Consider the following 72,089-nt stretch of genomic DNA (forward strand, 5'->3'; position numbering starts at 1 on the left):
AAAGTCACAAGATGCGGAGATCGTGGTGGCCACTCCACATCATGATACAAGGCAATCACCCAATTTTCCAAATACCTCAGCCAATCTGTTTCTTACTGCAACTAGTCGATGGGCTGGTGCGCCATCCTGTGCCCACCATAGGCATCTGAACACACCGCTTTGTTGCACAGAAAATTTTTCCATTAATTCAGGAATCACATTTTCATCTAAAATTTGTAAATATCCATTTCCGTTCATGTTGTTTTCAAAGAAGAAGGGCCCTAGGAGCGAACCGTTTCACAAAGTCCAGCCCTGACATTCAGCTTTTCTCTACGAAAATCGACGTCATAGTTAAATGCAAAAACTGAAACTTGGTCCTAAGTCCAATTTGACCCATTGTCAAAAAACAATGATTACTCAGCCATCCATGACCGTGTAAGATTTTATGGGATTGTTTATGGGACAAGAGGAGACATGTAGCTTTAAGATGTTGCTACTCATTTTGGTGTAAAGTTAACACAATCTTCACAAATTCGAATTAGATCTTGTTGCGTTTTTTTTTTTTTTATACGCACTGTATTTCTTTTCCGGATCAGCTGCGAATCTTCGGAAAGAGAGTGAGTTTTGCCTCTACTGGAGGGGACGGCATGATAACACACAACGTTGCTGAGCAAGACTCACTGGGCTTCTAACTCTAGTTATGAGCCACCTCATATTTTGATGTGCCGGACTGAAAGCGTCGAATAACGGAATTCGGAAACTGAACTGATAATAATGAACAGTGACTGCTGACACTTACTTAATCACTCGATCTTTATTTTTTTCCTCTATTTCATAATATAGATGACCAGTGTGACACTCTTTGAAGTAAATTAGCTACACATTAGTGACTCAAACTGTATAATAAACATCATTACTTTCATTCAGCAATTAATAATGCTTATTTTGCCACTTCACCAAGTCATCCCTCTATGATATGCACTGTTGGATTACTGTGGTGTAATTCTTGGATGATATGGCTATTTAGACTCTGGACAAGGGTTCAAAGTCGAAAAGTGCGTATTCTAGGGTTCGAATTCACCGGAAGCGAGGTAGTGTATCTATAGCCAATGTCTATCATGATCTATTATACGAATGCGTAGTAGGTGGGCTTTAATGAAAACCTGAGAATACTGGGGTAAAACCTAACTGTTCTAACTTGTGGAAGAACCAGTTGTGTGTACGCCGAAAGATGTCATCTAAATTAGTCACCATTCCCAAATTCCTCTGGTGCTCCCGGTCCCTAATATACCTGTAACTTGCTAATCGGCTATTTGCGCTTCACCTCCGCAGTTATTAGCACCTGTCGGGAAGGGCCGCAGAACTTTCTAAGGGGAGTGACAGATTCAGTGCGTGCATATTTTGGCGCCACAACCCGCACTAGTTGGCGCTGGATTTATAACACACTTGTGAGTATGCTTATGACAATGTAGGGCCTACTGGTTGTTTTGCACGCTGTCTATACCTGTTTTCATTTTGTTACACTGCAAAAAGTCGGGTGTTAAGAAAGAAAAAAAAAAACACCGAGTTGGGTGTTAAATTTCCCGTGCTCATTCGTGGTGTCAAAATATAATCAACACCTCTGGGTGTCGCTTCAAAACACGAAACTTTTTTTTTTTTTGGGTCAGGTAATTAACATCGAGTTTATTAGTCACTGGTTTTTTTGTTGATTTTGAACGTCAGCAAGACTTGATTTAAAAAAAAAAAGAGGTTGTGAACACATTTACACCACAGTAACACCACTTAGTGTGGCCAGTTCTATTGACACTTGGCGAGTGTTATACCATTGACATTAAGACTAGCAATATCAAATTAACACCTATGTAGTGTCATTGTTGAATTAACACCAGCGCAGTGTCAAAAAATATCACAACCTATACAGTGTTAAACCAACACGACGAAGTGCCAGGTGAAACACTTTTCAACATCATCACAGCATGCTTTGCATAATGTACACATTTTGCTGTGGTCTATTTGGTGTGGTGTGCATAGTGTGACACCTATAGTGTTAAATCTATTCTAACACCGATCTTTTTGCAGTGTAAGTGGGCCTTCGCGTGAGGGCAATGTTATTTTTCCCCACAAAATGAGTAAGATTAATGATTTGTTGCTGCGGCAGGCTCTTGGCAACAAGAAAATTCTACCTTGATTATAATTATCATTATTTTTTTCACGAGTCTGACATGAGTGCATTTTCTCAAAGTTGGAGTGATGAGCTAAATACTATCTCTACAATGTCCACAGAATCTATGACCATTACAACGTGTTATGTTAACCCTGTCCCATCATCCGAGTTTTACCTGTTAAAGACATAATTACCATTTACTGATGTATTTTAGCGCATTAGTGCTTTAGTGCCAAAAAATAGTTCTAAAATGTGAGCAAGGGATAGAAACAACTAATGTCAACATCTGAATTAGTTTAATGAATATTAAGTATTGTTGAATATACAAAATGTGAACAATTGTTATAATAAAGATGTTTATACGGTTTATTGAGAAAAAATAATAATATCTCCCTTAGATTTTATTGCATAATTCTTATATGGTGTGATGTTTTGTGATACAATTGACGTACACATATGCATCAAAATGTGATATCTTGATATCTTGAACATTTTTTTTTCATCACTGCTCCCGAAGGTAAACATGACCTTTAACTTTTTTCTTTCTTTAGGAGGTCAAAATGTGCTCTGTGGAACTTTCATCTTGTGTATCATGAGATATTTTTTTAAACAATATTATTCAAAATCACAAGGATTTTAGCATGGTGACACCACATAACTGGAAATGAGACTGAAGACCAGAAAATCGGTTTAATTCTAATTTCATGATCGTCAAAATTATGATTATGGAGTCTGATTATGAGCATGTAAAAAATTCTAATGATCCTTGAAACAAATATCTTTGCTTTTAAATTCTAAGTAGCATTTTTCTTTGGAACTGACATATTTCTATTAGGAGAATAATCTAACGGAGAGAGAGAGAAAAAAGAGATTACAATTGAAGTTCTTGTTTGCATTTTCTTTTTTACTTCTGGTGATATTAAATCTTGTTTTCCTCGCTCCCCCCCCCCCACAAAAACCTTTTTTTCTTCAGCTTACGGTGACCTAATGAATGTCCATAATGGCTCTTACATCTCGACACCTCCTGGACCTTAAGTCTTGCTGCTTTATGCTGCTCCAATTGGCAGTGTTTGCGCATGGCTCCGGGCTGTCAGCCTGTCCCAAAGTCTGCAAGTGCTACGCATTGCGCACGGTTGATCCGTGGGTACGCGTTGACTGCCGGCGGGCTCACTTGGACAAACTTCCGTCATTGGGACCCAAAGTCACGGTTTTATATTGTGTAGAGACACGGGTTGATCGCCTGCTGCGAGAAACATTCATTAACGCTTCTGAACTGGTCTACATGTCAGTTGTCAACAACCCAATTGTGCATATTGAGGACGGATTTTGGAGTGGTTTGCAAAAGCTCACTCAACTAGACCTTGTAAATGCTGTCCTGACAGACGGTCAGGTCGCTTTGCTACGTGATTCGACGTCGGTTCGTATACTTCGTCTGAGCAGCAACCTCATAACGGAGATAACCAAAGAGCACTTTGAAGGTATGCCCTTCTTGGAAGACCTCATACTTGACAACAACCGCATCCGTCGATTTGCATTTTCTCATGACTCTGTGAAATTGGTGAATCTCAGCGGAAATCTCATGTCAGAGGTCCAAGAGGACTCTTTTTCTGAGATGAGGATGTTAGAAATTCTAGATCTATCGAAAAATCGACTGACTCATGTCAGCAGAATCATATCCCCAACTCTAAAGACACTCATTTTGTGTGGTAACCAACTTGGTTACATTGACAGTCTAATCTGGCTGCGCTGCCCACAGATACTTTCAGTAAATATCAGTGATAATCGGCTGGAAGACTTTAGTAATCTTTCCAGGTTGTTGCATCTCGAGAATTTCAACGCAAACGCCAATATGGTAAGTGGGCATCGCCAACTTTACCGGACTGGGTAGGCTCAAAAGTTTGGATCTCGCGTACAGCCGAATCAAGTCTATCATAGATGTCCCCTTCTTTCCCAGTCTGCGTAGTCTTAACCTGAATAATAACGAGATAAATGAGCTGCCAAACAACCTGTTTACTAACACGCCCAACTTGCGGTATCTACGTCTCTCAAACAACGCCCTGATAAGAATTGACGGAGTTTTAAATGGGCCGTTGCTGAACGCGCTCTACTTGACGAACAATTCCATAAATTACGTGGACCCTCTCGCGTTTTCAGCGGCAGCGTCATTGATGGTGCTCGATGTTGGACGAAATAACTTACAGGATCTTCAGGCCTTCTCTAACTTGCCCATGCTTTATTCACTCAATATCACCGACAATGAAGTCTCCTCACTCAACATTCCCGCTCTGCAGAATTGTCCCCGTCTCACAAATCTCGATATGTCTCGAAACGAATTCGAATCTTTGCCCGTATTTCCAACTATCTATGATCTCACCCAGCTCGTCCTCGACTCAAACCCAATCCGTAGTGTCGAGTGGGAAAACCTGGGCAATCTAGTTCGGCTCAGGCTGCTGTCTTTGATGAACACAGAAATTGCTCATATCCCTCGACTGACAAGTCCTACGACACTAAACGAACTGTATCTGCAGAGTAATGCAGCCATGACGATTCAAACAAATCCGTTTTCTTCTCTCCGGAGCCTTCGAGAGTTACGCATCGACGGATTTAGCCCTCCGTCATTTTCCGCTATTGGCACACCGTTTGTTTTAAACACACTTACGTTGCGTTTCGGAAATCTGACGCAGATTACAGAAGATGTTTTTCTCTTATCTGTAACACATATCGACATCTCTCATAATAAGATATCATATTTTACTATTAATTCCGTGTCCATGTCAAAGCTAAAGTATCTGAATGCCGAAGACAATAGGATTTCAAACATTTCTTTTATGCGATATTTGCCTACTGTCGAAACCGTAAATCTCAGAAATAATAGAATCCAAAGCATTTCAATCAATACGTTTCAAGGATGCACTGGTTTACATACGCTCGATCTATCTCTCAATCCTGTTGAATTTGTACCCGCCACTACTTTTCATGACTGCCAAAATTTGCGAAATCTATATATTTCGAATACGGCGTTAGCCAACTTTTTGCCGGCGTTGCAAACTGTAGAGATAAGTAATGATAGGAGAGTAACTAGACTTAGAGACCTCCACCTCGACGGAAATGGAATCACTTATATCAATTCTTCACTTATCCCTCATTTCTCAACTCTGACGACACTGAACCTTGCCAACAATCCTCTTCAGTTTATAAGTGCGGATTTGGGACTCTGTATGCCGATATTGTCATCTCTAAACTTATCAAACACAATTCTTCAAGATGGTCCCGCTGGGATTCTGCAACACCAACCTTTTCTGAGGTATATCTTTCTCAATAATATCACTGCATTACAAAGAGCTGATGGCATTGTCGATCTTGGACTGCCTCGTGAGATAGATATCGAACGGCTTGAACTGAAGAACAATCTGCTCTCAACCTTGCCGAATCTTACCGGCACGTTTGTCGTAGAGCTTGTCGTTTCTCACAATAATATTTCGAGTGATTTTTGGCAAACAGTGGACAATAACAGTGACATCCTGTTTCTTGACGTGAGCTATAATAACATAGATGCATTAGAAAGGCAAAGCTTTCAGATGTTTCCACTCTTAACAAGTCTTAACGTGACGGGAAATAGACTAAAACGGGTTCAGGGAGATGGCGTGAAGACAACCCCGCTGCTGCGGTCTCTTGACTTCACGCACAACTTGCTCCACCACGTGCCGCAATCGCTCTTGACTGATGCTCACCACCAGGCAAGAATCAATGTTTCAGACAATCCGTTAGAGTGCGACTGTCGTGCAAGATCCTTCTCTAGACGATTGAGGGATAACTTTCTTCTCTACGGCGACACAGGTCCAGAATCCGGGGTCATCTGCGCACAGCCAGATAGGCTATCGGGCAAGCGCTTGGCTGAGGTTGCTGAAGAAAAAATGCAATGCGTTCCCACCCAGGACCCGGCCAAATCGCAGCGGGTCGGAGCTGAAGGCGATACGGTGAGACTTGAGTGTCCCGTCAATGATCCGACAGGAGTAATGGTATCCTGGACCATGCCTAACAGCGTTCCGCACATCATAAATGCTACTCATGAGGGCATGACTGCTTTCATTGGCGGTGATTTTATCATAACCAACATGAGTTCTGATTACGTGGGAACCTACCACTGCAACGTTACAAACCTCATGGGTTGGGCTGTTTTGAACATTAGTCTTCAGCTGACGTGCCCAGCTCCAATGTCCAAAAAAATCTGGCTAATTAGCGGAACTGCAGATGATGTTAACGACAGCATTTGGAAAAATATTTCAAAAGAAATGATCGTGTCAAATTCTCCTCCTACATTCAAGCCAGGCTATATGTTGGTGGCAAACTGTTTCTGCGCCACTTTGTCTCTCTCCTTGACAACCAAATCTTGATCTGGAGATTGCTTTTCTCTTCGTGTAATCATACGTTCATTCGATAAAACGCTCGTGTGTTTTTTTTTTTTTGTAATTTGTAGTGATACATTAATCAATTTTTTTTTTGTAATGTATCTATGCCCAATAACAAATAAGCCACGTTTTAATGGTTTGTTTCCTTTTTTAGATTGTAATTTTCTTCTGTATTGAAGCGTATTATTAGTCAGGATGAAAAAATATCCTTTGTTCTTCATGTATATTTTGCACGTTTTCACACACACACACACACAAAAAAAAAAAAAACAATTTGCTGTATCCATAAATGATTTGTGAAATTGGCAACACATACATTTTAAAGTTCTCTTTTCTCTGTCCGATTGACTTGTTTATATACATATATTTCTTATTGATTTTGGATAAGTTTCATGAATCTATAGCCAGTTGCGTCTATTCTTGCTCCAACGTGAAATTTGCAGTTAGATTCGGAGTTGGTTATTTTATGATTATAAGACAATAATTTCTTTGGGAAAATTACCCCAGGACTTAATGGTTAAGTCTATACAAAGTCCAAAGTCTCAAAAAGATCATCCTCTTAATCCAACCAATCGGATAAACAAAATGTATGTAAACATTGCGAAAAGTTTGATCACAAAATGGGACAAGCCCAATCTTTGAATTATGCAAGTCAATCATCCAGTTGGAAAAAAAAAAAATTAAATTTCAATTAAGCACAGTATAAATCAATGGATACAAGTTGAATACTTTGATTTCCACCCATTTTTTTCAATCATGTTCAATGTAGACATTGGACCTTTGAATGTTATATTATGTGATGTTATTCTTGTATGTGTGTATCAGACGTACATCATAATCATGTGTGTTGGTCAACATGTATCTATTTGAATATTTCGATCTGTCTTCAATGTTTATGACACAGAATCTCCCTGAATTCTGTTAAAACGAACGCAACAATCGAGGAATTGACTGTCCTGAATTTTCCAAATACTGAAACTAATTTTTGAACAGAAAATTATATCTATGATACTTGTCTCAGATTTTGAATTTTCAGACTTATATCGCTAGAATAAATACTGCAGCTAAAACAGTATTTCCAAGTATTATCCTATGCAAAAGATCTAAGAAGTTATTGACCATTGATGATATTGATAAGTACTGGTGAATGGAATTTTAGTGTGAATGGTGTGAAGTATATTCAACACGCCTTTCTACTTTTACTTGTTATGTAGAAAACAATGAAAGAGTTGTGAGATGAAGGCATCGCCTGCTCATCTAATCTAGTTACAAACAACATTACAGTATCTTATTTAATTGCATGAAAGCATTGAAACTTTGAAAACTTTCTTATTAATGTCCATTTCTTACATTGTGCATTATTATCATCACTTTGATTTTATATGTTCGCTTTTGCTCTTTTAACAAGGGTAGTTTAGATCTGGCAGATCATTGCACTATACCCTTACATGAAAATAATGGCAGCTCAATGTCGCAATGGAAAATCAGCCGTTGTCGCATAGTAACCTATCTTAGTGTCTGTTCGCGACTAACCAGAATTCGACATTAACTTCCAAAGATAATTCTGCACTCCTCTTTCTCATCCATATGGTACCACTACCACTTACACCTTGCATGTAATCTGTGAATGTAGGAGTGATATAGAAAAGTAGGAATGGATCAAGAAATTAAGGGAGGGAGGAATTGGTGTTCATCATCCGCCCATTTACTAGAATTAGCATATAGTATAGCATTATTGCTACTTAATATCACTCTCAATTGACTTAAATTGCATTTCTATTTATTGGTGTAAATACCTGTAGATATTCCTGTAGAAAATGTGTACACGAAGAAGGGTAAACTCATGCATACTGAATGTCTGGCACTTTCTACGTTTGCATCTATGAACATTTAATATTCTGTAGCTTTGTGTAATACAGTTGTATAACTATCGGATTGAATGATCAATAGCTTTATAGTCTTGTCTTACAGCATTTATAGTCCACATTATACTCACATAGTCAAAGCCATCAATGCTTCAGATCAGTATACATCAACTTCAAACGTTTCAAGAAAAGTATGTGATGATTATGATTAAAGGTTAGCCCTTTGTTAAATAAAAGGAAAATCCCCAAACTGCAAGCATTTTTTTTCAGTCAGCGTCGTTTTGAAGTGTGAATGATGATCGCAATCCTCGTATATCATTCTATCGTTTGGGACAATGTGTGGTTTAGTCATGTACAAATGCTTTAGTCTTAGTTTATATCTTATAATGGTTAAGAAAAAATTCCGTCACGTCCAAGTCGTCCTATCGGCTAGATTTCTCATTCTTCATGATTTTAATTTAATCTGGCAGTGCCGAAAATTAGAAAGTACAAACATATCAGTGTGACAGAGTACCAATCCCCAAAACAATAAAGAAATCATTTGAACGCATGGACATCGGACGTACATTAACCGTTCATATTTCAGTGTGATTTGCACATTGTTGTGGCTGCTTAAACATAGTAATGATCTGGTCAATACTTCCACACTTACGTAACATGGTAATTTGTGTGTTTTGTGTTTATGTATACATGTACAATGGTAGTTTAGGTATGGCCCTGACTTATGCCATTTAATGCCCCTCGGCGCGTAAGTATATGCCGACGCATGCAAACTTTCATGCAAAAACAGATAATTAGGATGATTATTATGTTGAAGTGGTATTTCAAATTTCAGATCAATCAAGGCCCTCGTATAGATATTTCACCATAATCACCGTGGCTCATTGGGAAAATGATGGATGATATATCACCTAGTTGCTTTTTTATGTGTTGTAGTTTTAAGCTTCTCCTCAGCTCCCCATTGGTCACGAATATTGTTTCATACACACAATGTCATATCGATGTACATTTAGGTCTACATAATTATGTATGTATATATTACATTGTATATATAAGCATATGTGTGTGTGTTCGTGAGTGTATATATATATATATATATATGTATTTATATATGTATGTATATATATATCTCATATACATATTATATGCATATTATATACATTTATGTATTTGTAAATGAAAAACAGCTACATTTTCATTTTAGGTATGTGTACTGGAACACTTGTCTGTATTTGATCAACAATGTTTAAAATAACATTTACATATTCATGTGGATTAACACCACTTGGCATGTTCAACACAGTGGCAAACAACATTCACAAGTACATGTATTAGATATTTATTTTTGTTGAATCCAACAGCAATGTAAAAAAAAATAATAGCAATTATACTAATCATGGTTTAGTGAAAGATACCGTACTTGCTACTACAAATTCAAATTAAATGAAAGGAGAAGTCCACTGATTCTCCTTCATTCAATGGCTCACTGAAACATCGCGATAGTTTCTAGAACTCGGGGGACAAGAACTCTGAAACATAATGACAAATAACTACTACACAAACACACACCAATAAACAGGTAAAGACGCTTATAATGCTTGAAAACGGCGAGAAATACATGAAAGATTGACGATTTTTGTTAAAAGGAGGATTTTGCCACAACTCTTATAGTCCTTGACATGTTTTTAACAAACCTTCGAACCGAGGCGCCATCACCTCCTCCCCGTTAGCCGTGTGACACAATGTCCCATGAATATTGACGTATCAACGTGAAACCTACAAACGATTTTAACTTGGGTGAGTTGAATTGAGTGTTTTCTAGTGACACATGCTTATTTTTAGGGGACCTAAGTAACACAAGCTGTGCTTTTAATCTACCCCCTCTGTTTTTGTTCTTATGACTACTTCCTTTCACCATTTGAAGCAAAAATATACTTTGTCAGAGTATACGTTTCGATTATTTTAAACGTCATGTTATTATACAGTAATATAATCACTGTCACTCGGTTATGTTTGCTTCTTTGCTCCTGTGAGCACAAAGTGGAAATAAATTTAAGTCTAATCAAATCAATGCCAACTTCCTTGGCTTCATTCCCTGTTGTAATATATGTCTCATAAACTTCAAACGTTTTACGGTAGTATATACAGAGGAGTGTTGCGGCTCACTAAGGTCATGTATGTTGATGAACAACAACAGACATTGCAACTTGAGGGCATGAGTTTGATACTTCTTCTTTATTTCTTTTATTCTTAGTAATAAACTACTGATCTTCTACTGTCTCATAAGAAATGTAGCAGCTAACAACAGACCAGCAAGCAACCCGGAGTTCACAGAGTTCCATGGTGCACCTATATTTGAGAAACAATAAATCACAACATTATGAATATATAATACATACATACATATATACATACATACATATCGGCCTATGCAAAATTCTATGAAGGCTCCCTTTGAAAAGACGTTATAAAAGACAATCAGACCCGTATCTGAAGTTTGTAGAAGACTTTGTCTAAACTTGAAAAAAAACACACACACTCATGAATCAACGCTGCACATTGCCACTGGTCCGATGGGTCCAGGACCAGTAAAAATCATTGTCGGACCTGTAACTTTTCCACGAATGGACCGGGTAAAAATGGAAAAAGAAAACTGGGTACATTGTACATGGGGAAAAAAAAACTGGGTACATTGTAACCATTTTCTCTCTCTCTTTTTTCGTTCTTTAAAACAACAACAACAACAACAACAACATTGTACCTACTGGTCCGATCGACAGGTTGGACCAGTAACAAGAAAAAAATGGTGAGTGTGCAGCCTTGCATAAATCATTAAATGCACTTTAGACTTCAAGAATCTAAGCAGTACTACAAACGGAGAACATATTATTTTGACGGTTAAACTATGGACCAGGAAAAACACAAGCGTAGATATTATGCTATATATTTTGATAGATGCTTCAGTCCTAAATTAGTATCGTTGAGGTATTCATTATATTATTATTCCCTTCTTCCGACGTTACTTATAAAGCAAAATTCTTTCACATGCCCATGCCTTAGAAGCCTTCACCCATAACATGCCCAAGTTTTGAGGTTGTCTCGGATAACCCTTCTAAAGGAAGCAAATGTGAACGCCTTAAAGTTTGAAAGTATTTTGCACTTATAAAGGAATATTCATGACTTTTGCCAACATTAACCAACAAAAACAAAGTATCTTTTAGAAAGTTTGACATCCCAGCGTCATGACGAGGGCGTTTTTTACAGCGTCTACAGAGCCGCACATGAGGAGCTATACGTCAAAGTAACAATTTCAGCTCGAACTGATCCGTATTTTATTCATTTCTTCTGTATTTAGCTCAGAGAAGGCAAATAATAATAATAATAATAACTAGACTTGGAATTTGTCAAGACTGACAAATTAGGTGATCCGATTTTTTTTAATCAATGATTCGAGTCCTGATCGCAATAGGCATGACCATATAGGTTTCATCTGTGTTTAGAGACATTGGACGTGTGATATTTGGATTCTCATTTAGAAAAGAGAGTTAGGTCTGCTATCTCTGTTACCAAATTCGGTATACACTATAAAGAAGATACAGAATGAAGTATATTTGACCATTGACCCAACTTTGCACAGCCAAGATGGCATCTGACCAAAAAGTGGTTATTTTGTGAAATGATTCTTGTAACATGGCCTTTGCGTGTGTAAAATATGGGAAAGATAGGACATGTATTCACCAAGATACAGGTTAAAACATTTATGACCTTTGACCCTAATTTACATACCCAAGATGGTGTCTGATCAAGTAGTTGTTATTTTATGAAATAATGTACGTGACATAAACTAAACATGTGCCAAATATGGGGATGATAGGGGCTGTTTTTCTTGAGTTATTGCAAAGAAAGTTGCAGAGAGAAAGAAATATCTCAATACATCGAATATAAGTTTGATGTCAACCAAGTTTTTACGTGATCTCGGCATCGTATGAAAAAATGAAGAATCACTGATGATAGCCCAAAGTCTCAGCTACATCATATTAAAATCTGGGAGAAATTTACAGAAGAGTAAGTGAGGTAGTGCTCGATAAAGAAAGTCATGTCAATTTTCATTTCCAGAAAAATTCCCTCCCATAGAGATAACACGTAAACTGGTTAAATTTGACAAGGTTACATTATATCCATTTTCACGTGGTGAAGACATCATCCGATTAAAACTTTGATTAACAAAACTTAAAGAGTATTACATTGGCTACAACATACTAACATCTGGAAGAAATTCACCGAAGGGTAATTGAGCTAGTCGTCGATAAAGACAATCATGTCAATTTTCACATCTAGAAAAATTCCCTCCCATAGAGATAACACGTCATAATAAAGATAAAGAAAGAAGTACATATGACCTTTGACCCTACTTTGCACAGACAAGATGGCGTCTGAGCAAAAAGTGGTTATTTTGTGAAATGATTCTTGTAACATGGTCTTTACGTATGCAAAATATGGGAAAGATAAGACATGTATTAACCAAGATACAGGATGAAACATTTTTGACCTTTGACCCTAATTTACATACCCAAGAAGGTGCCCGATCAAGTAGTTGTTATTTTATGAAATAATGTACGTGACATAAACTAAACATGTGCAAAATATTGGGCTGATAGAGCTTGTTTTTCTTGAGTTATTGCAAAGAAAGTTGCAGAAAGAAAGGAATATGAAAATACATGGAAGATAAGCTTTAATTTCAACCAAGTTTTTGGGCATGATGCCGACTCCGTATGAAAAAACGAAGCGCACATTAACGATAGCCCAAAGTCTCAGCTACAACATACTAAAATATGGGAGAAATTCACCGAAGCATAAGTGAGCTAGTGCTCGATAAAGATAGTCATGTCAGTTTTCATTTCCAGAAAAACTGCACTCCCATAGAGATAACACGTAAACTGGTCAAATTTGACAAGATTACTTTAAATCCATTTTTACGAGGTGATGCCGTCATCCAATCAAATTGTTGTTATTATATATCTGAAAGACCATTTAATAAGCTACAACATATTGAAATTTGGACGTAAATCAATTAAAGAAAAAGTGAGATATGCTTGAATGAACTTGAAATTTGATGACGTCATTTTGAAAATTTACTTTTTTAACTTTATTAAGAAATTTGATATCTTTGAATGACTTTTTCAGTATCGCCAACCCATAAACTGACATGTACAACTCATCAGCTTTCAGAATATGTAAAGAAAATGGGGGGTCACCGTCCATCCTGACGAGTAAAATCGGATTTAAAATTGGCGGTTTTGGGGCATTGTTGTACTGTATATCGCCATTGACGCGCGCGCGGAATTTCAACTTTGACAGTCCCGTATGACGTCATATTGAGTCGGATTGACTTGAAACTTGCTAGAAATATTCCTTGACTTTTCAGACATCCGATAAATGTAAAAAATCGGGAAATTTCTGTTGCATATGAGCTGTACGTGCGTATATGTGCGCGCGCGTACGCGTCCGTCCAATTTTTTCAATTTTTCAAAAAATGCTCCAAATGGTCTGAAACGTATGCAAAAAAAATTTGAGCTTGATTGGAGCATACAAATATTTCAACGCGCGCGTACGCGCACGTCTTTACGATGCGAGGAATTCTGAAAATATGGGTAGAATTCCCTTGAATTGAAATTTATGTGACGTAAATTTCATTGAGAAATTCCACTCCATTAATGAGATATGATTGAAAATGTGTTTTCATATAATGACGTCATAGTGACGTCACGGTCGACTGATCACTACGATTTTACTTGACATGTCGTCTTTGGGACATGATACACATATGGTATAAGTTTGACATTCATAGGCAATGCACTTTCTGAGCTTATCTCTACACAACTTTTGCGGAGAAATAAAGAAGAAGAAGAAGAAGAAGAAGAAGAACTAGAGATTGTAATTTGTCATCACTGACAAATTAAGGTGATCCGATTTTTTTTTATCAATGATTCGAGTCCTGATCGCAATAGGCATGACCATACAAGTTTCATCTGTGTTTAGAGACATTGGCCGTGTGATGTTCGCATTCTCATTTAGAAAAGGGAGTCATATCTGCCATCTTTGGTACCAAATTCTGTATACACTGAATAACGAATATACAGCAATGAATACATATGACCTTTGACCCACCTTTGCACTCCCAAGATTGCATCTGATGAAATAGTGGTTATTTTGTGAAATGATTCTCGCGACATCGTCTATACGTGTGAAAAATATGGGAAAGATAGGACAGGTATTCACTAAGATACAAGATGAAACATTTATGACCTTTGACCCTAATTTACATACCCAAGATGTTGTCCGATCTAGTAGTTATTTTATGAAATAATGTACGAGACATGAACTAAACATGTGCAAAATATGGGGGTGATAGGGCGTGTTTTTCTTGAGTTATTGCAAAGAAAGTTGCAGAAAGAAAGAAATATCTCAATACATAGAAGATAAGCTTTAATTTCAACCAATTTTTTATCGTAATCCCGACATCGTATGAAAAAACGAAGGAAACAAAACGATAGCGCAAAGTCTCAGCTACAACATATTAAAATCTGGGAGAAATTCACCGAAGGGTAAGTGAGCTAGTGCTCGATAAAGACAATCATGTCAATTTTCACATTAAAGAAAATTCCCTCCCATAGAGATAACACGTCATAACGAAGATACAAAAAGAAGTACATATGACCTTTGACCTCAATTTGCACAGACAAGATGGCATCTGAGTAAAAAGTGATTATTTTGTGAAATGATCCTTGTAACATGGTCTTTGCGTGTGCAAAATATGGGAAAGATAGGACATGTATTCACTAAGATACAGGGTGAAACACTTATGACCTTTGACCCTAATTTACATACCCAAGATGGTGTCTGATCAAGTAGTTGTTATTTTATGAAATAATTCACGTGACATGAACTAATCATGTGCAAAATATAGAAGTGATAGAGGCCGTTTTTCTTGAGTTATTGCAAAGAAAGTTGCAGAAAGAAAGAAATATCTCAATACATCGAAGATAAGCCTGAATTTCAACCCAATTTTTTGACGTGATTCTGACATCGTATGAAAAAACAAAGGGCACACTTACGGTAGCGTTAAGTCTCAGCTACAACATATCAAAATCTGGGAGAAATTTACCGAAGCTTAAGTGAGCTAGTGCTCGATAAGGATAGTCATGTCAATTTTCATTTCCAGAAAAACTGCACACCCATAGATATAACACGTAAACTGGTCAAATTTGACAAAATTACTTTTAATCCATTTTTACGAGGTGACACCGTTATCCAATCAAAATATTGTAATTTTATGTTTGAAAGAACATTAGATAAGATACATCATACTGAAATCTGGGTGAAAATTGACAAAGGACTAGTGAGATACGCTCGAATGAACTTGAAATTTGATGACGTCATTTTGAAAATTTACTTTTTTTACTTTATTAAGAAATTTGATATCTTTTAATCATTTTGTCAGCATTGCCACCCAATGAAATGACATGTACAACTCATCAGCTTTCAAAATATGTACAGAAAATGGGGGGTCACCGTCCATCCTGACGAGTAAAATCGGATTTAAAATTGGCAGTTTTTTGGCATAGTTGTACTGTATATCGCCATTGACGCGCGCGCGGAATTTCAACTTTCACGGGCCCGTATGACGTCATATTGATTCGGATTGACTTGAAATTTGGTAGAAATATTCCTTGACATTTCAGGCAGCCGATAAGTGTGAAAAAACGGGAAATTTCTATTGCATATGAGCTGTGCGTGCGTATATGAGCGCGCGCGTACGCGTCCGTCCAATTTTTTCAATTTTTCAAAAAATGCTCCAAATGGTCTGAAACGTGTGCAAAAAAAATTTGAGCTCGATTTGAGCATACAAATATTTCAACGCGCGCGTACGCGCACGTTTTAAGATATAGATGAATTTTGAGAATATGAGTAGAATGCGCTTGACCTGAAATATATGTGACGTAAATTTCATTGAAAAACTCCATTCCATTAATGAGATATGATTGAGAATGTGTTTTCATATAATGACGTCATAGTGACGTCACGGTCGACTGATCACCATGATTTTAGTTCGATTACCGTCTTTGCGACACGATACATATATGGTATAAGTTTGACATTGATAGGCAATGCACTTTCTGAGCTAACCTCTGCACAACTTTTGAGGAGAAATAAAGAAAGAACTAGAGATTGTAATTTGTCATCACTGACAAATTAAGGTGATCCGATTTTTTTTATCAATGATTCGAGTCCTGATACTGCAAAGTCTCAGCTACAACATATCAAAATCTGAGAGAAATTCACCGAAGCATAAGTAAGATAGTGCTCGATAAAGAGAGTCATGTCAATTTTCACATCTAAAAAATTCCCTCCCATAGAGATAACACGTCATAGCGAACATAGAAAAAGAAGTACATATGACCTTTGACCCCACTTTGCACAGACAAGATGGCATCTGAGCAAAAAGTGGTTATTTTATGAAATGATCCCTGTAACATGGATTTTACGTGTGCAAAATATGGGAAAGATAGGTCATGTATTCACCAAGATACAGGATGAAACATTTATGACCTTTGACCCTAATTTACATACCCAAGATGGCGTCTGATCAAGTAGTTGTTATTTTATGAAATAATGTTCGTGACATGAACTAAACATGTGCAAAATATGGTGGTGATAGGGTATGTTTTTCTTGAGTTATTGCACATAAAGTTGCAAAAAGAAAGGAATATCTCAATACATCGAAGATAAACTTTAATTTCAACCAAGTTTTTTCACGTGATCCCGACAACGTATGAAAAAACAAAGGGCACACTTACGATAGCCCTACGTCTCAGCTACAACATATTAAAACCTTAGAGAAATTCACTAAAGCATAAGTGAGCTAGTGCTCGATAAAGATAGTCATGTCAATTTTCATTTCCATAAAAATTGCACTCCCATAGAGATTACACGTAAACTGGTCAAATTTGACAAGGTTACCTTCAATCCATTTTTTCGAGGTGATGTCGTCATCTAATGAAAATTGTGTATTTAATTTATGAAAGAGCATTTCATAAGCTACAACATATTGAAATTTGGGTGAAAATTGGCAAAGGATAAGTGAGATACGCTCGAGTAAACTTGAAATTTGATGACGTCATTTTGAAAATTTACTTTTTTTACTTTATTAAGAAATTTGATATCTTTTAATCATTTTTTCAGCATCGCCAACCCATGAAATGACATATACAACTCATCAGCTTTCAGAATATGTAAAGGAAATGGGGGGTCACCGTCCATCCTGACGAGTAAAATCGGATTTAAGATTTGCGGTTTTTTGGCATAGTTGCACTGTCTATCGCCATTGACGCGCGCGCGGAATTTCAACTTTGACGGGCCCGTATGACGTCATATTGAGTCGGATTGACTTGAAACTTGGTAGAAATATTCCTTCACATTTCAGACATCTGATCACAGTGAAAAAAATGGGAAATTTCTATTGCATATGAGCTGTGCGTGCGTATATGCGCGCGCGCGTACGCGTCCGTCCGATTTTTTCATTTTTTCAAAAAATGCTCTAAATGGTCTGAAACGTGTGCAAAAAAATTTTGGGCTTGATTGGAGCATACAAATATTTCAACGCGCGCGTACGCGCACGTTTTAAGAGAAAATATAAATTTTGACAATATGAATAGAATTCGCTTGACTTGAAATATATGTGACGTAAATTTCATTTAAAAATTCCATCCCATTAATGAGATATGATTGAGAATGTGTTTTCATATAATGACGTCATAGTGACGTCACGGTCAACTGATCACAATGATTTTACTTGATCAGTCGTCTTTGGGACACGATACATACATGGTATAAGTTTGAACTTGATAGGCATAGCACTTTCTGAGCTAACCTCTGCACAACTTTTGAGGAGAAATAAAGAAAGAAACAAAGAAAGAAGAACTAGAGATTGTAATTTGTCATCACTGACAAATTAAGGTGATCCGATTTTTTTTTTTTTTTTATCAATGATTCGAGTCCTGATCGCAATAGGCATGACCATACAAGTTTCATCTGTGTTTAGAGACATTGGCCGTGTGATGTTTGCATTCTCATTTAGAAAAGGGAGTCATATCTGCCATCTTTGGTACCAAATTCTGTATACACTGAATAACGAAGATACAGCAATGAATACATATGACCTTTGACCCACCTTTGCACTCCCAAGATTGCATCTGATGAAATAGTGGTTATTTTGTGAAATGATTCTCGCGACATCGTCTATACGTGTGGAAAATATGGGAAAGATAGGACAGGTATTCACTAAGATACAAGATGAAACATTTATGACCTTTGACCCTAATTTACATACCCAAGATGTTGTCTGATCTAGTAGTTGTTATTTTATGAAATAATGTACGAGACATGAACTAAACATGTGCAAAATATGGGGGTGATAAGGCGTGTTTTTCTTGAGTTATTGCAAAGAGAGTTGCAGAAAGAAAGAAATATCTCAATACATAGAAGATAAGCTTTAATTTCAACCAATTTTTTATCGTAATCCCGACATCGTATGAAAACAACAAAGGAAAATAAAACGATAGCGCAAAGTCTCAGCTACAACATATTAAAATCTGGGAGAAATTCACCGAAGGGTAAGTGAGCTAGTGCTCGATAAAGACAATCATGTCAATTTTCACATTAAAGAAAATTCCCTCCCATAGAGATAACACGTCATAACGAAGATACAAAAAGAAGTACATATGACCTTTGACCTCAATTTGCAACGACAAGATGGCATCTGAGTAAAAAGTGGTTATTTTGTGAAATGATCCTTGTAACATGGTCTTTGCGTGTGCAAAATATGGGAAAGATAGGACAGGTATTCACTAAGATACAGGGTGAAACACTTATGACCTTTGACCCTACTTTACATACCCAAGATGGTGTCCGATCAAGTAGTTGTTATTTTATGAAATAATGTACGTGACATGAACTAAACATGTGCAAAATATAGAAGTGATAGAGGCCGTTTTTCTTGAGTTATTGCAAAGAAAGTTGCAGAAAGAAAGAAATATCTCAATACATCGAAGATAAGCCTGAATTTCAACCCAATTTTTTGACGTGATTCCGACATCGTATGAAAAAACAAAGGGCACACTTACGGTAGGGTAAAGTCTCAGCTACAACATATTAAAATCTGGGAGAAATTTACCGAAGCTTAAGTGAGCTAGTGCTCGATAAAGATAGTCATGTCAATTTTCATTTCCAGAAAAACTGCACTCCCATAGAGATAACACGTAAACTGGTCAAATTTGACAAGATTACTTTTAATCCATTTTTACGAGGTGATACCATTATCCAATCAAAATATTTTAAATTTATGTTTGAAAGAACATTTAATAAGCTACATCATACTGAAATCTGGGTGAAAATTGACAAAGGACTAGTGAGATACGCTCGATTGAACTTGAAATTTGATGACGTCATTTTGAAAATTTACTTTTTTTACTTTATTAAGAAATTTGATATCTTTTAATCATTTTGTCAGCATTGCCTACCCATGAAATGACATGTACAACTCATCAGCTTTCAATATATGTCAAGAAAATGGGGGGTCACCGTCCATCCTGACGAGTAAAATCGGATTTAAAATTGGCAGTTTTTTGGCATAGTTGCACTGTATATCGCCATTGACGCGCGCGCGGAATTTCAACTTTGACGGCCCCGTATGACGTCATATTGAGTCGGATTGACTTGAAACGTGGTATAAATATTCCTTGACATTTCAGACATGCGATCAAAGTGAAAAAACTGGAAATTTCAATTGCATATGAGCTGTGCGTGCGTATATGCGCGCGCGCGTACGCGTCCGTCCGATTTTTTCAATTTTTCAAAAAATGCTCCAAATGGTCTGAAACGTGTGCAAAAAAATTTTGAGCTCGATTGGAGCATACAAATATTTCAACGCGCGCGTACGCGCACGTTTTAAGAGAAAATATGAATTTTGAGAACATGAGTAGAATGCGCATAACTTTAAATATATGTGACGTAAATTTCATTGAAAAATTCTATTTCATTAATGAGATATGATTGAGAATGTGTTTTCATATAATGACGTCATAGTGACGTCACGGTCGACTGATCACAATGATACATTAGATTTGCCGTCTTTGGGACATGATGCATACATGATATAATTTTGAAATTGACAGGCAGCGGACTTTCTGAGCTAACCTCTGCACAACTTTTGAGGAGAAATAAAGAAGAAGACTAGAGATTGTAATTTGTCATCACTGACAAATTAAGGTGATCCGATTTTTTTTATCAATGATTCGAGTCCTGATCGCAATAGGCATGACCATGAAAGTTTCATCTGTGTTTAGAGACATTAGCCGTGTGATGTTTGGATTCTCATTTAGCAAAGGGACTCATATCTGCCATGTTTGGTACCAAATTTTGTATACACTATAACGAAGAAACAGCAACAAGTACATATAACCTTTGTCCCACCTTTACACTCCCAAGATGGCATCTGATGAAATAGTGGTTATTAGGTGATCCGAGTATCCTCTCGGATCACCTTCTGTATCTGTACGGATTCTTTCTTCTTCTTTATTTCTTTATTTCTCCGCAAAAGTTGTGCAGAGGTTAACTCTGAAAGTCCTCTGCCTATCAATATCAAACTCATACCATGTATGCATCATGTCCCAAAGACGACAAATCTAATGTATCATTGTGATCAGTCGACCGTGACGTTACTATGACGTCATTATATGAAAACACATTCTCAATCATATCTCATTAATGGAATGGAATTTTTCAATGAAATTTACGTCACATATATTTCAAGTTATGCGCATTCTACTCATGTTCTCAAAATTCATATGTTTTCTTAAAACGTGCGCGTACGCGCGCGTTGAAATATTTGTTTGCTCCAATCGAGCTCAAAAATTTTTTGCACACGTTTCAGACCATTTGGAGCATTTTTTGAAAAATTGAAAAAATCGGACGGACGCGTACGCGCGCGCGCATATACGCACGCACAGCTCATATGCAATATAAATTTCCCGTTTTTTCACACGGATCGGATGACTGAAATGTCAAGAAATATTTCTACCAAGTTTCAAGTTAATCCGACTCAATATGACGTCATACGGGCCCGTCAAAGTTGAAATTCCGCGCGCGCGTCAATGGCGATATACAGTGCAACTATGCCAAAAAAATGCCAATTTTAAATCCAATTTTACTCGTCAGGATGGACGGTGACCCCCCATTTTCTTTACATTTTTTGAAAGCTGATGAATTGTATATGTCATTTCATGGGGTGGCAATGCAGATAAAATGATTAAAAGATATCAAATGTCTTAATAAAGTAAAAAAAGTAAAATTTCAAAATGACGTCATCAAATATCAAGTTCATTCGAGCGTATCTCACTAGTCCTTTGTTAATTTTCACCCAGATTTCAAAATGTTGTAGCTTATTTAATGTTCTTTCAAACATAAAATTACAACATTTTGATTGGATAACGGTATCAACTCGTAAAAATGGATTGAAAGTAATCCTGTCAAATTTGACCAGTTTACGTGTTATCTCTATGGGAGTCCAGTTTTTCTGGAAATGAAAATTGACATGACTATCTTTATCGAGCGCTAGCTCACTTACCCTTCCTTAAATTTCTTCCAGATTTTGATATGTTGTAGCTGAGACTTTACGCTACCGTTAGTTACCCTTCATTTTTTCATAAGATGTCGGAATCACGTCAAAAATTTTGGTTGAAATTCAGGCTTATCTTCGATGTATTGAGATATTTCTTTCTTTCTGCAACTTTCTATGCAATAACTCAAGAAAAACGGCCTCTATCACTTCCATATTTTGCACATGTTTAGTTCATGTCACGTAAATTATTTCATAAAATAACAACTACTAGATCGCACTCCATCTTGGGTATGTAAATTAGGATCAAAGGTCATAAGTGTTTCATCATGTATCTTAGTGAATACATGTCCTATCTTTCCCATATTTTGCACGAGCAAAGACCATGTTACAAGGATCATTTCACAAAATAACTACTTTTTACTCAGATGCCATCTTGTCTGTGCAAATTGAGGTCAAAGGTCATATGTACAAGCTGTACTTCTTTTTGTATCTTCGTGATGACGTGTTATCTCTATGGGAGGGAATTTTTTTAAATGTGAAAATTGACATGGTTGTCTTTATCGAGCACTAGCTCACTTACCCTTCGGTGAATTTCCCCCAGATTTTAATATGTTGTAGCTGAGACTTTGCGCTATCGAAAAGTTACCCTTCGTTTTTTCATACGATGTCGGGATCACGATAAAAAACTTGGTTGAAATTAAAGCTTATCTTCTATGTATTGAGATATTTCTTTTTTTTTCTGCAACTTTCTTTGCAATAACTCAAGAAAAACAGCCCCTATCACCCCCATATTTTGCACATGTTTAGTTCATGTCAGGTACATTATTTCATAAGATAACAACTACTAGATCGGACAACATCTTGGGTATGTAAATTAGGGTCAAAGGTCATAAATGTTTCATCTTGTATCTTGGTGAATACCTGTCCTATCTTTCCCATATTTTTCACACGTATAGACGATGTCGCGAGAATCATTTCACAAAATAACCACTATTTCATCAGATGCAATCTTGGGAGTGCAAAGGTGGGTCAAAGGTCAAATGTACTTGTTGCTGTTTCTTCGTTATAGTGTATACAGAATTTGGTACCAAACATGGCAGATATGACTCCCTTTGCTAAATGAGAATCCAAACATAACACGGCCAATGTCTCTAAACACAGATGAAACTTGTATGGTCATGCCTATTGCGATCAGGACTCGAATCATTGATAAAAAAAATCGGATCACCTTAATTTGTCGGTGATGACAAATTACAATCTCTAGTTTTGTGAAATGATTCTTGCGACATCGTCTATACGTGTAAAAAATATGGGAAAGATAGGACAGGTATTCACCAAGATACAAGATGAAACATTTGTGACCTTTGACCCTAATTTACATACCCAAGATGTTGTCCGATTAAGTGGTTGTTATTTTATGAAATAATGTACGTGACATGAACTAAACATGTGCAAAATATGGAAGTGATGGGGCATGTTTCTTTTGAGTTATTGCAAAGAAAGTTGCAGAAAGAAAGAAATATCTCAATACGTAGAAGATAAGATTTATTTTCAAACAAGTTTTTTAACCTGATGCTGACATCGTATGAAAAAAACGAAGGGCAGAAAATAATAGCGCAAAAGCTTAGCGGCTTGTGCCGAAAGGGTGGGTTGGGTGGTGGCGCGTCGCGTTAATGGAAACACCACCCTTCGTCCAAAGCCCCCCCCCCCCCCCCCGGTTTTGCCGAAAGGGTGCGTTGGGAGCGTTGGGTCGCGTCGCGTTGACTGGAACCCCACCCTTCGTCCAAAGCCCCCCCCCCCCCCCCGGTTTTGCCGAAAGGGTGCGTTGGTACTTTTTCTTATGTAATATCAAAAGAATTGAATTTATATTTAACCTTCAAACAACCATTTCAAAGAGGCTATCGTCCGGATCAGTTTACACTCTAATACAACTTGGTCTACAGCCAGTTGGTCTAATAGACTGTTTAATATCAGTTGGTCTAATATGTACCAGTTGGTCTAGTCATCATTTCGTCCAATTACTGTTTGGTCTAATTGCTATTTGTTGTTTAATATCAGTTGGTTAGATATGAATTCAAAACTCGTCCTTTAACCCTATAAAGCCCAAGGGGGGGGGGGGGGCACATTGTGCCCCCTACCCGATTTTCATTCGCCACTCCTTCGCCCTTAATTCAGTTTTAACCAAATTTGGTGACTTTTCTAAAAATCTTATTCCAAACATTTTGATATATGATTAAGCTATATTTGATATTGCTGGTTGCCATGGCAACAATAAAACTGACAACCATGTCAGTCAGATTTTGCATATTTTTCTGTTCCAATTCCAATTACCCATATTATAATGTATAAAATGGGCGTTTCTTGGCTGAAATTTGCTGAAGGAGCAAAATGTGAAGTAATTATGGCCCTGAAATGTTTTTCCTATTATTTCCTTTGTTTTTCTGTAACAATGCCATAAAACAGTAGATATAATAGAGATACTTGAAAATAACAGTATTTTCCAAAGATTGCCATTCTATTTTGTGTCATTTTGATTCCTCCACCCAAGTTATACCTCTAATATCATTTGTTTATCACATTATCAATCTGCAAACTTAAAATTCCGATATTATTGGTATATGAAATATGATAACTATATGCATGTACCTATCCCTAACAATACATCTCAGGTCTCATAATGTATTTCTTTATTTTGTTATGAATAGCGCCCCCATGTAGTGACCTTGAGAAATTTCGACCATAAAAAATAATGAGCTTTGACTTGCAAATCGTTTGTGGCAAATATGAAAAATATTGGTCTATGATAACACATAGTGGGGATAAAGAAATTATACAGAAAAATCATGTTTTTAGCATATTTCCTATGTATTTCTTTATATTTTGGTGAATAGCGCCCTCTATGTGTCACCATGAAAAAAATCAAGTATGCGGTCATGTAGACTATGAGTTGCTCTACCCATGTGCCGAATGTGACGATGAAACATCAAACAATAACATCAAGATAGCTTGGGCTTTATAGGGCTACATGAGAAAAAGAGAAAAAGTACCAACGCACCCTTTCGGCAAAACCGGGGGGGCTTTGGACGAAGGGTGGGGTTCCAGTCAACGCGACGCGATCCAACGCTCCCAACGCACCCTTTCGGCAAAACCGGGGGGGGGGCATTGGACGAAGGGGGGTGTTCCCATTAACGCGACGCGCCACCACCCAACCCACCCTTTCGGCACAAGCCAAGCTTAGCTACCACATATTAAAATCTGGGAGAAATTCACCAAAGGGTAAGTGAGCTAGTGCTCGGTAAAGACAATCATGTCAATTTTCACATCTAGAAAAATTTTCTCCCATAGAAATAACACGTCATAACGAAGACACAGAGAGAATTACATATGACCTTTGAACCCACTTTGCACACCGAGAATGGCATCTGAGCAAAAAGTGGTTATTTTGTGAAATGATTCTTGAAACATAGTCTTTGCGTGTGCAGAATATGGGAAAGATAGAACATGTATTCACCAAGATACAGCATGAAAGATTTATGACCTTTGACCCTAATTTACATACCCAAGATGGTGTTCGATCGAGTAGTTGTTATTTTATGAAATAAAGTTCGTGACATAAACTAAACATATGCAAAATATGAGGATGATAGGGGCTGTTTCTCTTGAGTTATTGCAAAGAAAGTTGCAGAAAGAAAGGAATATCTAAATACATCGAAGATAAGCTTGAATTTCAACCAAGTTTTTTGACGTGATCCGGACGTCGTCTGAAAAAACGATAACGATAGCGCAAAGTCTCAACTGCAACATCTGGGAAAATTCACGGAAGGGTAAGTGAGCTAGTGCTCGATATAGATAGTCATGTCAATTTTCATTTTCAGAAAAACTGCACTCCCGTGGAGATAACACGTAAACTGGTCAAATTTGACAAGGTTCCTTTTAAATCATTTTCCGAGGTGATGCAGTCATCCAATCAAATTGTAACGTAATAATAATGAAAGACCATTTAATAAGCTACAACATACTGAAATCTAGGGGGAAAGCGGCAAACGATAAGTGAGATACGCTCGAATAAACTTGAAATTTGATGACGTCATTTTGAAAATTCCTTTTTTTATCTTATTAAGAAATTTGATATCTTTTAAACATTTTTCCAGCATCTCCAACCCATGAAATGACATGTACAACTCATTGGCTTTTAGAATGTGTAAAGAAAATGGGATATCAACGTCAATTAATTCTGACGAGTAAAATCGGATTTAAAATTGGCGGTTATTTCCAGAAAAACTGCACTCCAATATATAGAGCAAACACGCAAATGGGTCAAATTTGACAAGGTTACCTTCAATCAATTTTTAGGAGGTGAAGACTTCATTTGATGAAAATTTTGATTGATCAAAACTTATAGAGCATTAAATTAGCTACAACATACTGAAATCTGGGTGAAAATCGGCGAAGGATAAGTGAGATACGCTCGAGTAAACTTGAAAATTGATGACGTCATTTTAAAAATGTACTTTTTTTATTTCATTAAGAAATTTGATATCTTTTGATCATTTTCTAAGCATCGCCAACCCATGATTTGACATGTTCAACTCATCAGCTTTCAAAATATGTAAAGAAAATGGGGGGTCATCGTCCATCCTGACGAGCAAAATTGGATTTAAAATTGGCAGTTTTTTTGGCATAGTTACACTGTATATCGCCATTGACGCGCGCGCGGAATTTCAACTTTGACGGGCCCTTATGACGTCATATTGAGTCGGATTGACTTGAAACTTGGTAGAAATATTCCTTGACATTTCGGACATCCGATCCGATTGAAAAAACGGGGAATTCGTATGACATATGTGCTGTGCGCGCGCATATGTGCGCGCGCGTACGCGTCCGTCCATTTTTTTCAATTTTTCAAAAAATACTCCAAATGATCTGAAACGTGTGCAAAAAAATTTTGAGCTCGATTGGAGCATACAAATATTTCAACGCGCGCGTACGCGCACGTTTTAAGAGAATATATGAATTTTGAGAACATGAGTAAAATGCGCATAACTTGAAATATATGCGACGTAAATTTCATTGAAAAATTCTATTCCATTAATGAGATATGATTGAGAATGTGTTTTCATATAATGACGTCATAGTGACGTCACGGTCGACTGATCACAATGATACATTAGATTTGTCGTCTTTGGGACATGATGCATACATGGTATAATTTTGAAATTGATAGGCAGCGGACTTTTTGAGCTAACCTCTGCACAACTTTTGCGGAGAAATAAAGAAACAAAGAAGAAGAAAGAATCCGTACAGATACAGAAGGTGATCCGAAGGATACTCGGATCACCTAATGAAGCTAAGCTTTGATTTTAGCCGAGTTTTTCGACGTGATTTCGACGTAATTTCGACGTCGTAGGAAAAAACGGAGGACATATGCACGATAGCGCAAATTCTCAGCTACAACATATTAAAATCTGGGAGAAATTCACCAAAGGGTAAGTGAGCTAGTGCTCGGTAAAGACAATCATGTCAATTTTCACATCTGGAAAAATTCCCTGCCATAGAGATAACACGTCATAACGAAGATACAGAATGGAGCACATATGATCTTTGACCCCACTTTGCACAGACAAGATGGCATCTGAGCAAAAAGTGATAATTTTATGAAATGATTCTTGAAACATGGTCTTTGCGTGTGCAAAATATGGGAAAGATGGGACATATATTCACCAAGATACAGCATGAAACATTTATGACCTTTGACCCTAATTTACATACCCAAGATGGTGTCTGATCGATTAGTTGTTATTTTATGAAATAATGTACGTGACATAAACTAAACATGTGCAAAATATGGGGGTGATAGGGGCTCTCTCTTTTGAGTTATTGCAAAGAAAGTTGCAGAAAGAAAGGAATATCTCAATACATCGAAGATAAGCTTGAATTTCAACCAAGTTTTTTGACGTGATCCCAACATCGTATGAAGATACAGAGGGCACACTCACGATAGCCCTAAGTGTCAGCTACAACATATTAAAATCTGGGAGAAATTCACCGAAGCGTAAGTAAGCTAGTGCTCGATAAAGACAGTCATGTCAATTTTCATTTCCAGAAAAACTGCACTCCCATAGAGATAACACGTAAACTGGTCAAATTTGACAAGGTTACTTTCAATCCATTTGACGAGGTAAAGAAATCATCTGATTAAAACTTTAATTGATCAAAACTTATAGAGCATTAAATTAGCTACAACATACTGAAATCTGGGTGAAAATCGGCGAAGGATAAGTGAGATACGCTCGAGTAAACTTGAAAATTGATGACGTCATTTTAAAAATGTACTTTTTTTATTTCATTAAGAAATTTGATATCTTTTGATCATTTTCTAAGCATCGCCAACCCATGATTTGACATGTTCAACTCATCAGCTTTCAAAATATGTAAAGAAAATGGGGGGTCATCGTCCATCCTGACGAGCAAAATTGGATTTAAAATTGGCAGTTTTTTTGGCATAGTTACACTGTATATCGCCATTGACGCGCGCGCGGAATTTCAACTTTGACGGGCCCTTATGACGTCATATTGAGTCGGATTGACTTGAAACTTGGTAGAAATATTCCTTGACATTTCGGACATCCGATCCGATTGAAAAAACGGGGAATTCGTATGACATATGTGCTGTGCGCGCGCATATGTGCGCGCGCGTACGCGTCCGTCCATTTTTTTCAATTTTTCAAAAAATACTCCAAATGATCTGAAACGTGTGCAAAAAAATTTTGAGCTCGATTGGAGCATACAAATATTTCAACGCGCGCGTACGCGCACGTTTTAAGAGAATATATGAATTTTGAGAACATGAGTAAAATGCGCATAACTTGAAATATATGCGACGTAAATTTCATTGAAAAATTCTATTCCATTAATGAGATATGATTGAGAATGTGTTTTCATATAATGACGTCATAGTGACGTCACGGTCGACTGATCACAATGATACATTAGATTTGTCGTCTTTGGGACATGATGCATACATGGTATAATTTTGAAATTGATAGGCAGCGGACTTTTTGAGCTAACCTCTGCACAACTTTTGCGGAGAAATAAAGAAACAAAGAAGAAGAAAGAATCCGTACAGATACAGAAGGTGATCCGAAGGATACTCGGATCACCTAATGAAGCTAAGCTTTGATTTTAGCCGAGTTTTTCGACGTGATTTCGACGTAATTTCGACGTCGTAGGAAAAAACGGAGGACATATGCACGATAGCGCAAATTCTCAGCTACAACATATTAAAATCTGGGAGAAATTCACCAAAGGGTAAGTGAGCTAGTGCTCGGTAAAGACAATCATGTCAATTTTCACATCTGGAAAAATTCCCTGCCATAGAGATAACACGTCATAACGAAGATACAGAATGGAGCACATATGATCTTTGACCCCACTTTGCACAGACAAGATGGCATCTGAGCAAAAAGTGATAATTTTATGAAATGATTCTTGAAACATGGTCTTTGCGTGTGCAAAATATGGGAAAGATGGGACATATATTCACCAAGATACAGCATGAAACATTTATGACCTTTGACCCTAATTTACATACCCAAGATGGTGTCTGATCGATTAGTTGTTATTTTATGAAATAATGTACGTGACATAAACTAAACATGTGCAAAATATGGGGGTGATAGGGGCTCTCTCTTTTGAGTTATTGCAAAGAAAGTTGCAGAAAGAAAGGAATATCTCAATACATCGAAGATAAGCTTGAATTTCAACCAAGTTTTTTGACGTGATCCCAACATCGTATGAAGATACAGAGGGCACACTCACGATAGCCCTAAGTGTCAGCTACAACATATTAAAATCTGGGAGAAATTCACCGAAGCGTAAGTAAGCTAGTGCTCGATAAAGACAGTCATGTCAATTTTCATTTCCAGAAAAACTGCACTCCCATAGAGATAACACGTAAACTGGTCAAATTTGACAAGGTTACTTTCAATCCATTTGACGAGGTAAAGAAATCATCTGATTAAAACTTTAATTGATCAAAACTTATAGAGCATTAAATTAGCTACAACATACTGAAATCTGGGTGAAAATCGGCGAAGGATAAGTGAGATACGCTCGAGTAAACTTGAAAATTGATGACGTCATTTTAAAAATGTACTTTTTTTATTTCATTAAGAAATTTGATATCTTTTGATCATTTTCTAAGCATCGCCAACCCATGATTTGACATGTTCAACTCATCAGCTTTCAAAATATGTAAAGAAAATGGGGGGTCATCGTCCATCCTGACGAGCAAAATTGGATTTAAAATTGGCAGTTTTTTTGGCATAGTTACACTGTATATCGCCATTGACGCGCGCGCGGAATTTCAACTTTGACGGGCCCTTATGACGTCATATTGAGTCGGATTGACTTGAAACTTGGTAGAAATATTCCTTGACATTTCGGACATCCGATCCGATTGAAAAAACGGGGAATTCGTATGACATATGTGCTGTGCGCGCGCATATGTGCGCGCGCGTACGCGTCCGTCCATTTTTTTCAATTTTTCAAAAAATACTCCAAATGATCTGAAACGTGTGCAAAAAAATTTTGAGCTCGATTGGAGCATACAAATATTTCAACGCGCGCGTACGCGCACGTTTTAAGAGAATATATGAATTTTGAGAACATGAGTAAAATGCGCATAACTTGAAATATATGCGACGTAAATTTCATTGAAAAATTCTATTCCATTAATGAGATATGATTGAGAATGTGTTTTCATATAATGACGTCATAGTGACGTCACGGTCGACTGATCACAATGATACATTAGATTTGTCGTCTTTGGGACATGATGCATACATGGTATAATTTTGAAATTGATAGGCAGCGGACTTTTTGAGCTAACCTCTGCACAACTTTTGCGGAGAAATAAAGAAACAAAGAAGAAGAAAGAATCCGTACAGATACAGAAGGTGATCCGAAGGATACTCGGATCACCTAATGAAGCTAAGCTTTGATTTTAGCCGAGTTTTTCGACGTGATTTCGACGTAATTTCGACGTCGTAGGAAAAAACGGAGGACATATGCACGATAGCGCAAATTCTCAGCTACAACATATTAAAATCTGGGAGAAATTCACCAAAGGGTAAGTGAGCTAGTGCTCGGTAAAGACAATCATGTCAATTTTCACATCTGGAAAAATTCCCTGCCATAGAGATAACACGTCATAACGAAGATACAGAATGGAGCACATATGATCTTTGACCCCACTTTGCACAGACAAGATGGCATCTGAGCAAAAAGTGATAATTTTATGAAATGATTCTTGAAACATGGTCTTTGCGTGTGCAAAATATGGGAAAGATGGGACATATATTCACCAAGATACAGCATGAAACATTTATGACCTTTGACCCTAATTTACATACCCAAGATGGTGTCTGATCGATTAGTTGTTATTTTATGAAATAATGTACGTGACATAAACTAAACATGTGCAAAATATGGGGGTGATAGGGGCTCTCTCTTTTGAGTTATTGCAAAGAAAGTTGCAGAAAGAAAGGAATATCTCAATACATCGAAGATAAGCTTGAATTTCAACCAAGTTTTTTGACGTGATCCCAACATCGTATGAAGATACAGAGGGCACACTTACGATAGCCCTAAGTGTCAGCTACAACATATTAAAATCTGGGAGAAATTCACCGAAGCGTAAGTAAGCTAGTGCTCGATAAAGACAGTCATGTCAATTTTCATTTCCAGAAAAACTGCACTCCCATAGAGATAACACGTAAACTGGTCAAATTTGACAAGGTTACTTTCAATCCATTTGACGAGGTAAAGAAATCATCTGATTAAAACTTTAATTGATCAAAACTTATAGAGCATTAAATTAGCTACAACATACTGAAATCTGGGTGAAAATCGGCGAAGGATAAGTGAGATACGCTCGAGTAAACTTGAAAATTGATGACGTCATTTTAAAAATGTACTTTTTTTATTTCATTAAGAAATTTGATATCTTTTGATCATTTTCTAAGCATCGCCAACCCATGATTTGACATGTTCAACTCATCAGCTTTCAAAATATGTAAAGAAAATGGGGGGTCATCGTCCATCCTGACGAGCAAAATTGGATTTAAAATTGGCAGTTTTTTTGGCATAGTTACACTGTATATCGCCATTGACGCGCGCGCGGAATTTCAACTTTGACGGGCCCTTATGACGTCATATTGAGTCGGATTGACTTGAAACTTGGTAGAAATATTCCTTGACATTTCGGACATCCGATCCGATTGAAAAAACGGGGAATTCGTATGACATATGTGCTGTGCGCGCGCATATGTGCGCGCGCGTACGCGTCCGTCCATTTTTTTCAATTTTTCAAAAAATACTCCAAATGATCTGAAACGTGTGCAAAAAAATTTTGAGCTCGATTGGAGCATACAAATATTTCAACGCGCGCGTACGCGCACGTTTTAAGAGAATATATGAATTTTGAGAACATGAGTAAAATGCGCATAACTTGAAATATATGCGACGTAAATTTCATTGAAAAATTCTATTCCATTAATGAGATATGATTGAGAATGTGTTTTCATATAATGACGTCATAGTGACGTCACGGTCGACTGATCACAATGATACATTAGATTTGTCGTCTTTGGGACATGATGCATACATGGTATAATTTTGAAATTGATAGGCAGCGGACTTTTTGAGCTAACCTCTGCACAACTTTTGCGGAGAAATAAAGAAACAAAGAAGAAGAAAGAATCCGTACAGATACAGAAGGTGATCCGAAGGATACTCGGATCACCTAATGAAGCTAAGCTTTGATTTTAGCCGAGTTTTTCGACGTGATTTCGACGTAATTTCGACGTCGTAGGAAAAAACGGAGGACATATGCACGATAGCGCAAATTCTCAGCTACAACATATTAAAATCTGGGAGAAATTCACCAAAGGGTAAGTGAGCTAGTGCTCGGTAAAGACAATCATGTCAATTTTCACATCTGGAAAAATTCCCTGCCATAGAGATAACACGTCATAACGAAGATACAGAATGGAGCACATATGATCTTTGACCCCACTTTGCACAGACAAGATGGCATCTGAGCAAAAAGTGATAATTTTATGAAATGATTCTTGAAACATGGTCTTTGCGTGTGCAAAATATGGGAAAGATGGGACATATATTCACCAAGATACAGCATGAAACATTTATGACCTTTGACCCTAATTTACATACCCAAGATGGTGTCTGATCGATTAGTTGTTATTTTATGAAATAATGTACGTGACATAAACTAAACATGTGCAAAATATGGGGGTGATAGGGGCTCTCTCTTTTGAGTTATTGCAAAGAAAGTTGCAGAAAGAAAGGAATATCTCAATACATCGAAGATAAGCTTGAATTTCAACCAAGTTTTTTGACGTGATCCCAACATCGTATGAAGATACAGAGGGCACACTTACGATAGCCCTAAGTGTCAGCTACAACATATTAAAATCTGGGAGAAATTCACCGAAGCGTAAGTAAGCTAGTGCTCGATAAAGACAGTCATGTCAATTTTCATTTCCAGAAAAACTGCACTCCCATAGAGATAACACGTAAACTGGTCAAATTTGACAAGGTTACTTTCAATCCATTTGACGAGGTAAAGAAATCATCTGATTAAAACTTTAATTGATCAAAACTTATAGAGCATTAAATTAGCTACAACATACTGAAATCTGGGTGAAAATCGGCGAAGGATAAGTGAGATACGCTCGAGTAAACTTGAAAATTGATGACGTCATTTTAAAAATGTACTTTTTTTATTTCATTAAGAAATTTGATATCTTTTGATCATTTTCTAAGCATCGCCAACCCATGATTTGACATGTTCAACTCATCAGCTTTCAAAATATGTAAAGAAAATGGGGGGTCATCGTCCATCCTGACGAGCAAAATTGGATTTAAAATTGGCAGTTTTTTTGGCATAGTTACACTGTATATCGCCATTGACGCGCGCGCGGAATTTCAACTTTGACGGGCCCTTATGACGTCATATTGAGTCGGATTGACTTGAAACTTGGTAGAAATATTCCTTGACATTTCGGACATCCGATCCGATTGAAAAAACGGGGAATTCGTATGACATATGTGCTGTGCGCGCGCATATGTGCGCGCGCGTACGCGTCCGTCCATTTTTTTCAATTTTTCAAAAAATACTCCAAATGATCTGAAACGTGTGCAAAAAAATTTTGAGCTCGATTGGAGCATACAAATATTTCAACGCGCGCGTACGCGCACGTTTTAAGAGAATATATGAATTTTGAGAACATGAGTAAAATGCGCATAACTTGAAATATATGCGACGTAAATTTCATTGAAAAATTCTATTCCATTAATGAGATATGATTGAGAATGTGTTTTCATATAATGACGTCATAGTGACGTCACGGTCGACTGATCACAATGATACATTAGATTTGTCGTCTTTGGGACATGATGCATACATGGTATAATTTTGAAATTGATAGGCAGCGGACTTTTTGAGCTAACCTCTGCACAACTTTTGCGGAGAAATAAAGAAACAAAGAAGAAGAAAGAATCCGTACAGATACAGAAGGTGATCCGAAGGATACTCGGATCACCTAAAAAGAAGAACTAGAGATTGTAATTTGTCATTACTGACAAATTAAGGTGATCCGATTTTTTTTTAATCAATGATTCGAGGTCTGATCGCAATAGGCATGACCATACAGGTTTCGTCTGTGTTTAGAGACATTGGCCGTGTGATGTTTGGATTCTCATTTAAAAAAGGGAGTCATATCTGTCATCTTTGGTACCAAATTCTGTATACACTGAATAACGAAGATTCAGCAACAAATACATAATTTAGGCATGACCATACAGGTTTCATGTGTGTTTAGGGACATTCGCCGTGTGATATTTGGAATCTCATTTACAAAAGCGAGTCAGACCTGCCATCTTTGGTACCAAATTCCGTATACACTGTAACAAAGATACAGAATGAAGTATATTTGACCATTGACCCCACTTTGCACAGCCAGGATGGCATCTAAGCAAAAAGTGGTTATTTCGTAAAATGATTCTTGTAACATGGTCTTTGCGTGTGCAAAATATGGAAGAGATAGGACATGTATTCACTAAGATACAGAATGAAACATTTATGACCTTTGACCCTAATTTACATACCCAAGATGGTGTCTGACTAAGAAGTTGTTATTTTATGAAATAATGTACGTGACATGAACTAAACATGTGCAAACTTTGAGGGTGATAGACGCTGTTTTTCTTGAGTTATTGCAAAGAAAGTTGCAGAAAGAAAGACATATCTCAATACATTGAAGATAAGCTTTAATTTCAACCAAGTTTTTTAACGTGATCCCGACATCGTATGAAAAAACGAAGGGTAAAATACGATAGCCCAAAGTCTCAGCTACAACATATTAAGATCTGGGAGCAATTCACCGAAGCATAAGTGAGCTAGTGCTCGAAAAAGATAGTCATGTCAAATTTCATTTGCAGAAAAACTGCACTCCCATAGAGATAACACGTCATAATGAAGATACAGAAAGAAGAATATATGACCTTTGACCCCACTTTGCACAGACATGATGGCATCTGAGCAAAAAGTCGTTATTTTGTGAAATGATTTTTGTAACATGGTCTTTGCGTGTGCAAAATATGGGAGAGATAGGACATGTATTCACCAAGATACAGGATGGAACATTTATGACCTTTGACCCTAATTTACATACCCAAGATGGTGTCCGATCAAGTAATTGTTATTTTATGAAATAATATACGTGACATGAACAAAACATGTGCAAAATATGGGATTAATAGCCATTGTTATTGTTCATCTATTGCACAGAAAGTAGTAGAAAGAAAGAAAAATAAAGAAAAAATTATGTTATTTTTATAGAAATTTGAAGGAGAAGCATGAAAAAATCAGAAAAAGATGAAGTTAGGAAAGGAGATTCAGACTAACTAAAGAAAAAGAAGAAAAAAAGTGTTAAAAAAAAAACTAGACTTAGAATTTGTCAACACTGACAAATTAGGTGATCCGATCTGTTTGGAAATCAATGATGTGAGTCCTGATCCAAATAGGCATGACCATACATGTTTTATCGGTGTTGAGGGGACATTGGCTGTGTGATGTTTGGATTCTCATTTAGAAAAGGGAGTCAGACCTGCCATCTTTGGTACCGAATTTCGTATACAGTAACGAAGATACAGAATGAAGTACAGTATACAATATGACCTTTGACCCCACTTTGCACACCCAAGATGACATCTGAGCAAAAAGTGGTTATTTTGTGAAATGATTCTTGTAACATGGTCTTTGCGTGTGCAAAGTGTGGAAAAAGATAGGACATGTATTCACCAAGATACAGGATGAAACATTTTTTAGCTTTGACCCTAATTTACATAACCAAGATGGTGTCCGATAAAGTAGCTGTTATTTTTTTGAAATAATGTATGTGACATGAACTAAACATGTGCAAAATATGGGGGTAATAGGGAATGTCTTTCTTGAGTTATTGCAAAGAAAGTTGCAAAAAGAAAGAAATATGAAAAAAATACATCGAAGCTAAGCTTTAATTTTAGCAAAGTGTTATGACGTGATTTCGATGTCGTATGAGTAAACGAAGGGCACATAACGATAGCGCAAAGTCTCAGCTACAACATATTAAAATCTAGGAGAAACTCACCGAAGGGTCAGTGAGCTAGTGCTCAATAAAGACAATCATGTCAATTTTCACATCTAGAAAAATTCCCTCCCATAGAGATAACACGTCATTACGAAGATACAGAAAGAAGTACATATGACCTTTGACCCCACTTTGCACAGACAAGATGGCATCTGAGCAAAAAATGGTTATGTTGTGAAATTCAATACATTAAAGATAAGCTTATTTCAACCACGTTTTTTTTTACATACCCAAGATGGTGTCCGATGAAGTAGTTGTTATTTTATGAAATAATGTATGTGACATGAACTAAACATGTGCAAAATATGGGGGTAATAGGGAATGTCTTTCTTGGGTTATTACAAAGAAAGTTGCAAAAAGAAAGAAATATGAAAAAAAATACATCGAAGCTAAGCTTTAATTCTAGCAAAGTTTTATGACGTGATTTCGATGTCGTATGAATAAACGAAGGGCACATAACGATAGCGCAAAGTCTCAGCTACAACATATTAGAATCTGGGAGAAACGCACCAAAGGGTCAGTGAGCTAGTGCTCAATAAAGACAATAGTGTCAATTTTCACATCTAGAAAAATTCCCTCCCGTAGAGATAACACGTCATAATGAAGATACAGAAAGAAGTACATATGACCTTTGACCCCACTTTGCACAGACAAGATGGCATCTGAGCAATAAGTGGTTATTTTGTAAAATTCAATACATCAAAGATAAGCTTATTTCAACCACGTTTTTTGACATGATTTCGTCTTCGTATGAAGAACAAAAGGCACACTAGCAATAGCGCAAAGTCTCAGCTACAACATATTAAAATCTGGGAGGAATTCACAGAAGGGTAAGTGAGCTAGTGCTCGATAAAGACAATCATGTCAATTTTCGCATCTAGAAAAATTCCCTTCCATAGAGATAACACGTCATATAGAGAAAAAGGTACATATGACCTTTGACCCCAATTTACACAGACAAGATGACATCTGAACAAAAAGTGGTTATTTTGTGAACTGATCCTTGTAACATGGTCTTTGCGCGTGCAAAATATTGGAAAGATAGGATATGTATTCGCCAAGATACAGGATGAAACATTTATGACCTTTGACCCTAATTTACATACCCAAGATGGTGTCCGATCAAGTAGTTGTTATTTTATGAAATAATGTACGTGACATGAACTAAACATGTGCTAAGTATGGGGCTGATAGTCATTGTTGTTGTTCATCTATTGCACAGAAAGTAGTAGAAAGAAAGAAAAATAAAGAAAAAATTATATTATTTTATAGAAATTTAAAGGAGAAGCATAAAAAAATCAGAGAAAGATGAAGCTAGGAAAGGAGATTGAGACGAACTAAAGAAAAAGAAGAAAAAAGTGTTTAAAAAATATAAAAAAAAATATTGGCAGGAGTGAGCTTCGAACCAGGGACCTTAGGATTACGAGTCGGATGCGCTATGCAATGACCTATTTCATGCTCCATAGGCCCTGTGTATTAAGCAAAATGACGCTGCATCGAAACTACGTGCCATTTTCAACCAAGTTTTTTGACGTGATGCCGACGTCATATGAAAAAATGGAGGGCACACTTACGATAGCCCAAAGTCTCAGCTATAACATACTAAAATCTGGGGAAAATTCACCGAAGCATAAGTGAGCTAGTGCTCGAAAAAGATAGTAATGTCAATTTTCACTGCCAGAAAAACTGCTCTCCCATAGAGATAACACGTAAACTGGTCAAATTTTACAAGGATACTTTCAATCCATTTTTACGAGGTGATGACGTTATCCAATCAAAATGTTGTTTTTACATTAATGAAAGAACATTTCATAAGCTACAACATACTGAAATCTGGGTGAAAATTGGCGAAATTTAAGTGAGATACGCTCGAGTGAATTTGAAATTTGATGACGTCATTTTGAAAATTTACTTTTTTTACTTTATTAAGAAATTTGATATCTTTTCATCATTTTTTCAGTATCGCCAACCCATGAAATGACATGTACAACTCACCAGCTTTTAAAATATGTAAAGAAAATGGGGGGTCACCGTTCATCCTGACGAGTAAAATCAGATTTAAATTTGGCGGTTTTTTGGCATAGTTGCACTGTATATCGCCATTGACGCGCGCGCGGAATTTCAACTTTGACGGGCCCGTATGACGTCATATTGAGTCGGATTGACTTGAAATTTGATAGAAATATACCTTGGCATTTCAGACATGCGATGCGTGTGAAAAAACGGGAAATTTCTGTTGCATTTGAGCTGTGCGTGCGTATATATGCGCGCGCGTACGCGTCCGTCCGATTTTTTCAATTTTTCAAAAAATGCTCCAAATGGTCTGAAACGTGTGCAAAAAAAATTTGAGCTCGATTTGAGCATACAAATATTTCAACGCGCGCGTACGCGCACGTTTTAAGGCATAGATGAATTTTGAGAATATGAGTAGAATGCGCCTGACTTGAAATATATGTGACGTGAATTTCATTGAAAAACTCCATTCCATTAATGAGATATGATTGAAAATGTGTTTTCATATAATGACGTCATAGTGACGTCACGGTTGACTGATCACTATGATTTTACTTGCGCTGCCGTCTTTGCGATATGATACATATATGGTATAAGTTTGACATTGATAGGCAATGCACTTTCTGAGCTAACCTCTGCACAACTTTTGTCCAGAAACTAGAGATTGTAATTTGTCATCACTGACAAATTAAGGTGATCCGATTTTTTTTATCAATGATTCGAGTCCTGATACTGCAAAGTCTCAGCTACAACATATCAAAATCTGAGAGAAATTCACCGAAGCATAAGTAAGATAGTGCTCGATAAAGAGAGTCATGTCAATTTTCACATCTAAAAAATTCCCTCCCATAGAGATAACACGTCATAGCGAACATAGAAAAAGAAGTACATATGACCTTTGACCCCACTTTGCACAGACAAGATGGCATCTGAGCAAAAAGTGGTTATTTTATGAAATGATCCCTGTAACATGGATTTTACGTGTGCAAAATATGGGAAAGATAGGTCATGTATTCACCAAGATACAGGATGAAACATTTATGACCTTTGACCCTAATTTACATACCCAAGATGGCGTCTGATCAAGTAGTTGTTATTTTATGAAATAATGTTCGTGACATGAACTAAACATGTGCAAAATATGGTGGTGATAGGGTATGTTTTTCTTGAGTTATTGCACATAAAGTTGCAAAAAGAAAGGAATATCTCAATACATCGAAGATAAACTTTAATTTCAACCAAGTTTTTTCACGTGATCCCGACAACGTATGAAAAAACAAAGGGCACACTTACGATAGCCCTACGTCTCAGCTACAACATATTAAAACCTTAGAGAAATTCACTAAAGCATAAGTGAGCTAGTGCTCGATAAAGATAGTCATGTCAATTTTCATTTCCATAAAAATTGCACTCCCATAGAGATTACACGTAAACTGGTCAAATTTGACAAGGTTACCTTCAATCCATTTTTTCGAGGTGATGTCGTCATCTAATGAAAATTGTGTATTTAATTTATGAAAGAGCATTTCATAAGCTACAACATATTGAAATTTGGGTGAAAATTGGCAAAGGATAAGTGAGATACGCTCGAGTAAACTTGAAATTTGATGACGTCATTTTGAAAATTTACTTTTTTTACTTTATTAAGAAATTTGATATCTTTTAATCATTTTTTCAGCATCGCCAACCCATGAAATGACATATACAACTCATCAGCTTTCAGAATATGTAAAGGAAATGGGGGGTCACCGTCCATCCTGACGAGTAAAATCGGATTTAAGATTTGCGGTTTTTTGGCATAGTTGCACTGTCTATCGCCATTGACGCGCGCGCGGAATTTCAACTTTGACGGGCCCGTATGACGTCATATTGAGTCGGATTGACTTGAAACTTGGTAGAAATATTCCTTCACATTTCAGACATCTGATCACAGTGAAAAAAATGGGAAATTTCTATTGCATATGAGCTGTGCGTGCGTATATGCGCGCGCGCGTACGCGTCCGTCCGATTTTTTCATTTTTTCAAAAAATGCTCTAAATGGTCTGAAACGTGTGCAAAAAAATTTTGGGCTTGATTGGAGCATACAAATATTTCAACGCGCGCGTACGCGCACGTTTTAAGAGAAAATATAAATTTTGACAATATGAATAGAATTCGCTTGACTTGAAATATATGTGACGTAAATTTCATTTAAAAATTCCATCCCATTAATGAGATATGATTGAGAATGTGTTTTCATATAATGACGTCATAGTGACGTCACGGTCAACTGATCACAATGATTTTACTTGATCTGTCGTCTTTGGGACACGATACATACATGGTATAAGTTTGAACTTGATAGGCATAGCACTTTCTGAGCTAACCTCTGCACAACTTTTGAGGAGAAATAAAGAAAGAAACAAAGAAAGAAGAACTAGAGATTGTAATTTGTCATCACTGACAAATTAAGGTGATCCGATTTTTTTTTTAATCAATGATTCGAGTCCTGATCGTAATAGGCATGACAATACAAGTTTCATCTGTGTTTAGAGACATTGGCCGTGTGAGGTTTGGATTCTCATTTAGAAAAGGGAGTCATATCTGCCATCTTTGGTACCAATTCTGTATACACTGAATAACGAAGATACAGCAACGAATACATATGACCTTTGACCCACCTTTACACTCCCAAGATGGCATCTGAGGAAAAAGTGGTTATTTTGTGAAATGATTCTTGCGACATCGTCTATATTCGTGTGCAAAATATGGCAAAGATAGGACAGGTATTCACCAAGATGCAAAATGCAAAGTCTTAGGTACAACATAAAATCCTGGAGAAATTCACCGAAGGGTAAGTGAGAGCTAGTGCTCGATAAAGAAAAGCATGTCAATTTTCACATTAAAAAAAAAATCCCTCCCATAGAGATAACACGTCATAACGAAAATACAGAAAGAAGTACATATGACCTTTGACCTCACTTTGCACACCCAAGATGGCGTCTGAGCAAAAAGTGGTTATTTTGTGAAATGATCCTTGTTACATGGTCTTTGTGTGTGCAAAATATGGGAAAGATAGGACATGTATTCACCAAGATACAGGATGAAACATTTATGACCTTTGACCCTAATTTACATACCCAAGATGGTGTCTGATCAAGTAGTTGTTATTTTATGAAATAATGTACGTGACATGAACTAAACATGTGCAAAATATGGGATTGATAGCCATTGTTGTTGTTCATCTGTTGCACAGAAAGTAGTAGAAAGAAAGAAAAATAAAGAAAAAAATATGTTATTTTATAGAAATTTGAAGGAGAAGCATAAAAAAATCAGAAAAAGATAAAGTTAGGAAGGGAGATTAAGACTAACTAAAGAAAAAGAAGAAAAAAAGTGTTTAAAAAAATGAAAAAAAAATATTGGCAGGGGTGAGCCTCGAACCAGGGACCTTAGGATTACGAGTCGGATGCGCTATGCAATGACCTATTTCATGCTCCATAGGCCCTGTGTATTAAGCAAAATGACGCTGCATCGAAGCCACGTGCCATTTTCAACCAAGTTTTTCGACGTGATGCCGACGTCGTATGAAAAAATGAAGGGCACACTTACGATAGCCCAAAGTCTCAGCTACAACATACTAAAATCTGGGAAAAATTCACCGAAGCAAAAGTGAGCTAGTGCTCGAAAAAGAGAGTCATGTCAATTTTCACTGCCAGAAAAACTGCTCTCCCATAGAGATAACACGTAAACTGGTCAAATTCTACAAGGATACATTCAATCCATTTTTACGAGGCGATGACGTCATCCAATCAAAATGTTGTTTTAACATTAATGAAAGAACATTTCATAAGCTACAACATACTGAAATATGGGAGAAAATTGGCAGAGGATAAGTGAGATACGCTCGAGTAAACTTGTAATTTGATGACGTCATTTTGAAAATTTACTTTTTTTACTTTATTAAGAAATTTGACATCTGTTAATCATTTTGTCAGCATTGCCTACCCATGAAATGACATGTACAACTCATCAGCTTTCAATATATGTAAAGAAAATGGGGGGTCACCGTCCATCCTGACGAGTAAAATCGGATTTAAAATTGGCAGTTTTTTGGCATAGTTGCACTGTATATCGCCATTGACGCGCGCGCGGAATTTCAACTTTGACGGCCCCGTATGACGTCATATTGAGTCGGATTGACTTGAAACGTGGTATAAATATTCCTTGACATTTCAGACATGCGATCAAAGTGAAAAAACTGGAAATTTCAATTGCATATGAGCTGTGCGTGCGTATATGCGCGCGCGCGTACGCGTCCGTCCGATTTTTTCAATTTTTCAAAAAATGCTCCAAATGGTCTGAAACGTGTGCAAAAAAATTTTGAGCTCGATTGGAGCATACAAATATTTCAACGCGCGCGTACGCGCACGTTTTAAAAGAAAATATGAATTTTGAGAACATGAGTAGAATGCGCATAACTTTAAATATATGTGACGTAAATTTCATTGAAAAATTCTATTTCATTAATGAGATATGATTGAGAATGTGTTTTCATATAATGACGTCATAGTGACGTCACGGTCGACTGATCACAATGATACATTAGATTTGCCGTCTTTGGGACATGATGCATACATGATATAATTTTGAAATTGACAGGCAGCGGACTTTCTGAGCTAACCTCTGCACAACTTTTGAGGAGAAATAAAGAAGAACTAGAGATTGTAATTTGTCATCACTGACAAATTAAGGTGATCCGATTTTTTTTATCAATGATTCGAGTCCTGATCGCAATAAGCATGACCATACAAGTTTCATCTCTGTTTAGAGACATTGGCCGTGTGATGTTTGCATTCTCATTTAGAAAAGGGAGTCATATCTGCCATCTTTGGTACCAAATTCTGTATACACTGAATAACGAAGATACAGCAATGAATACATGACCTTTGACCCACCTTTGCACTCCCAAGATTGCATCTGATGAAATAGTGGTTATTTTGTGAAATGATTCTCGCGACATCGTCTATACGTGTGAAAAATATGGGAAAGATAGGACAGGTATTCACTAAGATACAAGATGAAACATTTATGACCTTTGACCCTAATTTACATACCCAAGATGTTGTCCGATCTAGTAGTTGTTATTTTATGAAATAATGTACGAGACATGAACTAAACATGTGCAAAATATGGGGGTGATAGGGCGTGTTTTTCTTGAGTTATTGCAAAGAAAGTTGCAAAAAGAAAGAAATATCTCAATACATAGAAGATAAGCTTTAATTTCAACCAATTTTTTGTCGTCATCCCGACATCGTATGAAAAACCAAAGGAAACAAAACGATAGCGCAAAGTCTCAGCTACAACATATTAAAATCTGGGAGAAATTCACCGAAGGGTAAGTGAGCTAGTGCTCGATAAAGACAATCATGTCAATTTTCACATTAAAGAAAATTCCCTCCCATAGAGATAACACGTCATAACGAAGATACAAAAAGAAGTACATATGACCTTTGACCTCAATTTGTACAGACAAGATGGCATCTGAGTAAAAAGTAGTTATTTTGTGAAATGATCCTTGTAACATGGTCTTTGCGTATGCAAAATATGGGAAAGATAGGACATGTATTCACTAAGATACAGGGTGAAACACTTATGACCTTTGACCCTAATTTACATACCCAAGATGGTGTCCGATCAAGTAGTTGTTATTTTATGAAATAATTCACGTGACATGAACTAAACATGTGCAAAATATAGAAGTGGTAGAGGCCGTTTTTCTTGAGTTATTGCAAAGAAAGTTGCAGAAAGAAAGAAATATCTCAATACATCGAAGATAAGCCTGAATTTCAACCCAATTTTTTGACGTGATTCTGACATCGTATGAAAAAACAAAGGGCACACTTACGGCAGCGTAAAGTCTCAGCTACAACATATTAAAATCTGGGAGAAATTTATCGAAGCTTAAGTGAGCTAGTGCTCGATAAAGATAGTCATGTCAATTTTCATTTCCAGAAAAACTGCACTCCCATAGAGATAACACGTAAACTGGTCAAATTTGACAAGATTACTTTTAATCCATTTTTACGAGGTGATACCGTTATCCAATCAAAATATTGTAATTTTATGTTTGAAAGAACATTAAATAAGCTACATCATACTGAAATCTGGGTGAAAATTGACAAAAGACTAGTGAGATATGCTCGAATGAACTTGAAATTTGATGACGTCATTTTGAAAATTTACTTTTTTTACTTTATTAAGAAATTTGATATCTTTTAATCATTTTGTCAGCATTGCCACCCCATGAAATGACATGTACAACTCATCAGCTTTCAAAATATGTACAGAAAATTGGGGGTCACCGTCCATCCTGACGAGTAAAATCGGATTTAAAATTGGCAGTTTTTTGGCATAGTTGCACTGTATATCGCCATTGACGCGCGCGCGGAATTTCAACTTTGACGGGCCCGTATGACGTCATATTGAGTCGGATTGATTTGAAACTTGGTATAAATATTCCTTAACATTTCAGACATCCGATCAAAGTGAAAAAACTGGAAATTTCAATTGCACATGAGTTGTGCGTGCGTATATGCGCGCGCGCGTACGCGTCCGTCCGATTTTTTCAATTTTTCAAAAAATGCTCCAAATGGTCTGAAACGTGTGCAAAAAAATTTTGAGCTCGATTGGAGCATACAAATATTTCAACGCGCGCGTACGCGCACGTTTTAAGAGAAAATATGAATTTTGAGAACATGAGTAGAATGCGCATAATTTGAAATATATGTGACGTAAATTTCATTGAAAAATTTCATTCCATTAATGAGATATCATTGAGAATGTGTTTTCATATAATGACGTCATAGTGACGTCACGGTCGACTGATCACAATGATACATTAGATTTGTCGTCTTTGGGACATGATGCATACATGGTATAATTTTTAAATTGATAGGCAGCGGACTTTCTGAGCTAACCTCTGCACAACTTTTGCGGAGAAATAAAGAAACAAAGAAGAAGAAAGAATCCGTACAGATACAGAAGGTGATCCGAAGGATACTCGGATCACCTAACTAGAGATTGTAATTTGTCATCACTGACAAATTAAGGTGATCCGATTTTTTTTTATCAATGATTCGAGTCCTGATCGCAATAGGCATGACCATACAAGTTTCATCTCTGTTTAGAGACATTGTCCGTGTGATGTTTGCATTCTCATTTAGAAAAGGGAGTCATATCTGCCATCTTTGGTACCAAATTCTGTATACACTGAATAACGAAGATACAGCAATGAATACATATGACCTTTGACCCACCTTTGCACTCCCAAGATTGCATCTGATGAAATAGTGGTTATTTTGTGAAATGATTCTCGCGACATCGTCGATACGTGTGAAAAATATGGGAAAGATAGGACAGGTATTCACTAAGATACAAGATGAAACATTTATGACCTTTGACCCTAATTTACATACCCAAGATGTTGTCCGATCTAGTAGTTGTTATTTTATGAAATAATGTACGAGACATGAACTAAACATGTGCAAAATATGGGGGTGATAGGGCGTGTTTTTCTTGAGTTATTGCAAAGAAAGTTGCAGAAAGAAAGAAATATCTCAATACATAGAAGATAAGCTTTAATTTCAACCAATTTTTTATCGTCATCCCGACATCGTATGAAAAAACAAAGGAAATAAAACGATAGCGCAAAGTCTCAGCTACAACATATTAAAATCTGGGAGAAATTCACCGAAGGGTAAGTGAGCTAGTGCTCGATAAAGACAATCATGTCAATTTTCACATTAAAGAAAATTCCCTCCCATAGAGATAACACGTCATAACGAAGATACAAAAAGAAGTACATATGACCTTTGACCTCAAATTGTACAGACAAGATGGCATCTGAGTAAAAAGTGGTTATTTTGTGAAATGATCCTTGTAACATGGTCTTTGCGTATGCAAAATATGGGAAAGATAGGACATGTATTCACTAAGATACAGGGTGAAACACTTATGACCTTTGACCCTAATTTACATACCCAAGATGGTGTCCGATCAAGTAGTTGTTATTTTATGAAATAATTCACGTGACATGAACTAAACATGTGCAAAATATAGAAGTGATAGAGGCCGTTTTTCTTGAGTTATTGCAAAGAAAGTTGCAGAAAGAAAGAAATATCTCAATACATCGAAGATAAGCCTGAATTTCAACCCAATTTTTTGACGTGATTCTGACATCGTATGAAAAAACAAAGGGCACACTTACGGTAGCGTAAAGTCTCAGCAACAACATATTAAAATCTGGGAGAAATTTACCGAAGCTTAAGTGAGCTAGTGCTCGATAAAGATAGTCATGTCAATTTTCATTTCCAGAAAAACTGCACTCCCATAGAGATAACACGTAAACTGGTCAAATTTGACAAGATTACTTTTAATCCATTTTTACGAGGTGATACCGTTATCCAATCAAAATATTGTAATTTTATGTTTGAAAGAACATTAAATAAGCTACATCATACTGAAATCTGGGTGAAAATTGACAAAGGACTAGTGAGATATGCTCGAATGAACTTGAAATTTGATGACGTCATTTTGAAAATTTACTTTTTTTACTTTATTAAGAAATTTGATATCTTTTAATCATTTTGTCAGCATTGCCACCCCATGAAATGACATGTACAACTCATCAGCTTTCAAAATATGTACAGAAAATGGGGGGTCACCGTCCATCCTGACGAGTAAAATCGGATTTAAAATTGGCAGTTTTTTGGCATAGTTACACTGTATATCGCCATTGACGCGCGCGCGGAATTTCAACTTTGACGGGCCCGTATGACGTCATATTGAGTCGGATTGATTTGAAACTTGGTATAAATATTCCTTAACATTTCAGACATCCGATCAAAGTGAAAAAACTGGAAATTTCAATTGCACATGAGCTGTGCGTGCGTATATGCGCGCGCGCGTACGCGTCCGTCCGATTTTTTCAATTTTTCAAAAAATGCTCCAAATGGTCTGAAACGTGTGCAAAAAAATTTTGAGCTCGATTGGAGCATACAAATATTTCAACGCGCGCGTACGCGCACGTTTTAAGAGAATATATGAATTTTGAGAACATGAGTAGAATGCGCATAATTTGAAATATATGTGACGTAAATTTCATTGAAAAATTTCATTCCATTAATGAGATATGATTGAGAATGTGTTTTCATATAATGACGTCATAGTGACGTCACGGTCCACTGATCACAATGATACATTAGATTTGTCGTCTTTGGGACATGATGCATACATGGTATAATTTTGAAATTGATAGGCAGCGGACTTTCTGAGCTAACCTCTGCACAACTTTTGCGGAGAAATAAAGAAACAAAGAAGACTAGAGATTGTAATTTGTCATCACTGACAAATTAAGGTGATCCGATTTTTTTTTATCAATGATTCGAGTCCTGATCGCAATAGGCATGACCATACAAGTTTCATCTGTGTTTAGAGACATTGGCCGTGTGATGTTTGCATTCTCATTTAGAAAAGGGAGTCATATCTGCCATCTTTGGTACCAAATTCTGTATACACTGAATAACGAAGATACAGCAATGAATACATATGACCTTTGACCCACCTTTGCACTCCCAAGATTGCATCTGATGAAATAGTGGTTATTTTGTGAAATGATTCTCGCGACATCGTCTATACGTGTGGAAAATATGGGAAAGATAGGACAGGTATTCACTAAGATACAAGATGAAACATTTATGACCTTTGACCCTAATTTACATACCCAAGATGTTGTCCGATCTAGTAGTTGTTATTTTATGAAATAATGTACGAGACATGAACTAAACATGTGCAAAATATGGGGGTGATAGGGCGTGTTTTTCTTGAGTTATTGCAAAGAAAGTTGCAGAAAGAAAGAAATATCTCAATACATAGAAGATAAGCTTTAATTTCAACCAATTTTTTATCGTAATTCCGACATCGTATGAAAAAACGAAGGAAATGAAACGATAGCGCAAAGTCTCAGCTACAATATATTAAAATCTGGGAGAAATTCACCGAAGGGTAAGTGAGCTAGTGCTCGATAAAGACAATCATGTCAATTTTCACATTAAAGAAAATTCCCTCCCATAGAGATAACACGTCATAACGAAGATACAAAAAGAAGTACATATGACCTTTGACCTCAATTTGCACAGACAAGATGGCATCTGAGTAAAAAGTGATTATTTTGTGAAATGATCCTTGTAACATGGTCTTTGCGTGTGCAAAATATGGGAAAGATAAGACATGTATTCACTAAGATACAGGGTGAAACACCTATGACCTTTGACCCTAATTTACATACCCAAGATGGTGTCCGATCAAGTAGCTGTTATTTTATGAAATAATTCACGTGACATGAACTAAACATGTGCAAAATATAGAAGTGATAGAGGCCGTTTTTCTTGAGTTATTGCAAAGAAAGTTGCAGAAAGAAAGAAATATCTCAATACATCGAAGATAAGCCTGAATTTCAACCCAATTTTTTGACGTGATTTTGACATCGTATGAAAAAACGAAGGGCACACTTACGGTAGCGTAAAGTCTCAGCTACAACATATTAAAATCTGGGAGAAATTTACCGAAGCTTAAGTGAGCTAGTGCTCGATAAAGATAGTCATGTCAATTTTCATTTCCAGAAAAACTGCACTCCCATAGAGATAACACGTAAACTGGTCAAATTTGACAAGATTACTTTTAATCCATTTTTACGAGGTGATACCGTTATCCAATCAAAATATTGTAATTCTATGTTTGAAAGAACATTAAATAAGCTACATCATACTGAAATCTGGGTGAAAATTGACTAAGGACTAGTGAGATATGCTCGAATGAACTTGAAATTTGATGACGTCATTTTGAAAATTTACTTTTTTTACTTTATTAAGAAATTTGATATCTTTTAATCATTTTGTCAGCATTGCCACCCCATGAAATGACATGTACAACTCATCAGCTTTCAAAATATGTACAGAAAATGGGGGGTCACCGTCCATCCTGACGAGTAAAATCGGATTTAAAATTGGCAGTTTTTTGGCATAGTTGCACTGTATATCGCCATTGACGCGCGCGCGGAATTTCAACTTTGACGGGCCCGTATGACGTCATATTGAGTCGGATTGATTTGAAACTTGGTATAAATATTCCTTAACATTTCAGACATCCGATCAAAGTGAAAAAACTGGAAATTTCAATTGCACATGAGCTGTGCGTGCGTATATGCGCGCGCGCGTACGCGTCCGTCCGATTTTTTCAATTTTTCAAAAAATGCTCCAAATGGTCTGAAACGTGTGCAAAAAAATTTTGAGCTCGATTGGAGCATACAAATATTTCAACGCGCGCGTACGCGCACGTTTTAAGAGAAAATATGAATTTTGAGAACATGAGTAGAATGCGCATAATTTGAAATATATGTGACGTAAATTTCATTGAAAAATTTCATTCCATTAATGAGATATGATTGAGAATGTGTTTTCATATAATGACGTCATAGTGACGTCACGGTCGACTGATCACAATGATACATTAGATTTGTCGTCTTTGGGACATGATGCATACATGGTATAATTTTGAAATTGATAGGCAGCGGACTTTCTGAGCTAACCTCTGCACAACTTTTGCGGAGAAATAAAGAAAGAAAGAAGAAGAAAGAATCCGTACAGATACAGAAGGTGATCCGAAGGATACTCGGATCACCTAACTAGAGATTGTAATTTGTCATTACTGACAAATTAAGGTGATCCGATTTTTTTTTCATCAATGATTCGAGACCTGATCGCAATAGGCATGACCATACAGGTTTCGTCTGTTGTTAAAAACGTTGGCCGTGTGATGTTTGAATTCTCGTTTAGAAAAGGGAGTCATATCTGCCATCTTTGGTACCAAATTCCGTATACACTAGATAACGAAGATACAACAACAAATACATACGACCTTTGACCCACCTTTACACTCCCAAGATGGCATCTGAGGAAAAAGTGGTTATTTTGTGAAATGATTCTTGCGACATCGTCTATACGTGTGCAAAATATGGGAAAGATAGGACAGGTATTCGCCAAGATACAAGATGAAACATTTATGACCTTTGACCCTAATTTACATACCCAAGATGTTGTCCGATCAAGTAGTTGTTATTTTATGAAATAATGTACGTGACATGAACTAAACATGTGCAGAATATGGGGGTGATAGGGCGTGTTTTTCTTGAGTTATTGCAAAGAAAGTTGCAGAAAGAAAGAAATATCTCAATACATAGAAGATAAGCTTTAATTTCAACCAAGTTTTTTATCGTGATCCCGACATCCTATGAAATAACAAAATGAAATAGCGCAAAGTCTCAGCTACAACATATTAAAATCTGGGAGAAATTTACCGAAGGGTATGTGAGCTAGTGCTCGATAAAGACAATCATGTCAATTTTCACATTTAAAAAAATTCCCTCCCATAGAGATAACACGTCATAACGAAGAAACAAAAAGAAGTACATATGACCTTTGACCTCAATTTGCACAGACAAGATGGCATCTGAGTAAAAAGTGGTTATTTTGTGAAATGATCCTTGTAACATGGTCTTTGCGTTTGCAAAATATGGGAAAGATAAGACATGTATTCACTAAGATATAGGATGAAACACTTATGACCTTTGACCCTAATTTACATACCCAAGATGGTGTCCGATCAAGTAGTTGCTATTTTATGAAATAATGTACGTGACATGAACTAAACATGTGCAAAATATAGAAGTGATAGGGCGTGTTTTTCTTGAGTTATTGCAAAGAAAGTTGCAGAAAGAAAGAAATATCTCAATACATCGAAGATAAGCCTGAATTTCAACCAAAATTTTTGACGTGATCCCGACATCGTATGAAAAAACGAAGGGCACACTTACGGTAGCGTAAAGTCTCAGCTACAACATATCGAAATCTGGGAGAAATTTACCGAAGGGTAAGTGAGCTAGTGCTCGATAAAGATAGTCATGTCAATTTTCATTTCCAGAAAAACTGCACTCCCATAGAGATAACACGTAAACTGGTCAAATTTAACAAGGTTACTTTCAATCCATTTTTACGAGGTGATACCGTTATTCAATCAAAATGTTGTAATTTTATGTTTGAAAGAATATTAAATAAGCTACAACATACTGAAATCTGGGTGAAAATTGACAAAGGACTAGTGAGATACGCTCAAATAAACTTGAAATTTGATGACGTCATTTTGAAAATTTACTTTTTTTACTTTATTAAGAAATTTGCTATCTTTTAATCATTTTGTCAGCATTGCCACCCCATGAAATGACATGTACAACTCATCAGGTTTTAAAATATGTAAAGAAAATGGGGGGTCACCGTCCATCCTGACGAGTAAAATCGAATTTAAAATTAGCAGTTTTTTGGCATAGTTGCACTGTATATCGCCATTGACGCGCGCGCAGAATTTCAACTTTGACGGGCCCGTATGACGTCATATTGGGTCGCATTGATTTGAAACTTGGTATAAATATTCCTTAACATTTCAGACATCCGATCAAAGTGAAAAAACTGGAAATTTCAATTGCACATGAGCTGTGCGTGCGTATATGCGCGCGCGCGTACGCGTCCGTCCGATTTTTTCAATTTTTCAAAAAATGCTCTAAATGGTCTGAAACGTGTGCAAAAAAATTTTGAGCTCGATTGGAGCATACAAATATTTCAACGCGCGCGTACGCGCACGTTTTAAGAGAAAATATGAATTTTGAGAACATGAGTAGAATGCGCATAATTTGAAATATATGTGACGTAAATTTCATTGAAAAATTTCATTCCATTAATGAGATATGATTGAGAATGTGTTTTCATATAATGACGTCATAGTGACGTCACGGTCGACTGATCACAATGATACATTAGATTTGTCGTCTTTGGGACATGATGCATACATGGTATGATTTTGAAATTGATAGGCAGCGGACTTTCTGAGCTAACCTCTGCACAACTTTTGCGGAGAAATAAAGAAAGAAAGAAGAAGAAAGAATCCGTACAGATACAGAAGGTGATCCGAAGGATACTCGGATCACCTAACTAGAGATTGTAATTTGTCATTACTGACAAATTAAGGTGATCCGATTTTTTTTTTTCATCAATGATTCGAGTCCTGATCGCAATAGGCATGACCATACAGGTTTCGTCTGTTGTTAAAAACGTTGGCCGTGAGATGTTTGAATTCTCGTTTAGAAAAGGGAGTCATATCTGCCATCTTTGGTACCAAATTCCGTATACACTAGATAACGAAGATACAACAACAAATACATATGACCTTTGACCCACCTTTACACTCCCAAGATGGCATCTGAGGAAAAAGTGGTTATTTTGTGAAACGATTCTTGCGACATCGTCTATACGTGTGCAAAATATGGGAAAGATAGGACAGGTATTCGCCAAGATACAAGATAAAACATTTATGACCTTTGACCCTAATTTACATACCCAAGATGTTGTCCGATCAAGTAGTTGTTATTTTATGAAATAATGTACGTGACATGAACTAAACATGTGCAGAATATGGGGGTGATAGGGCGTGTTTTTCTTGAGTTATTGTAAAGAAAGTTGCAGAAAGAAAGAAATATCTCAATACATAGAAGATAAGCTTTAATTTCAACCAAGTTTTTTATCGTGATCCCGACATCGTATGAAATAACAAAATCAAATTTAACGATAGCGCAAAGTCTCAGCTACAACATATTAAAATCTGGGAGAAATTCACCGAAGGGTAAGTGAGCTAGTGCTCGATAAAGACAATCATGTCAATTTTCACATTAAAAAAAATTCCCTCCCATAGAGATAACACGTCATAACGAAGATACAAAAAGAAGTACATATGACCTTTGACCTCAATTTGCACAGACAAGATGGCATCTGAGTAAAAAGTGGTTATTTTGTGAAATGATCCTTGTAACATGGTCTTTGCGTTTGCAAAATATGGGAAAGATAGGACATGTATTCACTAAGATACAGGATGAAACACTTATGACCTTTGACCCTAATTTACATACCCAAGATGGTGTCTGATCAAGTAGTTGTTATTTTATGAAATAATGTACGTGACATGAACTAAACATGTGCGAAATATAAAAATGATAGGGCGTGTTTTCCTTGAGTTATTGCAAAGAAAGTTGCAGAAAGAAAGAACTATCTCAATACATCGAAGATAAGCCTGAATTTCAACCAAAATTTTTGACGTGATCCCGACATCGTATGAAAAAACGAAGGGCACACTTACGGTAGCGTAAAGTCTCAGCTACAACATATCAAAATCTGGGAGAAATTTATCGAAGGGTAAGTGAGCTAGTGCTCGATAAAGATAGTCATGTCAATTTTCATTTCCAGAAAAACTGCACTCCCATAGAGATAACACGTAAACTGGTCAAATTTGACAAGGCTACTTTCAATCCATTTTTACTAGGTGATACCGTTATCCAATCAAAGTTTTGTAATTTTATGTTTGAAAGAACATTAAATAAGCTACAACATACTGAAATCTTGGTGAAAATTGACAAAGGACTAGTGAGATACGCTCGAATGAACTTGAAATTTGATGACGTCATTTTGAAAATTTACTTTTTTTACTTTATTAAGAAATTTGCTATCTCTTAATCATTTTGTCAGCATTGCCACCCCATGAAATGACATGTACAACTCATCAGGTTTTAAAATATGTAAAGAAAATGGGGGGTCACCGTCCATCCTGACGAGTAAAATCGAATTTAAAATTAGCAGTTTTTTGGCATAGTTGCACTGTATATCGCCATTGACGCGCGCGCGGAATTTCAACTTTGACGGGCCCGTATGACGTCATATTGAGTCGCATTGATTTGAAACTTGGTATAAATATTCCTTAACATTTCAGACATCCGATCAAAGTGAAAAAACTGGAAATTTCAATTGCACATGAGCTGTGCGTGCGTATATGCGCGCGCGCGTACGCGTCCGTCCGATTTTTTCAATTTTTCAAAAAATGCTCCAAATGGTCTGAAACGTGTGCAAAAAAATTTTGAACTCGATTGGAGCATACAAATATTTCAACGCGCGCGTACGCGCACGTTTTAAGAGAAAATATGAATTTTGAGAACATGAGTAGAATGCGCATAATTTGAAATATATGTGACGCAAATTTCATTGAAAAATTTCATTCCATTAATGAGATATGATTGAGAATGTGTTTTCATATAATGACGTCATAGTGACGTCACGGTCGACTGATCACAATGATACATTAGATTTGTCGTCTTTGGGACATGATGCATACATGGTATAATTTTGAAATTGATAGGCAGCGGACTTTCTGAGCTAACCTCTGCACAACTTTTGCGGAGAAATAAAGAAACAAAGAAGAAGAAAGAATCCGTACAGATACAGAAGGTGATCCGAAGGATACTCGGATCACCTAAAAAGAATCCGTACAGATACAGAAGGTGATCCGAAGGATACTCGGATCACCTAAAAACAAAGAATCCGTACAGATACAGAAGGTGATCCGAGAGGATACTCGGATCACCTAATAAAGAACTAGAGATTGTAATTTGTCATCACTGACAAATTAAGGTGATCCGATTTTTTTTTAGGTGATCCGAGTATCCTCTCGGATCACCTTCTGTATCTGTACGGATTCTTTGTTTTTCTTCTTCTTCTTCTTTATTTCTCCTCAAAAGTTGTGCAGAGGTTAGCTCACAAAGTGCATTGCCTCTCAATGTCAGACTTATACCATATATGTATCATGTCGCAAAGACGACAGCGCAAGTAAAATCATAGTGATCAGTCGACCGTGACGTCACTATGACGTCATTATATGAAAACACATTCTCAATCATATCTCATTAATGGAATGGAATTTTTCAATGAAATTTACGTCACATATATTTCAAGTTATGCGCATTCTACTCATGTTCTGAAAATTCATTTTTTATCTCAAAACGCGCGCGTACGCGCGCGTTGAAATATTTGTATGCTCAAATCGAGCTCAAATTTTTTTTGCACACGTTTCAGACCATTTGGAGCATTTTTTGAAAAATTGAAAAAATTGGACGGACACGTACGCGCGCGCACATATTCGCACGCACAGCTAATATGAAATAGAAATTTTCAATTTTTTTACACGGATCGGATGTCCAAAATGTCAAGGAATATTTCTACCAAGTTTCAAGTCGATCCGACTCAATATGACGTCGTACGGGCCCGTCAAATTCAAAATTCCGCGCGTGCGTCAATGAGGATACACAGTGCAACTATGCTAAAAAACCGCCAATTTTAAATCGGATTTTACTCGTCAGGATGGACGGTGACCCCCCATTTTCTTTACATATTCTGAAAGTTGATGAGTTGTAAATGTCATTTCATGGGCTGGCAAAGCTAACAAAATGATTAAAAGATATCAAATTTCTTAATAAAGAAAAAAAAGTAAATTTTCAAAATGACGTCATCAAATTTCAAGTTTACTCGAGCGTATCTCACTTATCCTTTCCCAATTTTCACCCAAATTTCAATATGTTGTAGGTTATGGAATGCTCTTTCATTTATGTAATTACATAATTTTGATTCGATGACGACATTACCTCGAAAAAATGGATTGAAAGTAACCTTGTCAAATTCGACCAGTTTACGTGTAATCTCTAAGGGAGTGCAATTTTTATGGAAATGAAAATTGACATGACTATCTTTATCGAGCACTAGCTCACTTATGCTTCGGTGAATTTCTCTAAGATTTTAATATGTTGTAGCTGAGACGTAGGGCTATCGTAAGTGTGCCCATTGTTTTTTCATACATTGTCGGGATCACGTCAATAAACTTGGTTGAAATTAAAGTTTATCTTCGATGTATTGAAATATTTCTTTCTTTTTGCAACTTTATGTGCAATAAATCAAGAAAAACATACCCTATCACCACCATATTTTGCACATCTTTAGTTCATGTCACGAACATTATTTCATAAAATAACAAGTACTTGATCAGACGCCATCTTGGGTATGTAAATTAGGGTCAAAGGTCATAGATGTTTCATCCTGTATCTTGGTGAATACAGGTCCTATGTTTCCCATATTTTGCACACGTAAAGACCATGTTACAGGGATCATTTCATAAAATAACCACTTTTTGCTCAGATGCCATCTTGTCTGTGCAAATTGAGGTCAAAGGTCATATGTACTTCTTTTTCTATGTTCGCTATGACGTGTTATCTCTATGGGAGGGAATTTTTTAGATGTGAAAATTGACATGACTCTCTTTATCGAGCACTATCTTACTTATGCTGCAGTGAATTTCTCTCAGATTTTAATATGTTGTAGCTGAGACTTTGCAGTATCAGGACTCGAATCATTGACTAAAAAAAAATCGGATCACCTTAATTTGTCAGTGATGACAAATTACAATCTCTAGTTAATCAATGATTCGAGTCCTGATCGTAATAGGCATGACAATACAAGTTTCATCTGTGTTTAGAGACATTGGCCGTGTGAGGTTTGGATTCTCATTTAGAAAAGGGAGTCATATCTGCCATCTTTGGTACCAATTCTGTATACACTGAATAACGAAGATACAGCAACGAATACATATGACCTTTGACCCACCTTTACACTCCCAAGATGGCATCTGAGGAAAAAGTGGTTATTTTGTGAAATGATTCTTGCGACATCGTCTATATTCGTGTGCAAAATATGGCAAAGATAGGACAGGTATTCACCAAGATGCAAAATGCAAAGTCTTAGGTACAACATAAAATCTGGGAGAAATTCACCGAAGGGTAAGTGAGAGCTAGTGCTCGATAAAGAAAAGCATGTCGATTTTCACATTAAAAAAAATCCCTCCCATAGAGATAACACGTCATAACGAAAATACAGAAAGAAGTACATATGACCTTTGACCTCACTTTGCACACCCAAGATGGCGTCTGAGCAAAAAGTGGTTATTTTGTGAAATGATCCTTGTTACATGGTCTTTGTGTGTGCAAAATATGGGAAAGATAGGACATGTATTCACCAAGACACAGGATGACACATTTATGACCTTTGACCCTAATTTACATACCCAAGATGGTGTCTGATCAAGTAGTTGTTATTTTATGAAATAATGTACGTGACATGAACTAAACATGTGCAAAATATGGGATTGATAGCCATTGTTGTTGTTCATCTATTGCACAGAAAGTAGTAGAAAGAAAGAAAAATAAAGAAAAAAATATGTTATTTTATAGAAATTTGAAGGAGAAGCATAAAAAATCAGAAAAAGATAAAGTTAGGAAGGGAGATTAAGACTAACTAAAGAAAAAGAAGAAAAAAAGTGTTTAAAAAAATGAAAAAAAATATTGGCAGGGGTGAGCCTCGAACCAGGGACCTTAGGATTACGAGTCGGATGCGCTATGCAATGACCTATTTCATGCTCCATAGGCCCTGTGTATTAAGCAAAATGACGCTGCATCGAAGCCACGTGCCATTTTCAACCAAGTTTTTCGACGTGATGCCGACGTCGTATGAAAAAATGAAGGGCACACTTACGATAGCCCAAAGTCTCAGCTACAACATACTAAAATCTGGGAAAAATTCACCGAAGCAAAAGTGAGCTAGTGCTCGAAAAAGAGAGTCATGTCAATTTTCACTGCCAGAAAAACTGCTCTCCCATAGAGATAACACGTAAACTGGTCAAATTCTACAAGGATACATTCAATCCATTTTTACGAGGCGATGACGTCATCCAATCAAAATGTTGTTTTTACATTAATGAAAGAACATTTCATAAGCTACAACATACTGAAATATGGGAGAAAATTGGCAGAGGATAAGTGAGATACGCTCGAGTAAACTTGTAATTTGATGACGTCATTTTGAAAATTTACTTTTTTTACTTTATTAAGAAATTTGATATCTTTTAATCATTTTGTCAGCATTGCCTACCCATGAAATGACATGTACAACTCATCAGCTTTCAATATATGTCAAGAAAATGGGGGGTCACCGTCCATCCTGACGAGTAAAATCGGATTTAAAATTGGCAGTTTTTTGGCATAGTTGCACTGTATATCGCCATTGACGCGCGCGCGGAATTTCAACTTTGACGGCCCCGTATGACGTCATATTGAGTCGGATTGACTTGAAACGTGGTATAAATATTCCTTGACATTTCAGACATGCGATCAAAGTGAAAAAACTGGAAATTTCAATTGCATATGAGCTGTGCGTGCGTATATGCGCGCGCGCGTACGCGTCCGTCCGATTTTTTCAATTTTTCAAAAAATGCTCCAAATGGTCTGAAACGTGTGCAAAAAAATTTTGAGCTCGATTGGAGCATACAAATATTTCAACGCGCGCGTACGCGCACGTTTTAAGAGAAAATATGAATTTTGAGAACATGAGTAGAATGCGCATAACTTGAAATATATGTGACGTAAATTTCATTGAAAAATTCTATTTCATTAATGAGATATGATTGAGAATGTGTTTTCATATAATGACGTCACAGTGACGTCACGGTCGACTGATCACAATGATACATTAGATTTGCCGTCTTTGGGACATGATGCATACATGATATAATTTTGAAATTGACAGGCAGCGGACTTTCTGAGCTAACCTCTGCACAACTTTTGAGGAGAAATAAAGAAGAAGAAGAAGAAAAACTAGAGATTGTAATTTGTCATCACTGACAAATTAAGGTGATCCGATTTTTTTTTATCAATGATTCGAGTCCTGATCGCAATAGGCATGACCATACAAGTTTCATCTGTGTTTAGAGACATTGGCCGTGTGATGTTTGCATTCTCATTTAGAAAAGGGAGTCATATCTGTCATCTTTGGTACCAAATTCTGTATACACTGAATAACGAAGATACAGCAATGAATACATATGACCTTTGACCCACCTTTGCACTCCCAAGATTGCATCTGATGAAATAGTGGTTATTTTGTGAAATGATTCTCGCGACATCGTCTATACGTGTGGAAAATATGGGAAAGATAGGACAGGTATTCACTAAGATACAAGATGAAACATTTATGACATTTGACCCTAATTTACATACCCAAGATGTTGTCTGATCTAGTAGTTGTTATTTTATGAAATAATGTACGAGACATGAACTAAACATGTGCAAAATATGGGGGTGATAGGGCGTGTTTTTCTTGAGTTATTGCAAAGAGAGTTGCAGAAAGAAAGAAATATCTCAATACATCGAAGATAAGCTTTAATTTCAACCAAGTTTTTTAACATGATTCCGACATTGTATGAAGAAAGGAAGGCACACATTCGATAGCGCACAGTCTCAGCTACAACATATTAAAATCGAGGAGAAATTCACCGAAGGGTAAGTGAGCTAGTGCTCGATAAAGACAATCATGTCAATTTTCACATTAAAGAAAATTCCCTCCCATAGAGATAACACGTCATAACGAAGATACAAAAAGAAGTACATATGACCTTTGACCTCAATTTGCAACAACAAGATGGCATCTGAGTAAAAAGTGGTTATTTTGTGAAATGATCCTTGTAACATGGTCTTTGCGTGTGCAAAATATGGGAAAGATAGGACATGTATTTACTAAGATACAGGGTAAAACACTTATGACCTTTGACCCTACTTTACATACCCAAGATGGTGTCCGATCAAGTAGTTGTTATTTTATGAAATAATGTACGTGACATGAACTAAACATGTGCAAAATATAGAAGTGATAGAGGCCGTTTTTCTTGAGTTATTGCAAAGAAAGTTGCAGAAAGAAAGAAATATCTCAATACATCGAAGATAAGCCTGAATTTCAACCCAATTTTTTGACGTGATTCCGACATCGTATGAAAAAACAAAGGGCACACTTACGGTAGGGTAAAGTCTCAGCTACAACATATTAAAATCTGGGAGAAATTTACCGAAGCTTAAGTGAGCTAGTGCTCGATAAAGATAGTCATGTCAATTTTCATTTCCAGAAAAACTGCACTCCCATAGAGATAACACGTAAACTGGTCAAATTTGACAAGATTACTTTTAATCCATTTTTACGAGGTGATACCGTTATCCAATCAAAATATTGTAATTTTATGTTTGAAAGAACATTAAATAAGCTACATCATACTGAAATCTGGGTGAAAATTGACAAAGGACTAGTGAGATACGCTCGAATGAACTTGAAATTTGATGACGTCATTTTGAAAATTTACTTTTTTTACTTTATTAAGAAATTTGATATCTTTTAATCATTTTGTCAGCATTGCCACCCCATGAAATGACATGTACAACTCATCAGCCTTCAAAATATGTACAGAAAATGGAGGGTCACCGTCCATCCTGACGAGTAAAATCGGATTTAAAATTGACAGTTTTTTGGCATAGTTGTACTGTATATCGCCATTGACGCGCGCGCGGAATTTCAACTTTGACGGGCCCGTATGACCTCATATTGAGTCGGATTGACTTGAAACTTGGTAGAAATATTCCTTGACATTTCAGGCAGCCGATAAATGTGAAAAAACGGGAAATTTCTATTGCATATGAGCTGTGCGTGCGTATATGAGCGCGCGCGTACGCGTCCGTCCAATTTTTTCAATTTTTCAAAAAATGCTCCAAATGGTCTGAAACGTGTGCAAAAAAATTTTGAGCTCGATTTGAGCATACAAATATTTCAACGCGCGCGTACGCGCACGTTTTAAAATATAGATGAATTTTGAGAATGTGAGTAGAATGCGCTTGACTTGAACTATATGTGACGTAAATTTGATTGAAAAATTCCTTTCCATTAATGAGATATGAATGAAAATGTGTTTTCATATAATGACGTCATAGTGACGTCACGGTCGACTGATCACAATGATTTTACAAGATTTGTCGTCTTTGGGTCACCATACATATATGCTATAAGTTTGACATTGATAGGCAATGCACTTTCTGAGCTAACCTCTGCACAACTTTTGGGGAGAAATAAAGAAAAACTAGAGATTGTAATTTGTCATCACTGACAAATTAAGGTGATCCGATTTTTTTTTATCAATGATTCGAGTCCTGATCGCAATAGGCATGACCATACAAGTTTCATCTGTGTTTAGAGACATTGGCCGTGTGATGTTTGCATTCTCATTTAGAAAAGGGAGTCATATCTGCCATCTTTGGTACCAAATTCTGTATACACTGAATAACGAAGATACAGCAATGAATACATATGACCTTTGACCCACCTTTGCACTCCCAAGATTGCATCTGATGAAATAGTGGTTATTTTGTGAAATGATTCTCGCGACATCGTCTATACGTGTGGAAAATATGGGAAAGATAGGACAGGTATTCACTAAGATACAAGATGAAACATTTATGACCTTTGACCCTAATTTACATACCCAAGATGTTGTCCGATCTAGTAGTTGTTATTTTATGAAATAATGTACGAGACATGAACTAAACATGTGCAAAATATGGGGGTGATAGGGCATGTTTTTCTTGAGTTATTGCAAAGAAAGTTGCAGAAAGAAAGAAATATCTCAATACATAGAAGATAAGCTTTAATTTCAACCAATTTTTTATCGTAATTCCGACATCGTATGAAAAAACGAAGGAAATGAAACGATAGCGCAAAGTCTCAGCTACAATATATTAAAATCTGGGAGAAATTCACCGAAGGGTAAGTGAGCTAGTGCTCGATAAAGACAATCATGTCAATTTTCACATTAAAGAAAATTCCCTCCCATAGAGATAACACGTCATAACGAAGATACAAAAAGAAGTACATATGACCTTTGACCTCAATTTGCACAGACAAGATGGCATCTGAGTAAAAAGTGATTATTTTGTGAAATGATCCTTGTAACATGGTCTTTGCGTGTGCAAAATATGGGAAAGATAAGACATGTATTCACTAAGATACAGGGTGAAACACCTATGACCTTTGACCCTAATTTACATACCCAAGATGGTGTCCGATCAAGTAGCTGTTATTTTATGAAATAATTCACGTGACATGAACTAAACATGTGCAAAATATAGAAGTGATAGAGGCCGTTTTTCTTGAGTTATTGCAAAGAAAGTTGCAGAAAGAAAGAAATATCTCAATACATCGAAGATAAGCCTGAATTTCAACCCAATTTTTTGACGTGATTTTGACATCGTATGAAAAAACGAAGGGCACACTTACGGTAGCGTAAAGTCTCAGCTACAACATATTAAAATCTGGGAGAAATTTACCGAAGCTTAAGTGAGCTAGTGCTCGATAAAGATAGTCATGTCAATTTTCATTTCCAGAAAAACTGCACTCCCATAGAGATAACACGTAAACTGGTCAAATTTGACAAGATTACTTTTAATCCATTTTTACGAGGTGATACCGTTATCCAATCAAAATATTGTAATTCTATGTTTGAAAGAACATTAAATAAGCTACATCATACTGAAATCTGGGTGAAAATTGACTAAGGACTAGTGAGATATGCTCGAATGAACTTGAAATTTGATGACGTCATTTTGAAAATTTACTTTTTTTACTTTATTAAGAAATTTGATATCTTTTAATCATTTTGTCAGCATTGCCACCCCATGAAATGACATGTACAACTCATCAGCTTTCAAAATATGTACAGAAAATGGGGGGTCACCGTCCATCCTGACGAGTAAAATCGGATTTAAAATTGGCAGTTTTTTGGCATAGTTGCACTGTATATCGCCATTGACGCGCGCGCGGAATTTCAACTTTGACGGGCCCGTATGACGTCATATTGAGTCGGATTGATTTGAAACTTGGTATAAATATTCCTTAACATTTCAGACATCCGATCAAAGTGAAAAAACTGGAAATTTCAATTGCACATGAGCTGTGCGTGCGTATATGCGCGCGCGCGTACGCGTCCGTCCGATTTTTTCAATTTTTCAAAAAATGCTCCAAATGGTCTGAAACGTGTGCAAAAAAATTTTGAGCTCGATTGGAGCATACAAATATTTCAACGCGCGCGTACGCGCACGTTTTAAGAGAAAATATGAATTTTGAGAACATGAGTAGAATGCGCATAATTTGAAATATATGTGACGTAAATTTCATTGAAAAATTTCATTCCATTAATGAGATATGATTGAGAATGTGTTTTCATATAATGACGTCATAGTGACGTCACGGTCCACTGATCACAATGATACATTAGATTTGTCGTCTTTGGGACATGATGCATACATGGTATAATTTTGAAATTGATAGGCAGCGGACTTTCTGAGCTAACCTCTGCACAACTTTTGCGGAGAAATAAAGAAAGAAAGAAGAAGAAAGAATCCGTACAGATACAGAAGGTGATCCGAAGGATACTCGGATCACCTAACTAGAGATTGTAATTTGTCATCACTGACAAATTAAGGTGATCCGATTTTTTTTTATCAATGATTCGAGTCCTGATCGCAATAGGAATGACCATACAAGTTTCATCTGTGTTTAGAGACATTGGCCGTGTGATGTTTGCATTCTCATTTAGAAAAGGGAGTCATATCTGCCATCTTTGGTACCAAATTCTGTATACACTGAATAACGAAGATACAGCAATGAATACATATGACCTTTGACCCACCTTTGCACTCCCAAGATTGCATCTGATGAAATAGTGGTTATTTTGTGAAATGATTCTCGCGACATCGTCTATACGTGTGAAAAAATATGGGAAAGATAGGACAGGTATTCACTAAGATACAAGATGAAACATTTATGACCTTTGACCCTAATTTACATACCCAAGATGTTGTCCGATCTAGTAGTTGTTATTTTATGAAATAATGTACGAGACATGAACTAAACATGTGCAAAATATGGGGGTGATAGGGCGTGTTTTTCTTGAGTTATTGCAAAGAAAGTTGCAGAAAGAAAGAAATATCTCAATACATAGAAGATAAGCTTTAATTTCAACCAATTTTTTATCGTAATCCCGACATCGTATGAAAAAACGAAGGAAATGAAACGATAGCGCAAAGTCTCAGCTACAACATATTAAAATCTGGGAGAAATTCACTGAAGGGTAAGTGAGCTAGTGCTCGATAAAGACAATCATGTCAATTTTCACATTAAAGAAAATTCCCTCCCATAGAGATAACACGTCATAACGAAGATACAAAAAGAAGTACATATGACCTTTGACCTCAATTTGCAACGACAAGATGGCATCTGAGTAAAAAGTGGTTATGTTGTGAAATGATCCTTGTAACATGGTCTTTGCGTGTGCAAAATATGGGAAAGATAGGACATGTATTCACTAAGATACAGGGTAAAACACTTATGACCTTTGACCCTACTTTACATACCCAAGATGGTGTCCGATCAAGTAATTGTTATTTTATGAAATAATGTACGTGACATGAACTAAACATGTGCAAAATATAGAAGTGATAGAGGCCGTTTTTCTTGAGTTATTGCAAAGAAAGTTGCAGAAAGAAAGAAATATCTCAATACATCGAAGATAAGCCTGAATTTCAACCCAATTTTTTGACGTGATCCCGACATCGTATGAAAAAACAAAGGGCACACTTACGGTAGGGTAAAGTCTCAGCTACAACATATTAAAATCTGGGAGAAATTTACCGAAGCTTAAGTGAGCTAGTGCTCGATAAAGATAGTCATGTCAATTTTCATTTCCAGAAAAACTGCACTCCCATAGAGATAACACGTAAACTGGTCAAATTTGACAAGATTACTTTTAATCCATTTTTACGAGGTGATACCGTTATCCAATCAAAATATTGTAATTTTATGTTTGAAAGAACATTAAATAAGCTACATCATACTGAAATCTGGGTGAAAATTGACAAAGGACTAGTGAGATACGCTCGAATGAACTTGAAATTTGATGACGTCATTTTGAAAATTTACTTTTTTTACTTTATTAAGAAATTTGATATCTTTTAATCATTTTGTAAGCATTGCCACCCCATGAAATGACATGTACAACTCATCAGCTTTCAAAATATGTACAGAAAATGGAGGGTCACCGTCCATCCTGACGAGTAAAATCGGATTTAAAATTGACAGTTTTTTGGCATAGTTGTACTGTATATCGCCATTGACGCGCGCGCGGAATTTCAACTTTGACGGGCCCGTATGACCTCATATTGAGTCGGATTGACTTGAAACTTGGTAGAAATATTCCTTGACATTTCAGGCAGCCGATAAGTGTGAAAAAACGGGAAATTTCTATTGCATATGAGCTGTGCGTGCGTATATGAGCGCGCGCGTACGCGTCCGTCCAATTTTTTCAATTTTTCAAAAAATGCTCCAAATGGTCTGAAACGTGTGCAAAAAAAATTTGAGCTCGATTTGAGCATACAAATATTTCAACGCGCGCGTACGCGCACGTTTTAAGATATAGATGAATTTTGAGAATGTGAGTAGAATGCGCTTGACTTGAACTATATGTGACGTAAATTTGATTGAAAAATTCCATTCCATTAATGAGATATGAATGAAAATGTGTTTTCATATAATGACGTCATAGTGACGTCACGGTCGACTGATCACAATGATTTTACAAGATTTGTCGTCTTTGGGTCACCATACATATATGGTATAAGTTTGACATTGATAGGCAATGCACTTTCTGAGCTAACCTCTGCACAACTTTTGGGGAGAAATAAAGAAAAACTAGAGATTGTAATTTGTCATCACTGACAAATTAAGGTGATCCGATTTTTTTTTAGTCAATGATTCGAGTCCTGATACTGCAAAGTCTCAGCTACAACATACTAAAATCTGAGAGAAATTCACTGAAGCATAAGTAAGATAGTGCTCGATAAAGAGAGTCATGTCAATTTTCACATCTGAAAAATTCCCTCCCTTAGAGATAACACGTCATAGCGAACATAGAAAAAGAAGTACATATGACCTTTGACCCCACTTTGCACAGACAAGATGGCATCTGAGCAAAAAGTGGTTATTTTATGAAATAATTCCTGTAACATGGTCTTTACGTGTGCAAAATATGGGAAAGATAGGACCTGTATTCACCAAGATACAGGATGAAACATCTATGACCTTTGACCCTAATTTACATACCCAAGATGGCGACTGATCAAGTACTTGTTATTTTATGAAATAATGTTCGTGACATGAACTAAACATATTCAAAATATGGTGGTGATAGGGTATGTTTTTCTTGATTTATTGCACATAAAGTTGCAAAAAGAAAGAAATATTTCAATACATCGAAGATAAACTTTAATTTCAACCAAGTTTTTTCACGTGATCCCGACAATGTATGAAAAAACAGAGGGCACACTTACGATAGCCCTACGTCTCAGGTACAACATATTAAAATCTTAGAGAAATTCACCGAAGCATAAGTGAGCTAGTGCTCGATAAAGATAGTCATGTCAATTTTCATTTGCATAAAAATTGCACTCCCATAGAGATTACACGTAAACTGGTCAAATTTGACAAGGTTACCTTCAATCCATTTTTTCGAGGTAATGTCGTCATCGAATCAAAATTGTGTAATCACATAAATGAAAGAGCATTCCATAACCTACAACATATTGAAATTTGGGTGAAAATTGGGAAAGGATAAGTGAGATACGCTCGAGTAAACTTGAAATTTGATGACGTCATTTTGAAAATCTACTTTTTTTACTTTATTAAGAAATTTGATATCTTTTAATCATTTTGTTAGCTTTGCCAGCCCATGAAATGACATGTACAACTAATCAGCTTTCAGAATATGTAAAGAAAATGGGGGATCACCGTCCATCCTGACGAGTAAAATCCGATTTAAAATTGGCGGTTTTTTGGCATAGTTGCACTGTATATCGCCATTGACGCGCGCGCGGAATTTCAACTTTGACGGGCCCGCATGACGTCATATTGAGTTGGATTGATTTGAAACTTGGTAGAAATATTCCTTGACATTTCAGATATCCGATCTGAGTGAAAAAACGGGAAATTTCTATTGCATATTAGCTGTGCGTGCGTATATGCGCGCACGCGTACGCGTCCGTCCGATTTTTTCAATTTTTCAAAAAATGCTCCAAATGGTCTGAAACGTGTCCAAAAAAATTTTGAGCTCGATTGGAGCATACAAATATTTGAACGCGCGCGTACGCGCACGTTTGAAGGGTACAGATGAATTTTGAGAACATGAGTAGAATTAACTTGATTCGAACTATATGTGAGGTAAATTTCATAGAAAAATTCCATTCCATTAATGAGATATGAATGAGAATGTGTTTTCATATAATGACGTCATAGTGACGTCACTTTCGACTGATCACTATGATTTTATTAGATCTGTCGTCTTTGGGACATGATACATATATGGTATAATTTTGACATTGATAGGATGAGGACTTTCTGAGCTAACCTCTACACAACATTTGAGGAGAAAGAACTTTTTTGTGACAACGGGAAGTTTAACACTAGAGATTGTAATTTGTCATCACTGACAAATTAAGGTGATCCGATTTTTTTTTAATCAATGATTCGAGTCCTGATCGTAATAGGCATGACAATACAAGTTTCATCTGTGTTTAGAGACATTGGCCGTGTGAGGTTTGGATTCTCATTTAGAAAAGGGAGTCATATCTGCCATCTTTGGTACCAATTCTGTATACACTGAATAACGAAGATACAGCAACGAATACATATGACCTTTGACCCACCTTTACACTCCCAAGATGGCATCTGAGGAAAAAGTGGTTATTTTGTGAAATGATTCTTGCGACATCGTCTATATTCGTGTGCAAAATATGGCAAAGATAGGACAGGTATTCACCAAGATGCAAAATGCAAAGTCTTAGGTACAACATAAAATCTGGGAGAAATTCACCGAAGGGTAAGTGAGAGCTAGTGCTCGATAAAGAAAAGCATGTCGATTTTCACATAAAAAAAAAATCCCTCCCATAGAGATAACACGTCATAACGAAAATACAGAAAGAAGTACATATGACCTTTGACCTCACTTTGCACACCCAAGATGGCGTCTGAGCAAAAAGTGGTTATTTTGTGAAATGATCCTTGTTACATGGTCTTTGTGTATGCAAAATATGGGAAAGATAGGACATGTATTCACCAAGATACAGGATGAAACATTTATGACCTTTGACCCTAATTTACATACCCAAGATGGTGTCTGATCAAGTAGTTGTTATTTTATGAAATAATGTACGTGACATGAACTAAACATGTGCAAAATATGGGATTGATAGCCATTGTTGTTGTTCATCTATTGCACAGAAAGTAGTAGAAAGAAAGAAAAATAAAGAAAAAAATATGTTATTTTATAGAAATTTGAAGGAGAAGCATAAAAAAATCAGAAAAAGATAAAGTTAGGAAGGGAGATTAAGACTAACTAAAGAAAAAGAAGAAAAAAAGTGCTTAAAAAAATGAAAAAAAATATTGGCAGGGGTGAGCCTCGAACCAGGGACCTTAGGATTACGAGTCGGATGCGCTATGCAATGACCTATTTCATGCTCCATAGGCCCTGTGTATTAAGCAAAATGACGCTGCATCGAAGCCACGTGCCATTTTCAACCAAGTTTTTCGACGTAATGCCGACATCGTATGAAAAAATGAAGGGCACACTTACGATAGCCCAAAGTCTCAGCTACAACATACTAAAATCTGGGAAAAATTCACCGAAGCAAAAGTGAGCTAGTGCTCGAAAAAGAGAGTCATGTCAATTTTCACTGCCAGAAAAACTGCTCTCCCATAGAGATAACACGTAAACTGGTCAAATTCTACAAGGATACATTCAATCCATTTTTACGAGGCGATGACGTCATCCAATCAAAATGTTGTTTTTACATTAATGAAAGAACATTTCATAAGCTACAACATACTGAAATATGGGAGAAAATTGGCAGAGGATAAGTGAGATACGCTCGAGTAAACTTGTAATTTGATGACGTCATTTTGAAAATTTACTTTTTTTACTTTATTAAGAAATTTGATATCTTTTAATCATTTTGTCAGCATTGCCTACCCATGAAATGACATGTACAACTCATCAGCTTTCAATATATGTAAAGAAAATGGGGGGTCACCGTCCATCCTGACGAGTTAAATCGGATTTAAAATTGGCAGTTTTTTGGCATAGTTGCACTGTATATCGCCATTGACGCGCGCGCGGAATTTCAACTTTGACGGGCCCGTATGACGTCATATTGAGTTGGATTGACTTGAAACGTGGTATAAATATTCCTTGACATTTCAGACATGCGATCAAAGTGAAAAAACTGGAAATTTCAATTGCATATGAGCTGTGCGTGCGTATATGCGCGCGCGCGTACGCGTCCGTCCGATTTTTTCAATTTTTCAAAAAATGCTCCAAATGGTCTGAAACGTGTGTAAAAAAATTTTGAGCTCGATTGGAGCATACAAATATTTCAACGCGCGCGTACGCGCACGTTTTAAGAGAAAGTATGAATTTTGAGAACATGAGTAGAATGCGCATAACTTTAAATATATGTGACGTAAATTTCATTGAAAAATTCCATTTCATTAATGAGATATGATTGAGAATGTGTTTTCATATAATGACGTCATAGTGACGTCACGGTCGACTGATCACAATGATACATTAGATTTGCCGTCTTTGGGACATGATGCATACATGGTATGATTTTGAAATTGATAGGCAGCGGACTTTCTGAGCTAACCTCTGCACAACTTTTGCGGAGAAATAAAGAAAGAAAGAAGAAGAAAGAATCCGTACAGATACAGAAGGTGATCCGAAGGATACTCGGATCACCTAACTAGAGATTGTAATTTGTCATCACTGACAAATTAAGGTGATCCGATTTTTTTTATCAATGATTCGAGTCCTGATCGCAATAGGCATGACCATACAAGTTTCATCTCTATTTAGAGACATTGGCCGTGTGATGTTTGCATTCTCATTTAGAAAAGGGAGTCATATCTGCCATCTTTGGTACCAAATTCTGTATACACTGAATAACGAAGATACAGCAATGAATACATATGACCTTTGACCCACCTTTGCACTCCCAAGATTGCATCTGATGAAATAGTGGTTATTTTGTGAAATGATTCTCGCGACATCGTCTATACGTGTGAAAAATATGGGAAAGATAGGACAGGTATTCACTAAGATACAAGATGAAACATTTATGACCTTTGACCCTAATTTACATACCCAAGATGTTGTCCGATCTAGTAGTTGTTATTTTATGAAATAATGTACGAGACATGAACTAAACATGTGCAAAATATGGGGGTGATAGGGCGTGTTTTTCTTGAGTTATTGCAAAGAAAGTTGCAGAAAGAAAGAAATATCTCAATACATAGAAGATAAGCTTTAATTTCAACCAATTTTTTATCGTCATCCCGACATCGTATGAAAAAACAAAGGAATCAAAACGATAGCGGAAAGTCTCAGCTACAACATATTAAAATCTGGGAGAAATTCACCGAAGGGTAAGTGAGCTAGTGCTCGATAAAGACAATCATGTCAATTTTCACATTAAAGAAAATTCCCTCCCATAGAGATAACACATCATAACGAAGATACAAAAAGAAGTACATATGACCTTTGACCTCAATTTGTACAGACAAGATGGCATCTGAGTAAAAAGTGGTTATTTTGTGAAATGATTCTTGTAACATGGTCTTTGCGTATGCAAAATATGGGAAAGATAGGACATGTATTCACTAAGATACAGGGTGAAACACTTATGACCTTTGACCCTAACTTACATACCCAAGATGGTGTCCGATCAAGTAGTTGTTATTTTATGAAATAATTCACGTGACATGAACTAAACATGTGCAAAATATAGAAGTGATAGAGGCCGTTTTTCTTGAGTTATTGCAAAGAAAGTTGCAGAAAGAAAGAAATATCTCAATACATCGAAGATAAGCCTGAATTTCAACCCAATTTTTTGACGTGATTCTGACATCGTATGAAAAAACAAAGGGCACACTTACGGTAGCGTAAAGTCTCAGCTACAACATATTAAAATCTGGGAGAAATTTACCGAAGCTTAAGTGAGCTAGTGCTCGATAAAGATAGTCATGTCAATTTTCATTTCCAGAAAAACTGCACTCCCATAGAGATAACACGTAAACTGGTCAAATTTGACAAGATTACTTTTAATCCATTTTTACGAGGTGATACCGTTATCCAATCAAAATATTGTAATCTTATGTTTGAAAGAACATTAAATAAGCTACATCATACTGAAATCTGGGTGAAAATTGACAAAGGACTAGTGAGATACGCTCGAATGAACTTGAAATTTGATGACGTCATTTTGAAAATTTACTTTTTTTACTTTATTAA

At 36.6% G+C, this 72,089-nt stretch overlaps 1 protein-coding gene across 1 annotated transcript; it reads left to right on the forward strand.

Moving 5' to 3' along the window:
- Positions 1-3,143: 3,143 nt before the first annotated feature.
- Positions 3,144-6,537, forward strand: LOC139723425 (leucine-rich repeat and fibronectin type III domain-containing protein 1-like protein). Its single transcript, XM_071634671.1, has 2 exons — positions 3,144-3,763; positions 5,763-6,537. Exons 1-2 carry the CDS (start codon positions 3,144-3,146, stop codon positions 6,535-6,537), a joined length of 1,395 nt encoding a protein of 464 aa, XP_071490772.1.
- Positions 6,538-72,089: the final 65,552 nt, after the last annotated feature.

Source organism: Diadema antillarum, unplaced genomic scaffold, assembly GCF_040938485.1.
Source record: "Diadema antillarum isolate AM-2024a unplaced genomic scaffold, OU_Dant_1.0 scf00000190, whole genome shotgun sequence".
Taxonomy (NCBI): domain Eukaryota; kingdom Metazoa; phylum Echinodermata; class Echinoidea; order Diadematoida; family Diadematidae; genus Diadema; species Diadema antillarum.

Excerpts from the sequence above, each read along its gene's own strand:
- LOC139723425 (XM_071634671.1), top strand. The coding sequence starts at position 3,144 with ATGGCTCTTACATCTCGACACCTCCTGGACCTTAAGTCTTGCTGCTTT. Across the intron at positions 3,764-5,762 it reads TCTTTTTCTGAGATGAGGAT|ACTAAAACGGGTTCAGGGAG; the intron begins GTTAGAAATTCT and ends GACGGGAAATAG.